Here is a 72089-nt window from a genome sequence, read left to right as displayed (position 1 = left end):
TAAACTAAAATAAACTTAAACGACGAAATTAACCCCTAATAATTATAAGCGCCCGATCGGGCGAGGCACCGCCCGATCGAGCGCGCCTTTTTGCTTCTCTCGCCCGGCCGAGCGTGCCTCTGGGCGCCAGCCTTTTTGGCCGGGCGGCTCTCTTGGGCCACTATCTGGACTTTGATTGGGCTCCGATTCTTCGGGCCAATCTGGGTTTCCTCTTCGGGTCTTGAATACTCGGTCCAAATGCCCCGGTGTCACACATACCGAGCCCTTAATCACCGGTTCGATGGCTCTAACTGGCCCTGGGCTATAAAATCTGGTTGTGCTTCTCCAATGCTCGTGATTGCTCCATAATATATCGGGAAAAGGCTCCAAAAGTTCAAATCCCTGCAAAAGTCAACCAAATCTACGAAAACACTAGAAAACACCAATTAGTAATAAAAGTGGCTCTAAAGAGCCAAAAACACTACTAATTATGACCAAGGAACGGGGGTAAAGTACTATATAAAATAAACACATCAGGGGTTGCGTGAGAAGGAGAGTTGGAGCAGAGGAGTTGGCTGTAGTTGTTGTTTCGGTGATTGAGAACGGTGGCGCGACTGGTGGTTTTTGATGTTTGGTGGATGCGGTGAATTGGTGGTTTAATTGGTGAGTGGTAGAGACTCGAATTGGGAGTTGGCTGGTGGTATGGGTTGCGGCGGCTGGCTGTAAATTGTTGGCGGGGTGGATGCGTTTGTTGCTGTTGTAGTTGGTGGTGTTGAGGAAAGCAGGGAGCAGGGGAGATGAGTGCGTGACTGGTGTGGTGGAGGATAAGTGTCTGTGGGGTGAAGGTTAAGGGGCAACAACTACGATGCTTGGAAGCTTCTTGGATTGAAACCTTTGACTCGAACCTCCGACCTCCGAACACAAATATGACTTTGAAACCCGGAACACCTAAAACAAAAAACACGAGGGTATTACCACGAGATAAAATAAAATAAGATAAAGATAAAATAAAATAGAATAACTTAAAAATAAAATCAAAAGAAATTAAATAAAATAAAATAAAGAAAACAAATATGAAAATAAAATAAAATAAGAAAATGAGAGAAACTAGGAATTGTTAACTAAACATACGAAAATAAACTAAAAACTATTAAAAACTACTAAAATACTCAAAATAAAGATAAAAGACGAGAATAAGCAAATAAAAGAAATAAAGGACAAAATGGGCTAAATTATTAGAAAATAAGCCGGAAAATGACTCAATAAACACCTTAAAAGTGACATAAAAGTCACTTATCACAATACTGCCGCCGAGTTAGTTGCCGGAGTTGTACTCAATACTTGCTGAGTTGTGCGCCGGTCATCTCTCCGACCAACAATTCAAGCTCACCCACTTAGTAATTTTAATACTTTTTCTTTTGTTTTTCCCTTAATTTCTTTTTCTACACTTTATGTTCTTTAACCATAAATTAAAATTTTACTAGTTAATTACTAGCTTCGTACAACCATGTTATGGTTTGTTGTAATTTTGTTAATTGATTTGATGTTTTTCATAATATTTGAGATTTTTGGATTTTTTTTGTTAAATTTCGTGTTATGGTGAAGTTTGTCGTGTGGAGATTTTTAATTTTAGAGATTAGAATTCTAATTTATTTTTGCATTGTAAACTATTAATTTCTTTTAATTAAGTCTAACATTCAAATGGGTAATTTTCAAATTCATTTGCTTTGGTTAAATGTGTTCAAAGTTGCTGTCTTTTGTGGTAATTTGTAAATAGTGGCTTGATTCTTGTATTACAACTGGTAATTAACTAAATAATTTGCATGTTATTGGTTAAGTGATGTTTGATTACTTGTTTTTTTTTTAAGTTTCATGTTATATAATATAATAATAATAATTATTATTATTAATTAAGTCTCATTGTAATTGCAACGATGATGTATATGCTAAACTAGTGGGAGAATTAGAGGAAGAATTTGAAACATAGGACTTCGATTCTGGAACAAGTGGAGTTTGCACCGAATAATTCAAGGCCTAATGGATTTCTTATATGTATTTTAATATTTCTATACTTGTAGTATTTTTAGTATTTGGACTTTGGACAATTTGGAGTTACTGTTTTTTTTCTCCAATATGTTAAGTATGTACTTTTTATTTGACTTGAAGGCAGTAGTCAGGCCTACTGTAGTACAATTTTTTTTAAATAGATTTAAATTTATTTGTGGTGGATTTCATGTGGAGATGGGACGGGGATTAGGTGGGGCTAAGACAGGGATTGATATCCACATGGGGATGGGGCGGGGGTGGTTTTGAAGTTAGAACCGCCGAGGCAGGGATGGGGAAAATTTCCAGACCCGCCGTGGGGATGGGGCGGGGATGGGGATCAAAACGGGGATGGGGATGGGAAGGCCAAAACCCGCCCCGCCCTACCCCGTTGACATCCCTAACTGTAACGGGGAATACCCAATCAATAAGCCTGATCAACAAACATTGTAAATCAAATGAAAATTGAGTAATTTTCTGTAATTTTTTTTTTACAAAAAGGAAATTTTGCAAAAACCACCTTTTAAATTTTGTTTTTTGCATTTAACCACCTTATAAAAAAAATGCAAAAAACCACCAATTTTAAAAATTTTGTTGCAACTTACCACCAATTCAATGAATAACAATTGATAAATTTGGTTAAAAAAGTGGTAATATGCAACAAAATTTTTAAAATTGGTGGTCTTTTGCAACATTATTTTTAAAAGGTGGTTATATGCCAAAGAAAAAGATTTAAAAGATGGTTTTTTTGCAAAATTTCCAAAAAAAAAAATAATTAAAATATTACGATCGCAAGTTCACAACAACCACCACCGCTTGAAGTCCATCACAGTCATCACAATATGTCTTCTCGTCGATCAACCACGGAGGCTTCCTCTTCTTGTTCATCCTTTCTCAACTGCAATGACCCAACACCGTTTCACGATGGTAATAAAACAGCACTCTGGTAGCAAAGAGTGTAAATTTAGGGTCATACTTACCCTTTAGGGAAAGCATCTTCTTCGCAACGACATCTTCATCTCAATGACAGTGGTATTGCTCATGGGGAGGAAGGAGGAGAAAAATTTAAACAGCCACTGATGTACTGATGTGAGAAGAGAAGAAGATTTCAATTACTTATTTGTCCCCGTTTTTATTGCTGAAATTACCATTATACCCCCTGTTTTTGGTGTTTTTGTCCCTCGGGAGAGTTATAGCTCAGAGACTGGTTGCGCGCGGCCTGTACCTGCAAAATAAAGGAGACTCTAGTTGCTGGTGCTCCGCCTTCGACAATCAAGTTAGTACTTGAGTAAGAATAGGAGAAAGTGCGGAAATAGAGATGAGATCTTTTCGGATTCCGAGAGTAGGTGTTTCTCTGATGTAAGAGAATGTAGGGTATGCTGTAATAAATTGTAGATGTCCCAAAAATGGGGGGAATCTCCCTATTTATAGGTCAACTTCAGCAGCATCTCTAACGTAAGGTACCGCCTCTACCCCCTTCAACTCATTTACATTTATTTCAATTTCTTCAATAAATGGACTCATCGCCATTATACACGGCACGACCTAGGTCAGTAGTCAGCTGGTCAGCTAGGACGGCTGAGTCTAGGACTGGGAGTGTCGGCTCTGGGTGCATGGAGCAACTTTTTACTCCTCAACCGACCATCTATGTGTCTGTGCGGGACACGCTGGCTAGAACTAAACAGACAACCACCAAACGGCGTCGAAGAGACGGTACTTTGGAAGTGTCGTCCAATGAGGTAACCCCAGTTAAGGGATCAGAGAGCAATGAAGGCTTAAGGGAATATTCCCTGTCTGGGAAACCTATAACCCCAAGTGACATAATCTTATACGATGAGGGTAGAGACAGTGAGGGAGCCATCTCTCAGATGAACCTTGATGAAGCTGGCCCCATAAACTGAGACGGGGAAGAGTCTGCATCGAGGTCAACCGGCGAAGAGGGATCGAGACGGTGAAAGCTCCGCCTTAGGGTCTAGCTCTGAGGATGATAGTGATGCCCCTCTTTCCCCGCTTGAGGATAGTGAATCCAAAGAGAGGAAAAAATGGGAAGCAAAGGATGATCCCTTTAATATCCATATCTCCGCTAAAGACATGCGGATAATGCTAAAGGGCATTGAAAGCTTTGTAAAAAAGCGGCCCCTGGGAAATGGATATACTATCCAGGTGCTCCTGAGCTAGGCACCATCTCTTGGAAAGATGACTAGGAGAATGCAAATTCTTACTTTGGATGCTCTGAGGCGGTAATTCTGGCAGGCCTCCGGTTCCCGCTTCACCATGCTGTGAGGGCCATACTTAGGGGTTATGGCCTGGGCGTCTGGCAGCTCACCCCGAATTCATTGGCTAACACTCTAGGATATGTCACTGCCTGTGAGATGCAAAACTTGAACCCCAGCTGGGAGGCTTTTGCACACATGCACTATCTTTGCCACAACCCAAGTGGCTGGAGGGCGTGGTACACCTTGACCACCCTCCCTCAATATCAAATGACATTGGACAAGGTGTCCAAATATGAGTGGGAAGACCCGTTTCTACATGTTGTCTGCCCTAACCCATCGAGAGAACCGGGAGGTACGCCGGTATAATAAAAAGCCCGACCTATTGGGTCGCAAATGTGCTCTTCCCTGGATACCAGGGGATGACTATGACGCTATCATGGAAACCATGTTTTTTGAGCTCCATTCGGAGACACTCTTAACCAGGGATGTAATAAAGGTCCTAATTGGATTCCCATGTTGTAACACCCTAGAAATTCCTTTCTTTTAAAATACCTGTTTTTCCCTATTTAAAAATTTAAATAGGAATATCTAAGATATTACCGCCACCGTGAAAACGGCTAAGGCAACCATTAAAGACACACAGTGGAAGACTAATTTCAAAACCATTCAAAACAAGTCAACTTGAAAAGTCAACAAACGAAAGTAAAGTCAAAACCAAAGTCAAACGAAGTAAAATAAAACCATCCTACAACTTGGAACCATTGTAGGCCCTTATTGAAACCAAACCAACTTTAAAACTTTTGCGTTAGTCATGCACGATAATAATATCATAAATAATTAAAGTATTAAACACATCATATATACTTATAGAAACTAGCACGATTCGCTCTTCACTCATGCCCATTCATGAATATGCTTCATCACCTGAAAACCTCCTCTCTACTTGTCCCCACAACTCGCCACTAGAAAATGGGTCATCGTAGGGCCAAAGTAAAGACATGGCCAAACACACAAACACACACAATCAGCAAAGCTGAGTACATAAGCGTAATTAAACAAACTAACAAGCTTTCACCTATTAACACACACTTACCTCATTGCACCTGTTTACAAGCACACACAACAATCAACAAGACACATTAACTAGACACTAAATAATTCATTTAGCGTTGATTACGCAACGAACGGGTTTCCAACTATACCTCCCCCAAATAAATTGAGGTTAACTGACACGGGAGCTAACCGTGCCAGCGACAAAATGACAAGGGCATAAACGCTTCGTCAATTGTCTATCCCTAGATCAAATACAATTTATACAACCTAAACAAACCTAATACGAGTATAAGGCAAGCATAGGGGTTGAACCACAGAGAACGGTAAACACCACCAAATGTTATCGACAATTAAGCTAGTCCGGAATAGGAGATAAATAAACTAAAGTCTAAAAATGCTAAAACAAGAAATAAAACATTAAGGCACCAAGGGAAATGGGTAGGTGAAGTTGACGCTTGACCATACAATAACAAAGTAGCATATCAAGGGTAAACTAAACATGCATGAATATCGAAGTAAAGGGTCCAATATAGCCGCCTTCCGGGGTCAATTGGCTTCTCCTAACATAGCCTCTATGTTTCCACATTAGAACCATATACTAGGAGGTACTATTAAATAACAATCGATAGTAATGAATCTCAACTAAGTCAATTTCCGTTACTTGTTAGTAAAGACTCATCTTTGATCAACTAACAATGTGCACTTGCAAGAAAAACCAAAGAATTTCAAGCATGCAAAGACTTTAATCACCATTAACATAACCCCAACATTAAAAGCATGAACAATTAGCAACTACACCATCCCCACACCCTTGGCTAGATGACTACTCACAAATCATATTGAAAACAATATCAATCATCAAATCAATAAGCATCAACATGATTAATAAGCAAAGAAGAAAAATAAAAGCAAATAAGCAAAATCAAAAACAAAGGTAAAGAGAAAAAGTAAGAGATTGCTCATTAATTGAAGATGAAGGTCTACAAAGGATTGAGCAAGCTCCTTCTTCAAGATCCAAGTTCATAAATGAAGGAAACCACACTTTCTCTCTCTACCAATGAAGACTAATCCTAACCTAACCTAAAACTAAAACTAATTAGAGAGAAGAATAGATAGTTCTTCAATGTTTTCTAATTACCCCAAAATTGGGTATTTATACTAAGCTAATAAAACTAGGAAAAATAGAAAAATAAAAGAAGGAAATAAAATAAAATAAATTAAAAGGAAAAGTAAAAATAGAAAACTAAAATAAGAATAAAAAATAAAAGAAAGAAAATAAGAAAAAGAGAAAAGGAAACAAAGTAAATGAAAATAAAATCGAATAAACCCACAAATCCCCACCAAACCATCAGCTACCCCATTCCCCTTTCTTCTTCGAAATTGGCTGCTTCAATAATGGGTTTTAATCCCATGCTTTGCATCTCACCAAAGCAAACTAACAACCATCATCATCAAATCACAACCGCTCATCGTCATTGAAAATCGGCATCAAGCAAACACCACCGTTCGATCCTCATTAAAAGCCATGTGCATAGCTCATGAAGCGGTTCGGTCGAACCATGGGTTGGTGCGGCCGAACTACGGGGTTGGTTCGGTCGAACCATGGGTATATTCGACCACTCCTCTTTGAATAACAAAACCCCCAAAGTCTCTAAATCGAAGTTCGGCCGAACATCTCAATGGGTTTGCTCGAACTTGATTGATTTTCAATTTGTTATGATTTTTTCTGTAATTGATGCTGGTGGGCGATTTTTTGCTTAATTGGTGGTTGTTTTGTTGTTGTTGTGGCTGGTGGTTTGCGGGGTGAAGCAGGGGCTGTTGCGTGGTGATTGCGGTTAATTGCGGGTTGGTGGTGGTTGATTGGTGGCAGCAGGGGAGTTCTCATTGGTGGTGTTGGTGTTGTGAGGGTGAGTGGAATTGATGGTTAATGGTGTTTGTTGTTGCTGATTGGTGGTGGGTACGGAGGTGATTGAGGGAGGCAGCAACTATGAGGGGTGTTGTGGTGCTTGCAGGGTTGCAGGCTGGTTGTGTGTGGTGTTTGGTTGTGGTCGTGTGAGGTGGTGAGAGCAGGGGGTAGCTGCTGTTGTGTGTGGTGGTGTTGCGTGGTCAGGTTGTGTTGCTGTTGGTGTTGGTTGCGTTGCTGTTGGTGTTGGTTGCGTTGCTGTTGGTGTTGGTGGAGCAGGGGATGTGCGGTGTTCAGGTTGTGTTGCTGTTGGTGTTGGTGGAGCGGGGGATGTTGCTGCGTTTTGGTGTGGTGTAGGATAATGAAGGAGATGGGGTGAAGGATAGGAGGCAGCAGCTTAGGTTGGCTCAAGTTTTGCGCCTCGAACCTTGGACCTCCGAACACGAACATGACCTTGAAACCCGGGACACCTACAACCAAAAACACGAGGGTATTACTATGAGATAAAATAAAATAAAATAAAATAAAGTAAAATAAAGTAAAATAAAATAAGATAAATAACTCAAAACCAATTAAAATAAATAAAAGTAAATTAGAATACTTTCAAGGGAAAAATAATGAACGAAATATAACAAATCAAAAGCAAATAAAATACAAAAGTAAACTAAAAACTATGAAAAGAACTAAAACACGACAAAATTACCAAAATAAACTAGAAACTTTATTAAAGAGAAAGAAAGGAAAATAAGATAAAATAAACACGAAAATGACTCTAAAACTACTCCCTAAGATTGACATAAATGTCACTCATTAAATTTCCCCAAGCTAAACCTTTGCTCGTCCTCGAGCAAAGCTAAGGCAAAAGAGAACAAGATGGAATTATTAAGGCAAAAGAAACAAAATAGAAACAAAGAGAAAGAATGTACACTAACTCACTGTCGTAGGAATCACGGATGCATTTAGCGTATGCATCAAGCCCTTCAAACCCCTATGTCGCCAAAGAGGACGAGTAAGCTCTCGTGAGGGTTTCCTAAGAGGTTTAACCCACACCTCTTGGAAACACATAACATTCAAGGCAAAGGTGAAATCAAGAAAACTCGAGTTTTGATATTTCAAACCAAACACAAACAATGGGCTAAATGCACAAGAATACAATCCTTTCTAGACATTAAAGGTAGCCAAACAAAAGAATAGCTAAGGTTGATGCACACATAATGCATGCAAAGGGTAGAGAACTTAGAGGGACTTACACTCCTCCTTATCTCCGACCAAACTCCCGCATCCTCACTAGTTTTGCATCCACTTTTAAGGTGATATCTCGAGATTCTTCGAAGGAATCGGAAGAAATAATCAATGAAAAACATTTAGGCTACCCGACATCTTGGCATTGATAGCTCGCTCAATAGGCTTGGCTTGATTACCCTCCATCGGTAGTAACTAAACCTTACTAAGGTCAAAAGGTCTTAAAAGGGTTGAAACGTTTAGGCTAGGGTAAAGGGTGTGGAAATAAATTTTGAAATTGGTGGTAAACTTAGAAGTGAAGCAAGGTTGATCATTCCTCAATTCAATTTCAATAAACTACCAACTTTCAAATCAAAAATTCTAGCAACTCCTCCCCCAAGCTTATTCTTTTTCAACCAAACAACAAATATTTTTGTATTTTCTCAATATTTTCTTCTCTTTTTTTTCATTTCTTTTTATTCTTTGCTCTCGCCTCTTTTAACTTTGAGCGGCTTTTTCTTTCATTTCCTTTATTTTCTTCTCATTTACTCAAACCATTCAACGTAACAAATATAATCCCTAGTACCAAAATTTGAGTTTTTCACTTCTTTTTCATTCTTTTTCTCACTTTCATTAACCAAAAATACAAATCAAGTCCCAAGAATGCTTCACAAAAACTAATAAAGGTGAAAATAAAGCAAAGGTCCATTGGTTTGTAATGTGGTTATGCCAAAGAAGGGAAAATGGCTCAAATTGGGTTACTAAATGAGAAAATGCAAAAGAAAAATAAAAGAAAAGAAAATAATAAAACAAAACAAAAATCCTAATTGCCTTCGTCTTCCCCTAGGTTGGTTCAGTCTCAATCTTGGGTAGATTAAGCCAAATTCTCGATATAAGCTAGCAATGCCAAGGATCCAAACGCCACACATGCAAGAAATGTAGAAGGCTAGAACAAAATAGACACATCCTCACAAAAATGACGGTAGTGGAGTAGCAAAAATCACCTTTAAAGCTTCAACTAGCTAGAGAGCGACAACCATCTTACCACAAACCAAGTGAGCTAAGGTCTCATAGCCCTTAAGTTCTACTACCTTGGCAATGTTATATGCGTGAACCAACCTCGACATTCAAGTGCACGAAAACCTCTAACAACTAGCAAAGAGGGTATTCTAGGTGCTAAAGCCCAATTATGTCCAAGTTTAAAACAAAACATTTTGAAACTTGCCTTGAATGCCATGGAAAGACACTATACACACAAATATTCACAAAACCAGCAATACTCAAGAATGCATATACAATTGTGCAAGATGAAAGCATGATCAATCAAAACTACATATACCAAAAGTCAACTCAATAAGGCGCTCATGGCCATCCAAACATAGAAAACCAATCTCAATAATAGACTTTGGCAAGTATGAGAGAAATAAATCAAGAAATCATGAGACTATGGATTAAGAAACCACCAAGAGATATAGATAACCCCCCCAAGCTAGCGAATAGCTACTCCCCCAAGCTAGAATGGAGCATTGTCCTCAATGCTCAAAATAAAGGCACAAAGGGTGGGTGGGATGGGAAGAAAGAAAACACATTCACACAACAATTCATAATTCATTCAATCCAAATGCATAAAAGAAAGCAAATCCAAGATGAGGGAAGAAGGAAAGAGTAAACCAAATGTGAGGTGGGTGTTGAAACCCGCAATTGAGCACATTGTCCACAATTTCATCTAATTCCTCGTCTTTGTTGCTTTTCCAAATGCAAGCAATCATTGGTGTGCTTCTTCTCAAGGAGCTCAATCCAAAATCCTTGCACATGAGTATATGCATCGAGTACCTATACACATAGACAAGAGAGTAAACAAAAATGAGAAACACAAAAGAAAGAAAAAGAAAGCAATAAAACACGAGTTACTTCCCGCAAAGGCTTGCTTAACGTCAAAGCATGACCAATCTAGTAAATAACCTGACAAAGAACGCAATAGCTTGTCATATGCATCGGAAAACATATCAAGAAATAGAGCATACACGATGCTAATATGACAAGCAAACATAAAGTACAAGGAGACTTTATGCTTGAGAGAAGGGAGAAAAGAAAAAGTAAAAGAATCAAAAGAAAAAACAAGAAAATAAGAAGAAAAAGTAGAAGAAGAAAAAGAAAAATCCTCACAAAAATCTTTTTGGTTGGTATTATAACTCTTTTCCTCCTCAACAATAAAATAGTTGGGGGCTTCGGAAGCATGAATGGGAAGAGGATCCCTAAGAGGTTCTTTGAGAAAAGAAGGGAGGAACATAGGATAGTAGGAGATATAGTTAAACCTTTGGGAAAAAGGTGTATGAGAAAGGGAAAAAGGGGTAGCTAATCCCTCATCACGAGATCTCACATCACTAATGAGGGAATGAAAATCAATCATGGAATCCTCAAATGAAGAACCCTCATATTCTACATCTCCCTCAAGCTCAAAAACTCCAAGGTAATCAACCTTATCCTCCTTTTCACCACAATAAACAACATTTCCTTCTACTATCTCAAAATCAAGAGTGAATGGGGGCAAATTTCTCTCAAACTCATCTCTTTCTAATGAAGCCTTATCAATGAACTCACTCATAAGGTTATGGGCTACCGTTTGAAACTCAAGAAATATTTGGGCCATAATCTCAAATGAGTCCAAATCATCATGGATAGACGAGTCAAAAGCTTGCTCATTGGAATCATTTAGGGGACTATGGGGCACACCTTTAGAATTCATGCGAAAATCGGATGCAATATGAGAAAGAACATGCACTTCATCATCATTAGAATGTACCTCATTACATTGAGCTATAGAGGGAGGGGAGTTGAAATCATGCATTACATGGTCACTATGGGGAGCATCAAGCACATCATGGGAATTCATATTAGACAAATCATGACAATTAGCATCAATATTAAAAGCATGAGAATCCCGAACATAAGTCTCGTGATTGGCCCTCTCCCAATCATAATTATCCCTAGCTAACCATGAATAGAAATCCCAAGCTTCATCCGAAGACATGTCTTGAAATTTACCATTTAACATATTATCAACTACTCCTTTAAGACGCTCATTTAATCCCAAATTAATGATTTCACAATAATCACCCTTGGTTAAACCTTTAACACCATCTAGGAAATCATCAAGTCTATTGAAATACACCCAAAACGGTTCATTATCAAATTGAGGAATAGAAATATAAGCCATTTTTTCTCAAATAAAGCAACACAAAAAAAACCAACAAATCAAAAGAAAATTATAAACAATAGACTAGTCTCAATAAGATAACACAATGGTAATGGAAGCCATTCCCCGGCAACGGCGCCAATTTGACAAGGGCATAAACGCGTCGTCAATTGTCTATCCCTAGATCAAATACAATTTATACAACCTAAACAAACCTAATACGAGTATAAGGCAAGCATAGGGGTCGAACCACAAAAAACGGTAAACACCACCAAATGTTATCGACAATTAAGCTAGTCCGGAATAGGAGATAAATAAACTAAAGTCTAAAAATTCTAAAACAAGAAATAAAACATTAAGGCACCAAGGGAAATGGGTAGGTGATGTTGACGCTTGACCATACAATAAAAAAGTAGCATATCAATGGTAAACTAAACATGCATGAATATCTTAGTAAAGGGTCCAATCTAGCCGCCTTCCGGGGTCAATTGGCTTCTCCTAACATAGCCTCTATGTTTCCACATTAGAACCATATACTAGGAGGTACTATTAAATAACAATCGATAGTAATGAATCTCAACTAAGTCAACTTCCGTTACTTGTTAGTAAAGACTCATCTTTGATTAACTAACAATGTGCACTTGCAAGAAAGACCAAAGAATATCAAGCATGCAAAGACTTTAATCACCATTAACATAACCCCAACATTAAAAGCATGAACAATTAGCAACTACACCATCCCCACACCCTTGGCTAGATGACTACTCACAAATCATATTGAAAACAATATCAATCATCAAATCAATAAGCATCAACATGATTAATAAGCAAAGAAGAAAAATAAAAGCAAATAAGCAAAATCAAAAACAAAGGTAAAGAGAAAGAGTAAGAGATTGCTCATTAATTGAAGATGAAGGTCTACAAAGGATTGAGCAAGCTCCTTCTTCAAGATCCAAGTTCATTAATGAAGGAAACCACACTTTCTCTCTCTACCAATGAAGACTAATCCTAACCTAACCTAAAATTAAACTAATTAGAGAGAAGAATAGATAGTTCTTTAATGTTTTCTAATTACCCCAAAATTGGGTATTTATACTAAGCTAATAAAACTAGGAAAAATAGAAAAATAAAAGAAGGAAATAAAATAAAATAAATTAAAAGGAAAAGTAAAAATAGAAAACTAAATTAAGAATAAAAACTAAAAGAAAGAAAATAAGAAAAAGAGAAAAGAAAACAAAGAAAATGAAAATAAAATCGAATAAACCCACAAATCCCCACCAAACCATCAGCTACCCCATTCCCCTTTCTTCTTCGAAATTGGCTGCTTCAATAATGGGTTTTAATCCCATGCTTTGCATCTCACCAAAGCAAACTAACAACCATCATCATCAAATCACAACCGCTCATCATCATTGAAAATCGGCATCAAGCAAACACCACCGTTCGATCCTCATTAAAAGCCATGTGCATAGCTCGTGAAGCGGTTCGGTCGAACCATGGGTTGGTGCGGCCGAACTACGGGGTTGGTTCGGTCGAAACATGGGTATGTTCGACCACTCCTCTTCAAATAACAAACCCCCAAAGTCTCTGACTCGAAGTTCGGCCGAACATCTCAATGGGTTTGCTCGAACTTGATTGATTTTCAATTTCTTATGATTTTTTCTGTAATTGATGCTGGTGGGCGATTTGTTGCTTAATTGGTGGTTGTTTTGTTGTTGTTGTGGCTGGTGGTTTGCGGGGTGAAGCTGGGGCTGTTGCGTGGTGATTGTGGTTAATTGCGTGTTGGTGGTGGTTGATTGGTGGCAGCAAAGGAGTTCTGATTGGTGGTGTTGGTGTTGTGAGGGTGAGTGGAATTGATGGTTGATGGTGTTTGTTGTTGCTAATTGGTGGTGGGTACGGACGTGATTGAGGGAGGCAGCAGCTATGAGGGGTGTTGTGGTGCTTGCGGGGTTGCAGGCTGGTTGTGGTCGTGTGAGGTGGTGAGAGCAGGGGGTAGCTGCTGTTGTGTGTGGTGGTGTTGTGTGGTCAGGTTGTGTTGCTGTTGGTGTTGGTTGTGTTGTTGTTGGTGTTGGTTGCGTTGCTGTTGGTCTTGGTGGAGCAGGGGATGTGCGGTGTTCAGGTTGTGTTGCTGTTGGTGTTGGTGGAGCAGGGGATGTTGCTGTGTTTTGGTGTTGTGTAGGATAATGAAGGAGATGGGGTGAAGGATAGGAGGCAGCAGCTTGGGTTGGATCAAGTTTTGCGCCTCGAACCTTGGACCTCCGAACACGAACATGACCTTGAAACCCGGGACACCTACAACCAAAAACACGAGGGTATTACTAAGAGATAAAATAAAATAAAATAAAATAAAGTAAAATAAAATAAGATAAATAACACTAAACTAATAAAAATTAAATAAAACTATACAAGTAAAGAAAGTGAAATAAAATAGACTCAAAACCAATTAAAATAAATAAAAGTAAATTAGAATACTTTCAAGGGAAAAATAAAGAACGAAATATAACAAATCAAAAGCAAATAAAATACGAAAATAAACTAAAAACTACGAAAAGAACTAAAACACGACAAAATTACCAAAATAAACTAGAAACTTTATTAAAGAGAAAGAAAGGAAAATAAGATAAAATAAACACGAAAATGACTCTAAAACTACTCCCTAAGAGTGACATAAATGTCAATCATCACAAAACCACTCAAAGGTGGCGGAATTCCTGCGCATAATAATAAATAAAAAGGAATTTATAGCGTCTTGTACTCCATTAGAAGTTATGGTTAAATATAAAACCCCATAACTACCCCATTGTTCATACTCAAGGTATATATGTTCCAAGATTTTTGGTGCGTAATCACTTTCACTTTATATTATTTACGTGTTATTAGACTTGGTGATGACTCTCAAAGCATAATAAATCAATCAACAATAATTATTCAATCAACCAAACATACCTTTAATTCTTGAATAATTAGTGACAACATATTATTTAATGTTGAACCCCTTTTAATTCTACCTCAGTGTCAAAGACACCTTAAATGCATAAAGCGCCAAAAATCCTATCCCTCGGTGTTAAAAACACCTTAAGTGGACAAAGGCACCAACATACACTTTATTCCTCTTGTACATAGACACTTATATAGCTTCTTCCTCATGCTTAAAGCATCAATAAAAAAATTATATGAACCATAATAAAAATTCTTTACAATATTCCAAGCCAAATTAAACATGTAGTTTAATTAAACATGCACTCTAACATGCCATAATTAAAAGTATAGTCCACATAATCATGCCAAAATCTAATTTTCAAATCCATAGACCATCACAAATAATTCATGCTTCACAATTTAATCACCATCACCGATACTTCACAATTCCATACGTAAACCTTAGCATGATACTACTTGTAATTGATTGAAATCAAGCCTAGCATGATTCTACATCATCAAAATATGCTAAGTACGCGAACGTACCTCAAATAAGCCCTTAAAATAGCCGATTACACTACACAATTCCCGAATTAAGTCTCCTACATAAAGGGACAATAATACTATATTAATACTCCATGTATACACAATTTCCAGCAACTTAAATGTACTTTAGACTACTTAAAATAATCTGAAACTTATTTAAAAACCCCTATTTAAACTCATTTTTAATGGGTAATCACACCCTTTTATTAAAATCACAATTATACTACTTTAAATAAAATTCCAGCATTTTAAACTAATAAAAAACCCCTTTAAAACTTCATCAAATTACATCTTTATACTTAAATTATCCATAGAAACATTAAATTATCTCTTACCCCTTTAAACTCAAGGATAAAATTTAAAGCATGATAAAAAACTGCTTGAAAATCATATTTAAAAGCTGAATTTGGCCACGAGAGGATGGTGATCACTACCAAAGGTAGTGAGTCTTTCTTAAAATATTGTTTCCTCATGGAAAACACTACTTTTTTTTATCATAATCGGACGAGTTCAGAACCTGATCGGGATTAAAACGGGATTAATATTAACGAACGAAAATCTAATTATTAAAACATGAATTTACGTGTTCAAAATAATCTGGAATTAAGTTAAACTAATGAGTAGTTATAATCACCAAAATTTCAAAACATCATTACTATAAAAGCTCTAAATCAATTGTTTATAAAAACCCTAAAATCATGATTTTCAATAATTAAAAACCCTAAGTTATAAAATTTACAAAATCTGAAAATTATGACATTTATAAAATCTGAAATTATAAAGTTTAATCATCAAAATACAATTTGATACTAATTAAATTAATTTCAAACAATAAAATCAAAGCCCATAAATCAATAATTATAATTACACAAATTAATAAAACAAAGGAGAGAGAAAAAAAGACTAACCTTTTTGTGTGGGAAATTTTTGGGGATTCATGGGGTATTTATAGAGTAGAGAGTGTAGGGTTAAATTTGGGCTTATAAAAATGTGGGCTTGAGTTATGGGATATGGCTTAAGTTATGGATTTTGGAATGGGTTATTCCAATAAGAGTATATAGGAATAATTTACATTGCCTAATAATTAATAAACGTTTGGCCCAAAACATATTTTACTTTTATAAAACTTTATATTTAAAATACTTTAACCCTTCAAAAAATTTAATTAAAATACTTGAGCCCTTGACAATACATTTTATTAATACTTAAATACTTTATAAAAATACATAAAAATACGGGGTATTACACATGTGCGCATGGTTTAGAGATGTGGCGTTCTTATCCGCCTGTGGACTAAGCACGATGTTTCCAAAGCGTACGTCTAATATACATCCAGTTTAATGCCGCTTGTACTATTGTTAGCCAATTATGATTTTGTACTAAGCGTGTGTTTAATATTTATGCATAAGAAGCTTTGAACATGGTGGCTGAAGAGAAGACTCCCAAGCGGTCCTCTGCACAAATCCGGAGAGACCTGGCGGAGGCTAGAGCCACCAAACTCAAGGCTGAGATAAAGAATCGTCTAGCTCCTTGATCTAATTTTCCAACAAGCATTGCCAGTTTTTTTTATATTAAATACTTCTTAAATTGCAGGGTGGAGAAGCTCCTAAGTCCTTTACGAGGAACCTATTTAACCGGGGATGGGATCAGACCACCTCTACTCCTATCAAGCTTGCAAAGTTTGCAAAAGCAGCTTTAGGTAAGACAGGCCCCGAAGGATCTTCTGGGAGGAACCGCCTCTGCATTGGAGGTTTTGGAGTGGGCTTTGATATGATCCCATCCAGCTTCTCTGCGCCTGTGGTTGGTGCAGTCCCACAAGCTTCTGAAGGTAAATACAATCCCTTCGAATCTCCGCCTGAGCTGGGATGACCGTTACGAGTGAAATCTCACTCTTAACAAACTTCCTCGTCCGACAACCGACATCAAGCTAGTGCTACCTATATAGCTCACTCACCCCTTTTCACATATGGTGCTGATCAATCCTCTCGATGGCCGGACGTCCAGGCGCATGCCTAGTCCATGCTGGCGGCCGTCCCGAAGAAGGAGAAGGATGCCATCCCGGGCATTGAGACGTTCAATGTTTGTAGGGAATATTTCAAGATATCCCACACTTGAGCCCCACTGTAATCATACACTTAAGCATGGTGGCATCCAAAGGGAAGGAAGCTAGAGCAAAAGAGTCGCCAACAAGTTTTAGGAACTTGCAAAGCGTTCACAGGGTGAAGGTTACACCCCTTAACGATCCAGGAGATCGTTAACTCCAGTAGGTCTGCAACCATGACTAGAAGTTTGGGGATGAAGGTACAAATCCAACCTAAAAGAGATTGAATCTGCCCTAAAAAATATGCCTCTACTTTATTCTTCTTGTATTCATGTGCATTTTTTGACTAACATACAATCAATAGGTTAATCCTAAACCTTTTAAATTTATGTTAGTTGAATATTAATGCACAAACAAATATATTATTGGCGATCACTTGAATTATAATCAAATTAGCCCTAACAAGATTATTAATTATCTTATTAAGCGTGATTACAAGTACAAATTCCCTTTAAACATGTATAAAAGGTGTGATCAAGAAATAACAATAATAATAATCATCAAGCAACATAATAAATAATCATCATCATAATAATAATCATAATCAAAATAACAATCATAATTAAAATTATCATGTTAAAGCATTATATTATTTGCAAGATCCTAGGCATGATACTAACAAGATTAATAACAAACCCTAGCATGTCACTAAACATTAAAAATCAAAGCTTTAGCCCTAACATGATACTAACATGATATTAGGAAAGAAATAGGAAGCATCACAATAATCATACATGATATTTGAAATTTTAGTTATTACCCTAAACATGATACTAGGAAGCAATAAAACATCCTTACATGATACTAGGAATCAACAAAATAATCTAAGCATGATTTCTATACCAAAAGATCAATAAAACAATTAAAGTACTTCTGTTTGGGACCAAACCCTCCAAAATTTCAAACCTTTCACGTCTAGGGCGAAGGCAACATCGAACTTGGCTAGGTGTATCTAGAACTAATGTATGAGGAATTTTGAGAAAGGGAAGGTTTAAAAAAAGAATAGAGAGAGAATTTTCTAGCTTTAAGAGAGAGAGAGAGAGATTGTAGATGAATGTGAATGATTAAAAATAGGGAGATACGACCCCTATTTATAGGAAAAATAGCACAGGATCAAAGAGAATCATATTCAAAATAAAATACCTCTTGTCGCCAACGACAGGAGTTAGCGCCAGACGACAAGCTCGTCGCCAGACGATGAAGGCCAGCGCTAGACGACGAAAGTCAGCGCCTGGCGACGACTCTGTCGTCTCGTGCTGGTTTAAAATTCAACGCGCTTTTACACACGTAATTACCTTTAAAACCGATTACAGGTAATTCTACGTCCAAGTAGATTTAAAATTAGATTTAATATATTTTATTCAAAATAAAACATCTTTTAAAAATATAATTATCAATCCTAATCTTATTAGAATTAAAGAGAACCTTCTAGATATTCCTAGAAGATTAAAATCAATAATAATCACTTTAGGAATAATAATTAATAGGCCCTCCTCAAGATCATTGGGCCACACGTAAAATCATTGGGCCTAACTTAATTTAATCCATAACTTCCTCATAATTCATCGGAATTGGGCTTATAATATATCATTGGAAAGCTCTTTTCAAATCCCATCCAACTACACTATTATTGGTCTTTATCATGGACCAAACCAAATCGGACTGGCTATTTTTCATAAAATAGAGTAAGAAAAGAAATATTTTAGAAAACAGAAAGAGAAATATTTTAATAAAAACATCCTCATCACTAGAACTTTCACACTTTCACTTCGTTCGATAATAAAATGACGTGAAAGGTATTCATCATTGGGTTTGGTTTTAGGGAGACACATTTGGGTGTCTACAATATTGAACGGATCATTGTACTCTTGTCTAAGGTACCTAATTCCCCATTTTCTAGGACTAAGTATAATATATCCCGCATGATTGACACCGTTTGTGTCTGCAGGTGACAAGGTACAGTCGTATCACCTAATAAAAAGTAATTCTTAAATCCTCTAACTAATGTAGATAGGGAAGTAGGGTCGAATCCACAGAGAAACGAGTCTTTCTATTCCTAATTAGTTATTATAATCTAGATTATAAAGTAACCAAAATATTATAATCAAAGGAAACTAAACTACGAAGATTAAGAGTAGGGAGAAAACAATATATAAAAGGATCTAGGGCATAGGTTCACTGATAAATAATACTCCAGGGTAAAACATAATAATCAATCATCAATGCATACATTAATCAGAACATAAAGGGCTTTCGCTACGTATTACAATCACACAATTAATTTACCGGTATTAAATCTCATCTCTCGAATCTCGACTTAACCATTTATAAATTAACCTGCCTATTGAAACTAGACCTAAACATTAATTCTCATCTGTCTAATCTTGAGTCAATATTGTCAAACTCATGCATAAAAGATCTGCGCAAATAATAAACTAAAACAAACTTAAACGTCGATCATTAACTCCTAATAATAACAAGCGCCCGATCGGGCGAGGCACCGCCCGATCGGGCGCGCCTTTTTCCTCTCAAGGCTGAATCTCGCGCCCGGCTGGGCGCGAGTTCAAACGCCAGCCTTGCTTCCCTCGCCCGGCCGGGCATGCCTCCGGGCGCCAGCCTCTTTGGCCAGGCGGCACTCTTGGGCCACTATTTGGACTAAGATTGGGCTCCAATTCTTCGGGCCAATCTGGGTTTCCTCTTCGGGTCTTGAATACTCGGTCCAAATGCCCCGGTATCACATATACCGAGCCCTTAATCACCGGTTCGAAGACTCTAACCGGCCCTGGGCTATAGAAACTGGTCGTGCTTCTCCAATGCTCGTAATTGCTCCATAATATCTCGGGAAAATGCTCCAAAAGTGCAAATCCCTGCAAAAGTCAACAAATCTACGAAAACACTAGAAAACACCAATTAGTAATAAAAGTGGCTCTAAAGAGCCAAAAACACTACTAGTTATGACCAAGGGACGGGGGTAAAATACTATATAAAATAGACACATCAGCAGGCCATGCTCAGGGTTGATGGACTCAAACGACCATATGCCTGGAAGAGGAAGGAGATAAAAAGATCCCTTAGATCAGCTAGGGATTCTCAAGATGTTGCTGATTATCAATGTACCCTTAATGAGTTTGAAACTAAAGCCAAATTGATGCTACAGGCGGATCAGATCAGGGGTCTTCGAAAAGCCCTGATGAGGCCAAGGAGAAGGCTGACACAGTTGAAACCAACCTCAAGAAGGCGGACGAAGACCTCAAGACCTTGCAGGGTGCCTCTCAAGAGAATGTAAATCTCAAGGCGGAGGTTGAGAAGCTGAAGAAGGATGCGGAGCAAGTCCAAATGAATCTCAGGGAAACAATCGAGGCGAAGCAAGACCGCCTGATTACTGAAAATGAAGAGGACTCCGACACCCGGATGAAGATCGCTTGGAATGCTGTCTAGACCAATAAGGACTACGGCATGTGGACTCTAGATTTTCAGTATGCTGAACATATAGTGTATTTTAGAGAGAAAGGATAGCCGGAGCCCGAGTCCTTCGATGCCTTGGAAAATATAGAGCTTGAGGAGCCTGCTAAGGAGCTCCTCAAAGAAGGAGAAGCCATTGAGCTTCAATCTGATGGGGAGAATCCCAACGAGGAGAACCAGGCGACTCAGCATAAGGAGGACCAGGCAGCCCAACCTCAGCCTTGATTTCTCAGCGGCAGTATGCCAATCTTTATCATTTTCCGACCTGCGTGCTGAGTATTTCTGTATTTTTACCGATTAAGGAGTCGGGTAACAATTTTACTTTATTTTATCCCGGATGTATATCCAATTAACAATATTATCTGGTTCAAACCGGTTTTAAATGAAATTTGCCAACTGAGTCGGCTTGATGGATTTGTTATTTTGTTTTAATTTTTGCATTTATATTCTACAATTTTTATTTTTGAATTTTTGCCTAACATTTTAAAGCACGTGGCAATTCAGATAGTGTACCGGCTACTCTTTCCCTTAGCGGCTGTGTGGTTGGTTTCAATACTACTTTGATTAATTGACTTTGGAATGTTTGATATTTTAAAGAGTTTAGAATGTTCCTAAGTTAATCAATCACAATGGTGATTGGCCCAAACCAAGTACACAACCGTTTTACCCAACCGGGTATTCGCATTTAACTTCTTTGTGAGCTAGAAGGGAACTTGCCGCCTGGCAGTTAATGAAAGAGGAATTATTTGCCTGCTTGGTTCGTCTGCCCCATTGGGGTGACTGGTACTACTTCGTTGAATAGTCTAACAGAGAACTTTAGTAATTGACCGACAGATGGCACTTGACAACTGGTTTTAAGCTTAATCATTCTTTTAGACTATTTTGGCCAGACAACTACGAGTTAACCAATTAGGTCATTCAATCTTTGCTGTCTGTATATGCTGGTAGGGCAAACAATAGAATTCCCTCTGCGACGATAACACCCGGAGGGGCATCGCCGGACGCCATACTCATATTGGAGCAGACGAATTTATAAAATAAATTTGCATCCGGCCATTGGCCTCTATTTTAAAATCAGGTTAGTCGCCAAATTTTAAACCTAGCTTATTTATTCAGTGGGCCGTCTGTGTTTTTAACAGGCGGTAGTGTATTGTTGCGCATGTATATATACAAAGCAATTAAATTAATATTGGAAACAAAAATCAACCTTTTCGTTGATAGGCTTTTTATTTACAAAAATTTACAAGACTTAGAAGTAGTACTTATTCAAGTTATCTACGTTCCAAATCCTAGGCAGCAGCCTACCGTCTTGGGTTTCCAGCCGGTAAGTACCGTTTCTCACTTCTTCATAGATCTGATAGGGCCCTTCCCAATTAGGAGTTAGCTTTCCTTGATCATTGGCCCTACCGGTTGCCTCCATCTTTCGCAACACAAAGTCCCCACTTTTAAGGATCGTTTGTGCACTCTCTTGTTGTAGGCCCGAGTCATTCTCAAACGATAAATCTCATGACGCAAGGCGGCATTTCCCCTGTGCTCTGGGAGTGAGTCCAATGCAAGCCGCATGGCCTCCCAGTTTGTCTCTTCATCATATAGCATGACTCGTAGAGTCGGTTCATAATGTCGATGGGCAAGAGGGCTTCAGCACCGTAAACCGTGAGAAATGGAGTTTCACCGGTTGCTCTTTTTTCAGTTGTCTAGATGACCCATAGGACATGAATTAACTCTTCAGCCCATAAACCACCAACTCTTTTTAATTTTCTTTTTGATACCGTCTGAGATGAGTTTGTTGAAGGCTTCAACTTGGTCGTTTGCCTGGGGTCGGCCGACTGATGTAGAACAATGTGAGACTCCGAGATCCAAATTAGGGTGATAATTTGAGGCATCTCACATTGAGGTCCATTATCAAATACCATAGACATAGGTACCCCAAAAAGGGTGATAATGTTCTTCCAGATGAAGGAGATGACATCCTTTGTCTTGATGCCTTTGACCGCCTTGGCTTCCACCCACTTGGTGAAATAGTCCACAACCACAAGAATATAGCGCTTTCTTCTTGGTGCAGGCGTATACGGACCTCGAATGTCCATGCCCCATTTAGCAAACGGGACGGGGCTGTGGATTGTCGTCAGGTTAGTAGCCGGGCGATGGATTAGCTTGCCAAATCTTTGACACTTATCACATTTTTTAACAAACTCCATGCCATTTGACTCAAGAGTGGGCCAGAAGTAATGCCGCCTGGCTTTAACAGCTAAGGACCTGCTGCTTGCATGAGAGGCGCAGTATCCCGCATGCAATTCTTCGAGAACTTCTCTCCCTTTTTTCTGGGGTAACACACTTTAATAGAGGCTTCAAAAACCCCGCATTAAAGAGTTCTCCTTATCTTATCTCAAAGTTTTCATGCGGGATACTACGCCTCTCATGCTTCTTAAGTATGGCCGCCTCCTAGGGTGAATTAGGGAGCATGCCGTCTGTCAGATACACCCGGATGCCATCCATCCAAGTAGAACTTCGGTCCAGTAATACAATGGGCTCGTCATCAGATATACTACGTTTTTCCATTACTTCCCAGAAGACTGACCAAGGCGTATCACAAGAGGCGGAGGATGCCAATTTTGACAGAGCATCCGCTTGGTTGTTTTTAGACCGGGGCACTTGACTTAGATGAAATTGTTCAAGTGTCCCACCTTTAGCCTTGATCGCTTGTAAATACTTGATCATAGCCGGATGGGTGGCTTCATACTCACCATGGTATTGGCTAACGACTAACTGAGAATCAGAGCAGGTGTCAACTTTTTTTGCCCCGGCTGCCTTACACATGCGGATATTTTAGCAGGGCTTCATATTCCGCCTCATTGTTTGAGACATGGAACTTAAACCGTAGTGCATACTCATATTTATCTCCTTTTGGAGATTGACAGATTATGTCTGCACCACAGCCGTTCATAGTAGAGCTCCCGTCCACATGCACCTTCCAAACCTGATCAAGGTTATCCGGAGCAATCGGCCTTGTCATTTTGAAAATGAAGTCAGTAAACGCCTGACCCTTCACTGCCTTTCTTGGTTCATAGGTGATTTAAAGACTTTGCATTTCAATAGCCCATTTGACAATTCTATCGGATGAGTCTAGGGTTGTCATTGCCTGCTTGAGGGGTTGATTTGTGTAGATCACCACCGGATGTGTCAAGAAGTATGGTCTCAACTTCTTTACAGCCATGTAAAGAGCAAGGCCAAAATTTCAACCATGGGGTACTGGAGTTCAGCGTTTCTGAGTACATGGCTAATGAAATAGACCGAGAGCTGAATACCGTCTCTCTCAGCAAGGAGAACGACACTGAGGGCATGATTTGAGACGGCTAGATACATGTAGAGCGTCTCTTTTGGCTTAGGGCCAACAAACCTTAGCAAGGAGTGTAAATGTTCTTTCAGTTTCTAAAAGGCCACCTCACCCTCATCTCCCCATTCAAATTCAGTCTTCTTCCTGATTACTCGGAAGAAATAAAGGCATTTGTCATCTGATCGGCTGAGGAATCTTCTTAGCGCATCCAGGCAACTGGTAAGCCCCTAAGCTTCCTTAACAGTGCGGGGTGACTTCATGTCAATCACCGCCTATATCTTCTCGGGGTTAGCCTCTATCCCCATTTGATCAATTAGGAATCCGAGAAAATTCCCAGACTCAAGACCAAAAACACATTTTTTGGGATTTAACATGATCTTATGCCGCCCGAGTGTGGTAAAGGTTTCTCGGAGATCAGATAGGTGATCCGTCTGTAGCTTGGATTATACTATCATTTCATCAATATACGCCTCTACATTCTTCCCAATTTGATTAATGAAGACTGTATTAATCATCCGTTGAAAAGTAACCAGCACGTTCTTCAAGCCACACGACATCACCGTATAACAGAATTACCCATGATTAGTGACGAAGGCCGTCTTCTCTTGTTCTTTTTTCCACTGGGGTATCTGATGGAAGCCGGAGTAGGCATCCATAAAACTCATCAAGGCATGCCCGACGGTAGAGTCAACAAGGCTGTCAATCTTTGGTAGCGGGTAACTATCTTTTGGACTTGCCTTTTTCAAGTCAGTGTAATCGACACACATGCGCCAAGTACCATTCGACTTTTTTACAAGAACCACATTCGCTACCCAATCAAGGAAGTTACATGGCTGAATGAACCCGACGTCTAACAACTTAATGACCTCGGCAGCTGCCGCCTGACTTCTTTCCTCGTCGTGATTTCTTTTCTTTTTCCGGATGGGCTTCTTTTTTGGATCCACGACAAGTTAGTGGACGGCGAGATCCGGGCTGATGCTTGGCATCTCTTCCAATTCTAAAGCAAAAATGTCTTTAAATTCCTTCAGCAGAAGGTGCAAGTCTGCACCAACCCTTTCAAAGGCAGCTGTCCTCACCTTAATAGTTCGCTCTGGACGGTTTTCGTCCAAAATAATATCAATGTGCTCACCAACCGACTGGGGACGGAGATCATCTGATCGTTCCCCGGTCAATGATTGCTATTTCTTCTCATTTTTCATCTCCACCGGTTGTTTAGTTTTTCTTTTCTTTGCGGCTGCTAGAGGGGGTGAATCAGGATCCTTGACATCGTCAAGGTCTATTGGCTCCTTTGGCTGACCGGCTGCGGCAGCAATTGGCTTGACGTCTGAGAGATAACACTCCCTTGCCATTTTCTGATCCCTGTTGAGGGAGCCAATAGAGCCATCATCCTTTTCATACTTGAGAAGCATGAGAGCTAGGATGATGACGGCATTGCAATCGTTCGGAGTGGGTCGACCAAGAATGATGTTGTAGGAGGCCAGCTCTTTAACCACTAGGAATCAGACGACCATGTGTCGCCCTTTTCTCTTCTTCCCTAGCCGCATGGGTATATCGATTTGTCCGACTGGGTGCACGACCCCTCCACCAAAGCCAATTAATGGTTGGGAGACGTCACGTAGGCTGTCCCACTTGTAATTAAGCCGGGACAGACACTTGTAGCTTGTGATATCAGAGGAGCTACTCGTTTCTATTAGGATCCGCCTAACCAGCTGGTTGACGACCTTGCATTTAATGACGACCAGGTCGTCATGCGGTCGGTGAACTTTGCCCCGGTCCTTCTCAGTGATAAGGACGTCTAGGAATGTTCCATTGAAAGAAGCATGTCCATCATTAACTAAGTGGATCATCCTCTTCAGATGATCCATGGTGCCTCGGTCGGGCCACTGTTTGCGAATCCGCCTGCTATAGTGTAAACCGGATCCTTGTTGGTATCCGAGCTACTAGTAGGCTGGACAGTTTTTGACGACTGCCTCGAATTCGTCTTAGAAGTCGCTTTGGACTTCAAGACATAGGACTTCAGCAAGCCCTTGTCAGCCAGACGGTCCAACGTCCACTTGAGGTTATAGTAGTTGCTGGTGTCATAGCCCACTTCTTGATGGAAGTGACAGAATTTATTCTTGTTCCGCGGCTGAACGGAACTCTTCATAGGATTCAGCTTCTCAATAGTCAGCTAGTCCTTCACCTCTGTAAAGATGGTGTAACAGTCTTTATTGAATTCATATCGTGAGACATGCGATTTGAATTCTTTCTTTTTCTTTTTGGACGGCTGATCAGGTTCCTAAACCGCCCAAACTTCTTTTCTCTTTTTGCTCTCTTTATCTTTTTAAGCCGACTGAGCAGACCAACTCTCCTTTTGCTTGTCGAACTACTTGGAGTCCGACTGATGGCTGGACGAGCAGAGGTTGGTAGCCCGAAAAGCTCTCCACCTCTATCAGCGCCTCTTGAAGGGTGAATACCCTCTTTTGGACAAGGTCGAACTTAAAGGTCGACCCGTCTTTCAGACCCTTGAAGAAATCTGTTGGCTACCTCGTCAGAAAACCCATGGATTTGAATTCTCACCAGGTTGAACCGCCTGACATAGGAGCGTAGTCCTTCTCTCTCTCCCTGCCGGATGGTGCTCAAGTCAAGACTTGTTTTCTTGGCAGGGATGTTCATTGAGAAGTTAGAGGCAAACAGGAAGGCAAGTTTCCTGATTCTATCAATGCATCCAGCTAGCAGGTTGCCAAACCATTGTTGGGAAATGCCCTTCAATGTAGTCGAGAAGCACCGACATCACATAGAATCCTCCAACCCCTACATGTGCATGAGGTTAGAGTAGGCCATGAGGTGGTCCTCCGGGTTGGTGGTACCGTCATAGGCACCTACCAACACATTCTTAACCTTGGTCGGCTGTGCAGCCTCGATTATCTCCTTGGTGAACGCAGAAGTTTGTTCACTAAGTTTGAGCTGACGGAGCCGCCAGTCCAAAGGTTGGACGTTATATGCCACCTGACCTCCAAATAGGGCCGGCTGCATGAAGTGAGGAGAATACAGACCATAAACCATGGGGGGTACGTACGGTGCATTTCCAATCATCCGAGGGCCAGAATAGACGGTATTACCGCCTGTATGGCTCTCATGCAAGGATTGAATGTTCCTTGCAGATGTGTTTTTGAAGCTGTTTGGAAAGCTCGAAGTAGAGGCTGACTTAGACAGCTGCTAACTTCTTCTGCGCGTGATGATTTCCCGAGCGTCAGGAGTAGATTTTTTGTTACCCACCGGTTGTTCCTCCCAGCTGGGATTTCGTGGACCCTTCTAGGGAAGAAGGATCTTGGACTAGTCAATGGTTGCGCTTGCCTTGTCCTTTGGATGCGGAGTTGGCTGCCTGTCCCTGACTGGCTTCCTCCTCTCTTGAGGAGTCTTCTTTGTCGACTGACCCTTGTTGAGCTAGTCTTGCTCTTAGTGATCAGATCCTTGATTTCACCCTTGAAACTAGTCATGAATTTCATGAGTTCGTCCTGGGTGATTGCGGCAGATCCGTTTGCCGCTTGGGTTTCCCCTTCCAGCTGACCAGTGGGCCTGGTTGTACCTGCCTGGCTTGCACCCCGTTCTAGAGTGTCTTTAGGACAGATGCGCTTGGTGATGAGTGAGCCCTCTTTGGCAATGTACGTTTTGACTTGAGGATCATCATCCTCGTGGTCGGTAAAGACCTCTGGCTGATTAATCGTAAGGTCAGGAGGTGGTACAGACTCTTGAACCATCCTTGAGGTACTCTTCCCATAGACGACGCCAAATGTTTTTGGTTTTTTTGTCCGTCGGGAGAGTTACAACTCAGAGACTGGTTGCGCGTGGCATATACTTGTAAAACAACGGAGACTCCGGTTGCTAGAGCTTCGCCTCCGACCATCAAGTTAGTACTTGAGTATGAATAGGAGAAAGTGCAGAAATAGAGATGAGATCTTCTAGGATTCCGAGATCAGGTGTTTCTTTGATGTGAGAGAATGTAGGGTATGCTGTAATAAAGTGTAGATGTTCTAAAAAATAGGGGGAATCTCCCCAAGGAAGAGGGGCGAAGCGCTTGCCTTATTACTATAAGGGAAGGGGCGACGAGACGCGGACATTCTCCATGCTGCGGTTCCCTCCGGTCCGTTCCCGGGATAGGGTCATTGGAAAATGTGCCCCTAATTAGGTCATTTTGACCTAATTCTACTAGGCTGCGCCGAATTACGACTTTCTCGGGATTTGGGCCCTTGAGGGTTGCCTTTTACTTCCAAGTTCTAGGAAGGACACTCAAATGGAGATTGGTCTAATTTGGACTAACCACAATATGACATGTGTCAGGGCATGATTGGCCCACGTGGCATGGGTAAAATTACCCAAAACACCCCCTAGTTTACAAAGTTGGTAAATAAGCCTGATTGACTTATATTTCCTCTACTATAACTAATACTCCTTTATTCCTAAAAAAAAAAACAAATACTCCCTTTTGTCCTAAGTGTTTGTCTCATACAATCATACTCAAACAGTGTTACAAACTATTAAATAGATCTTGTTCATATAATTAATTGTAAATAGATTAAACCAGGAATGCCGAAATTTATTATGAATTTGGTTATGAAATAGGAAAATTTGTTTAGAAAAACCTTTTAAAAGTGAACTTTTTGTTTAGAAAAAACTTTTATTTTATTTTATTTTATTTATTTATTTATTTTTTGCACGGAGAAACCTGTTATCATTTTATTTTGTTGAAGGCAGCCAAGTGAGACTTTCCGATATTGACTCTCATTTTCCCAGTGTTGATCACCGTTTCCCACATGTGCGTGTCACGTGCTTCCTAAATTTCTAATCACACCCCTCTTTTCCTAATTCCACTCTCTTTTCCTTCCAAATTAAACACTTTCTCCTACCCTCTCTCCTCTCCGTGAACAAGCATCGAGGCAAAGTACGCCCTTCTATGCCATGGTTGAAACACCATCAATGACGACTTGCATTCAATTTACACCAACCCAACAACAATAATTTATTCCTCCTCAACCATAATTGCTGCACATTTGAGAAAGTTTAAGGGGAGGGGGGACCTTAATTTCTAATCAACTTTTGAAAACTTGAGAGATGGACAAATTAAGCACTAAATTCTGGTCAAAACATTTTGGGAAAGCCTTGAATTGCTTCGAATAGATTGAACTCCAACAATGGCTTAGCTTATTCACAGAGAGAAGAGAGAGGATGAGATATAGAGTGTGATGGGGTTAGGAAAAGGGGGAGTGATTAGAAAATTAAGATTTATGTGACACGCACATGTGGGAAAAAGGTTGGTCAACGTCGAAAAAATGCGAGACAACGTCGAAAAGTCCCACTTGGCTATCTTCAACAACTAAAATTTTATACTCCCTCCGTCCTAAATTACTCGCAACCATTTGACTTTTTACACTATTCACACATTTCATTTTGACCATCTTTTTTAGCTATTATATGAAAGTCAATGTAATTATGTAAGATGTTGTTGGATTTATTTTAATGTATAGTTTCTTAACATAATCTTTTTATAACTTATTAAAATATATAATAAAAGATATCAACGGTCAAACATGTGCATCGACAAGCGTATCCAGTCAAAATGTTGCAAGTAAACTGGGACAGAGGGAGTACTTGGTTTGTCCTAGCAAAGAAAAATTTAAAAGGTTTTTATGAACAAAAGCCTCACTTTAAATGGTTTTTCTAAATAAATTTTCCTATAAAATATGTGAGTACGACTTCTTTTGATGTGCTAATCAATGGTCAACCGTCGAAGAATTTTATGCCGAGTCTTGGGCTTAGACAAGGGGATCCCATCTCCCCTTTTCTGTTTATTATGTGTGCGGAAGGTCTCTCATCTTTGATTAGGGATGCGGAAAGGAGGAAACTTATTCATGGAGTTAAAATTGGGAGCTACGTGAATCCCATCTCTCACTTATTTTTTTTGCAGATGATAGTCTCCTTTTTGTGAGAGCGACAAAGGAGGAAGTTGATAAAATGCTTGGGATTCTTTCTACCTATGAGATTACTTCGGGTTGATAACTAAATATGGATAAATCAGAAGTGTGTTTTAGCCAATACATTGAGCAAGAACGGAAGAACATGCTGAATATGAAGTTATCTTTTAAGGTCGTTGAGGGATACGACAAATATCTTGGCACTGGAGATGAATAGTTTCAAAACTGAGTGAAATGTTTTGTGTGGGCTAGACGGTAATTCATTAACTTGAAAAAGAAGAAATTCTAGTAAATCAGACAATTATAAAAACTAGATATTAATAAAATATACAACGAGATGAATCCAACAAATCCACTTAACCATATAATATCTTATAGATTAACGGGAAATAATAGTCAAAGTTATCAAAGTTTGACTCAAATATTAGCAATGGGGCAAACAAATAGGAACAGAGGAGTACATCAGTATATGTTAGCCAACACAAGCATATATTCATAAATTCCACCACGCACCGGAGGTTTCTAGAGCAATGTTAGTTAGATGAAGTGTAGTTAAGTTTCTTGGTACAATAAAATCATTCTCAAGCTTCAATCTAAACGCAGTTCTCGTAAATAAGATGCAACCCTTTACAATGGGGCTGGAAATAACCTCTCCACCTATCTATACATATAAACTGCAGGGTGAGACTGTGTAGACCTGTATTCGCAGCAGCAAAATTGATCCAGCGATCAACATCATATCCACATTCGTATTCTAAAATTAAAATTGATCCAGCAGCAAAATCTAAACTTGTATGTTTTTATGAAATTAAAATTATGGAGGTCTCATAGAATATATATAACAAAATAAATAACCTTGCAAGAGTGTATTCGATTGGTAGCACGATAACTCCTCCATAGGAAGGTAATATCCACATTCGTATTCTAAAAGCAAAACATCAATATTAAATCCTTGTAAAACCCTAAATCATTGACTTTATAACAGTAATGAGTAATACCTATAACATTGATCATAACTATAATGTAAAATTAGGTGAGTTGTTTGGTGAAATCGCGTATAGAAATTACCATTTAAATAAAAATCATGAAATAGAAATTGCAATTACCTGAGAAAAAATCATGGAGAATTCTTCGAGAGTGACGGGTTGGGCTGAAGGTTGTAGTCGTCGTGACGGAGAAGATGGTGGCGGCACTCGGGTGGGTCTGATGGGTAATGGCGGTATTCGGGTAGTCGGCTCTCACAGTCACACTTGACAGAGAAGAGGAACACATTGGAGTTTTTTTGTTTTTTTTTTTTGGAAATTTTGCACTTATATTGGTGGGTCGAAGAAGAAAATTTTCCGGAATATTTAGGATCGACCTATGCAATGCAGGGTTTCTCAATACTAGAGAGAATTTTAAATGTTGTTGAAAGTCTTTGTCGCTAACTATTTTGGGGACAAAAAGGGGTTGAGAAAAAGATTTGTTAGGTTGCTTGGGACAAATTGTATGCTTCGAAGAATGATGAGGGAGGATTCAGATTTTGTAACATCAAGAATTTTAATAGGGCTCTCTTGGCTAAGCAAGCGTGGATGATTCTTTCAAATGAGGATTTTTTGATGAGTAACGTTCCTAAAGGAAAGTACTTTCCTCACTCGACCTTAATGGAAGCAAAAGTCAGCCCGAACTCTAGCTACATTTGAAGGTGAATTCTTGGAGCTAGAGATGTTCTTTTGAAGGGTTCTAGGAAAAATTTTGGAGATGGTTTGTCAATCAACTACTGGAAGGACCCGTGGGGCTCCTAATCTCCCTGGGTTTATTGTTGCTTCGAGTCGTGGAAGTGATGATTGTCTAGTTTATGTGCGGCAATTATGGAATACCAGAAGATGGAATGTTGGTGCCCTTAAGGGCTTGTTATCTGATCTTGAAGTTGCTGCAATTCGAAACTTGCATATTCCTCTCTTTGGTTGCAAGGATTGTTGGATGTGTTATTATACTAAGGATGGGGGCTTCTTGGTAAAAAGTGATTACAATTTGATTACAATGGAGCAGAGGAATGACAATGATGCTACCTCGAATAGTGGTTGCTCGTTTGACTAGAAGAGTATTTGGAATGCTGAAATTGTTTGCTTGGAAGGCGATAAGAGGAGCTGTGTGCATGTGATAATCTTGTTAGAAGAGGTATTGTGACTTATCTGTGTCCCCTATGTGTGGTGATGCAAATGAGAGTATTTTGCACATGCTTATGATATGTGAGGAAGTAAAAGTAGTTTGGTATTTGTCCCCCTTGAAATTAGAATTGGAGAAGTATGATGGTGATTCTTGTAGAGAGTGGTGTTACTCATTGCGTGTGAAACACAAAGAGATTAATTGGTGGAATTTATTTTAGAGTATGATGTGGGGTGTATAATTGCGCAGAAATATATGGAATTTTGATAGGAAGAGGTTAGATGTGAATGTCACCATCTACAAGGCTATGGGTATTGTTGGTGAGTTTAAGCACGCTAAAGATATAATCAATACTTTCCCTCATACTCAGTTGATCGAGTTTTCTTGGAAGCCTCCTCAGTTTGGGGTGATAAAAGATAACTCAGATGCTGGAATTTTTTATTCAGCTGCAGTAGGTCTTGGTGGAGTTATGTGTGATTCTGTTGGGAATGTGGTGGTGTCTACCTGTTTAAAGATGGAGGGCTCTTTTGCGCTTGATGTTGCTAAAGCAATAGCGACGAGACACGCAATGAAGGTAACGATTGAATCTGGGTTGTTCAGAAAAGTTTGTTTGGAGACTGATTCTTTGAAGCTTCACAACCACTTGGTGAAGGGGCTTATTACTTTGAATGCTTTTGGTATGATAGTTAAGGATATCCAACACTTTCTCCGACATGCCAATTTTGTTCTTTTACATTTGTGAAACGATTTGGTAATCAAGTAACTCATAGATTAGCAAATTTGTGTAGTGGTTATGTTGAGCTTAGAGTTTAGATGGAGTAATTTCCAAGTGAAGTTTCTAACCTTGTAATGGCTAATTGCTCTTTTGAAGCTTAATAAAATTTCTATGCTTCCAATAAAAAAAAAAAGAAAAAAAAGAGAAAAGGAGAGAAAGAGAAAGAGAGTATATATGATGCGTTTTATTAAAAAATAAAAATAAAATAAAAAAGTCACTAAATTAAAATGAAGGTTAATATGTTAAAATAAAATTCATTATGTTATTTTAAAGGCCATAAGATATTATTTTCTTGGAAAAATTGCCCAGAATATTCCCACCTTTGGGGTGTCCGCTAAAAATAATCCCACTTATGAGTTATTTTTAAATAATCCGACCTTTATACCCAATCTGCTCTAAATGGTCCCAATCGATCAGGTAACCTGTTATAACAAGTTACTTGACACATGGCGGCCTATGATTGGTAAAAAAATAAAGGGAAATTCTCAATGGTAGCTATGTAAAATTGCACAGTCTCAATGGTAACAAAAACTTTTGCAAATTCTCTCAAATAGCATTACTTTTGATAATTTTCCCTAACATGATAATTTTTTTGTAATTATTAAATAATTAGCTTAATTAAACAAGATTTAACCTAATAACAAAACAACCAGACACCTAGCCCCCACTCCCGTTGTCCTGCTTCCCACGTTAGCCACCCTCGCCGGTGCTTAGTATCCCTGCAACCACTTGTCGGCGCATACTACCCTGAAATCACTCGTCTACGCCAGTGACATCCCACCCCGACCTGGAATTTCCCACTACTAAAGCGAGCTTGCCTTATAACATCACGGCCTTGAATAATTGGCATAACAACACCCTATTGAACATCAGAAGGCTTCAAGAAACCATAATCATAGATCCCACGCAAAAGGTCATCTTTAATCCCCATTTGTTCAAAGCTTGTTATAGGTTCGATAGCTTTTGTTGCTTCGAATTGTAGCTTTTCATCGTCAATTAGGTTTCTTGTTCCTCTGTTTGCCGGAACAACTGAACCTGACGGCATTGTTGCCGCCTTCTAAAGGTGTGATTTTTGTTGCCGGTTAAGTTTTTCTCTCTCTTCCCTTTTGGGGATTTTGGCTAGTTTTTACGTTTCTCCGTGTGTTTATTAGGGAAGGGAAGATGGTTCAAGGGAAGGGGGAGGGTGGTTCAGGGATTGGGGGTAAGGTGGGGTGTCGTCGACGCCGGCGAGTGGTTTCAATGGTATTACACGGCAGTACATGCTGTGGAGGGTGGCCAAAGTGGAGAGCAGGGCTGCAAGGTGGCGGGCTGAGGATGGGGGCAGGGGCAAAGTGGCTGGTTTTTTTTCTTGTTAATCATTAGGTTAAATTTTTAATTATTTATTAATTATAAAAATATTGTCATGTTAGGGAAAATTATCAAAAGTAATGCTATTTGAGAGAATTTGTAAAAAAAAATGTTTTTAACATTTAGAATGTGCGATTTTACATATCTACCATTGAGAATTTTCCAAAAATAAAAATAAAATAAAGATAAATATTTAAAAAGTTGGATTTTTAAAAAGAAAAAATTTTAAAAAAATAAAAAATTACCGACCACCCACCAAGCTCGTTCCCTCCCGCAGCTCTGGCCACTCAGCCCCAACCATAGCACCGGATCCGGGCACCTAGTCCCCAACCACATCACTGGCATCGGCGTTGACGCCGCGAGAATCCCCTCCCCTGAACCACCAACCCCTTCCCTCCCTCCCTCCCTCACGTGGCATCCCCCTTCCCATCCCGATCCCAGCCCCCTTGGCGGGCTTTTGATTTTTTGAAGGGGGTTTTGGGGTTGGTTGTCTAGTTTGGTGGCGGTGGTTATGGGGATGGTGGTGGCTGAACTTAATTAGGTGGTGGTGGTTTTTTTTATTTGATTTCACTTTTTTTTATTATTTTTTTTTAATTTTGAACAAATCAAGTTGTAACACTTGTAATTTAAATTTAATAAAAATAAAATTACCTCTTCAACCAGTTACTGGTCACTCGAGACCATTTAGAGCGGATTGGGTATAAAGTTCGGATTATTTAAAAATAACGCATATGTAGGATTATTTTTAACGGACGCCCCAAAGGTGGGATTATTCCAGGCAATTTTTCATATTGTAGGGAATATTTCAAGCATTACCCCAAACTTGAACCCCACTGTGATCATACACTTAAGCATAGTGGCATCTAAGGGGAAGGAAGCTAGAGTAAAAGAGTTGCCAACAATTTTTAGGAACTTGTAAACCGTTCACAGGGTGAAGGTTACACCCCTTAACGATCCAAGAGATCGTTAACTCCAATAGGTCTGGAACCAAGACTGGAAGTTTGGGGATGAAGGTACAAATCCAATATAAAAGAGAAAGAACCTGCCCAAATAATAGGCCTCTACTTTATTCTTCTCGTATTCATGTGCGCTTTCTGACTAACATGCAATCATTAGGTGTAGGCGTCGCTCGAAGTGCGCCTACGTTAAAGCATGTTGTGAATATGCTTGGCACTCTTAGGAAGTAGGAATTGACATATACGATTAGGGACAAGGAAAGTAGGGAGCCGCCAACAAGCATTTGAGGAACTTGTAAACCTTCCCGGATCATTTAAGGCAACCACGAATAAAGGGACAACGAAAGGCAACAACAATTCACCCATGAAGGTTACACCCATTCATAATCCATGAGATTACTAACTCTATATGGTTCGGAACCACAAAAGGAGGATCGGGGATGATGGTACGAAGTGAGTCATGGAGTCACATTCGCCCGTATTGGCCTCTACTCGATTCTTATAGTGAAAAGTGAATCCTGCGATCTCAAAGGCATGCAAACAAAATATTCAATTAACTCTATACCATTATTAAGCTAAATTGTTTGATTATTAATGCAACATATAATTCTAAAATATTTATGATCACTTGATTAACAACAAGATTAAAAAGGAACCTAAGCCGGTTGTCCAAATTATCTTATTGGGCATGATTTTCAATTACATATTCCCTTTAAACATGCAATATGGTGATCATAAATAAATAATAGAATAAACATTAATATTGGAACCAATTCAACAATAAATTGTTAGTCAAATCAAATATAAAATTACCTAATCATGACACTAGCAATATTCAAATAAAATAAGTAATTAAATTAATTAATTACTCATATTCAGCGCGTTCCTTTAAATTTCTACATCATGAATAAAATGTTAGTAACTTCAATAAAAATATGAATTAAATTAAAATTAAATTAAATAAATGTAGATTTGATTTGGTCCAAAACCTCAGTTATTTGTTCCTTTCACACCTTGGTTTAAGGACGGAACCTTGGGTATCGTATAGACTCCTTGGAATGCTTAAGGAATGAATGGTGTAATTAGGAATATAGGTTTAAGGCTTAGAATATGAGAGAAAGAGAAGAGAATAATTTTTGGTGTAAAAGAGAGAAAGAGAGAAGGATTTGATGCCCCAAACTGCAGATTGGAGGGGGGTATTTATAGGGAAAATGACTAGAGGGAACACACGGAACCCTAAAAAGATAAAAACCATAAAAAATAACAACGCAACACGGAGGAGAACTCCGTGACACTGTGCCAGGCGCCGTCAGACGGGGGAAAGCACCGTCAGACGGAGCACACTCCCATGACATGGTGGAAAACAGTGCGATGCGGGAAATATTTGACCTACGAGAGGTGAAAACGCGTGAAGGGTTTACGTAGAAAAGACACGAGAAAATTCCGTGACACGGCGCACGTACCGTAACACGACAGTGTCCACCGTGGCACGGTGCAGTACATTGTGTCACGGTATGGGAAAACACGGAAATTACACGGAAAAAGCACTGTTACACAGTGAGAAATGCCGTGTCACGGCAGCAGGTACCGTGTCACAGCAGCAGGTACCGTGTCACGACAACAGGTACCTTGCCATGGTGGAATTTGACGCAAAAAGCTTCAAAAATAGCACCGTGACACGATGTACAGTACCGTGTCACGGCACTAGGCACCGTCAGACGGGGCACACTCCCGTGACCAAATAATAATTGGATCAAAATTATAAGACAAAAAAAAATCAATATCTCTCGGTTTTGCGATGTGGATACGAAAAGTGGAAAATAGGTTATGGTTTAGGGAAATGAGCTAGGAAATGGATTGGTTTATGAAATGTATTGGATAGAACATGGATTTAAGCAGTCCAAAGATTAAATACTCAACCAGACCAATAATGGTGGTGAAAGGTGTTCATCATCGGGTTTGGTTCTGGGGAGACATTTTTTAGGTGTCTACAGAAGCCCCCACTTTGACTGAGTTTGTAGACACGCCAGTTTAAAAAACGATAGTCAAAGTAGTCAATAGGGACGGAGAATCATTTAAGACGTTTTGCGATCCTTAATCACTCTGTATACGCCGATACCTGCAGAAAAATGTTAGTTCCACAGATAAAAGAGTAAAGGAATAGAATGCTTATCTTACACCAGTGTATCGGTGACAAATGAGTTTTGTAGCTTCCTATGCTTGAAGGAATCCACCAAATGACGTTTTGTTGAAATACTTTCCATGCTTGAGGAAAGTCAACTGATGAGTTTGGTAGCTTTCTAAGCCTGAAGAAATCTACCGGATGATACTTTCCATGCTTGAGGAAAGTCGACATATGAACTTGACGGTTTTCTACGCTTAAAGAAATCCACCAATAATACTTTCCATGCTTGAGGAAAGTCGATAGATGATTTTGGCAGCTTTCTATGCTTGCAGAAATCCACCGGATAATACTTTCCATGCTTGAGGAAAGTCGACAGATGATGAGATTGCAAGTCTCTGTGTATCGAGAACCTTGCGTCGTGAAATGATGGTGGTTCGATTGTCCTCGAACGTGGGCTGTAGTTGGTTCGCTTGTCCCCGAACATGGGCTGTAGTTGGTTCGCTTGTCCCTGAACGTGGGCTGTAAATGGTTTGCTTGTCCCCGAAGGTGGGCCGTAGATGGTCCGCTTGTCCTTGGACGTGGGATGTAGATGGTCTTCTTGTCCTCAGACGTGGGCTGTAGATGGTCAGCTTGTCCCCGGACGTGGGCTGTAGATGGTCCACTTGTCCCCGGACGTGGGCTGTAATCGAGACCTGCAAAATAAAATTTGCCTAGGGACTCGTATAGACTATGATTGACTTGACCAACTGACTTGACCAAGCTTTGACTTGACACGACATGACATGTGTATAGCTTGTGATTGTGTGTATGTGTGCACAAACAACCAAAAATGCAAAAGAAAAAATTTTCCGTCATTTTTGTCATGAGACGACTGGAGGGTACCGACTTTCTCTCAAAAAAGAAAGACGTGAAAACTGAACTTTTATTTACGAACTTCCCTCGATAAAAAATTTTGAAAAAGTTTTTTGAACTTCCAAAAAAAAAATAATGAAAAAGGGAAGAAGTTTTAAACTTCCTCCTTGAGCAAGACAAAATGAATTGTATGGATTGAATTTCTTGTCCTGAAAATAATGTATGCATGATGCATGTTCTTAGGCCAGGAGGTTAAGGACAATTACATCATGTGACACGATAGATGAATGAACTTAGGTCATGGAGCTAAGCATCATATATGGTGTAAAGAAGCGATGTTGAACGTCACTTAGGTCTGGAAGCTAAGCACGTATATAAATAAAGTGATTATGAACGTTTCTTAGGTTAAGGAACTAGGCACGATATGCTTTTATGATTACAAATTAAGACGATATGTTTTGTATGATTACAAATAATTGATATATAAATGTTGCTCAGCACATTATGCGATGCATGAAACAATGAACATTGCTCAGGTTAGGAAGCTAAGCAAGTATATAATGTTTCTTCTAATGAATGTTGTCTTGAAAGATGATGAAGCATGCGCGGTAGGGAAACAAGATTTCATGATAAAGGGTTCCTAAGGGAAAGATGATATGGCTATGTATGTGTGAAAGAAGTGTGTGAAAGTGATACTAAGGTGAGGCTGCAAAGGCTATGGTCGAGATGGTGACTCTTTAGGCTAGGCAGGCTAAATTATGTAAGTTCAAGCCCCTAAGTCCAGCTCTAAATGGATAGGGGTAAGCATTGGATATTCTTTGACTCGATCATGCATGTATATGGATATGAATGTGGCCGCACCTCGATGTGAGGTTGCCTACGTATCCCTTAGGAATCAGGCCGAACATAGCTCTAACCGAACTTTGCACAAGTGTGTGTACACCTATAAGAGGTCTTTCAAGGGTTGTAAGGTGGTTAAGTTGAAGGTTTAAGGAAGAAAGGGGTAAAAGGCTCAAGACCCGAGAGAAGCCCCCAAGATATGCAATTGTGTATTAGACTTTGTAAGTTTTATATTTCATATATATCTTTTTGTTTTGAATTTTGCAAGTTTATTTTTATTTTTTCTTCTTTTTTCGCTTTCTTTTATTTTATTTTTTTCATTCTTTTGAATCAATGTGGGCAATCTCAAATCATGCGGTCCATCACTCACTTAGCATTCATGTTTATCAGGCACGGTACCAAGCACTCGATGAGAGACTTAATTTGAGATGTGTTCATATCAAATACATTGGAACACTTCCCCTTAGACATTGTTTTATTGTTGCTTTGCTGTTTTTTTTTTTTTTTTACTTGCTTTTTGAATGTTATACAATTACACATATTCGAATCCCAGGGTTAAGTAAATGTGGGTTGAAGAAATGAAGGCCAAATGTTAGACGAGGCTCAAAGTGGTTGATGAAGAAATGGAATGTGATTGAACGGTTAACAGTGAATGACAGGGTTGCAGAGGTGCCTCAAGTCATTGGTGTACCTTGTGTTTAGTTCGGTAATTGATTTTTTTTAGAATGAGTTAATGAAAAATGCTATGATCGAGATGTAAAGGAAATTTGCTCATTTTATTAATGGAAAAGGTGAACGAAACACAGAAACATATAAAAATTTGAAATGAAAAACCTATGCTAGACATGAATGGGGAATGGAGACGAATGATAAAAAAAGAAAACATGAAATCTTGCACAAAGGATATGTTGTGCGCCTTATATTCATTACTTCTTGCGGCCTGGAGGGACATGATGTTTGTTTGCATCCACCAAGTCCTGAATGACGTCCTTCAAATTCCAACATTGCTCCGTAGTGTGGCCCCTTCCTTGATGGTACTTGCAATGGGCATTGGTGATGAGCGTCATTTATGGCGCTTAAAAGAATAAGATTTAGGTCCTTTTTCTATATTTTCTTTCTATATTTTCATGTAATTTTCTTAGTTTTCCTTGTTTTTCCATTTTAATAAATCATTTTGAGCTTTGATTAGTATTTACGAGTTTTTCATGATTTTAGTCCTTAATTCATATATTTAGTTTTATTTCTTTTATTTTTACTTTATTTATTTCTATTTTATTTATTTTATTTTACTTGTCTCCTTTTTCGGTTGTTCGTGTAGGTGATTACTCGGGACAAGACACGATACAAATTGTCATGTTCGGAGTTTCAATGTTCAAGCTTGATGTGTTGAGGTATTAGATTCAAAATCAATAAAGTGTTGCAACGATATCAAGCAAACAATTCTATTCCATAAAGCAGCCACTCAACACAGCAGCATAGGTAGCCGCGGACGCAGGTCTACAAGCCGCGGGCGCGGTTTTGTTTCACCGAAACAAGCAAAACCGACCAGGAAGTCACCGCGGTCTGGCCGCGGGCTCACCACGGGCGCGGGCTCCAGCACCCAGGCGCGGCCGTCGTGCCCTGTTCCAGCCAACTCTCACTCATGCACTTCCCCTGCTCCCGCAATTAACATGCAATTCACCTCCAATCACCACCAATATCCCGCAACAGCAAACAAACCCAAATAGCAGCAATTTAGCCAGCCACCACAACTCACCTTTTAGCGCAGCACCAACCGCAACTGGCGCCTTCAACTAATTCACCGCCGGTAGCCTCCAACATCAGCAATTCGAAAGCAACAACATCAACATTAAACTCTAATTGAAGACCTATATGTGCGCTCATCATGAGGGTGGTCAACCCCATTGATGCGTGTGCACAAGCTGGGTGCAAATTGAGTCGTTGATCTTGAGTAATCTTGGCAATCTAACGGTGATGGTTGATGTTTGTTTGATGGCGTGAAGTAGGGGATAATTTCCCAAATAAGAGCAGCCAAAGAATCGAGAAAGAAGTTTGACTTCTTTTATTTATTTTTCCTTTTATTTTGATTTCATTTTATTTCTTTTCTTTTCTATTTATTTATTTTTTTATATTTTCTATACTTTCCCTTTTTAGCCTTATTTTACTTAGTTTTATTTCTCTAGTATAAATACTCATTTTGGGGTAAAAATTAAGAGAACAATTTTAGATTAGTTTTTAGACCACATTTTCTTAGCTTAGTTGAGAGCTTCTCTCTCTAGATCTATGGTTAGTTTAGGAGTAGTTTTAGAGAGAGAAAGTGAGGGATTTTAATGGTGGTTTGAGGGATTAAAGATTCAATGGTGACAATTGTATTAAAGATCTTCTTAATCAATCAATGATCATTTCTCACTCTCTCTCCTCTTTATTTGCTTTGTCTAATTTCATTGTTTGATTTGGTTTTGATGTTTGATGTTTGATGTTTGGTTAGAGTAATTGTTCTTGATATTTTGCTGATTCTTGATTCCTTTAGTTGATTGTTGATAGATGATGATATTTGAGTAGTTGTTGGCTAGGAATTGGGTGAAACTTGTATAATTGATTAATTGTGATTAATTTGGGGATTATGTTTATTAATTGTTGAGATTAAAGTGATTAATGTAATTTGCATGGTGTAATTCGATTAGGCCTTGAGAATTATTCTAGATTGCATTGTAATTGCTAATGACACGAACAATTGACTTAGGGATTGCAACTATCAATTGGTTTTGATTGTGATTCTCTTGATTTGTTATTCATAGTGAACCCTAGCTTAACAATTAGGAGATAGCTCTTTGATTCCAATTGATTGTCTTATCATTAGTCCTCACAACCTTTGATTGGCATGCTCTTCCACGTTATTGCAATTGACATGATTACTTGTTGATCCCCGTTCCTAGTGTTTTGTTACCTTGGTTACTTGTATCGTTAGTTGTTAGTATTCACTTTTACCTTCGTCTTCGACCTAGCTTAGGCGCATAATTGAAAGTGCTTGAACATTACCGTTCCTTTGGGTTCGACCCTTGTCTTGCCTCTATACTCGTATTTAGGTTTGTTAAGTGTTTATAAATTTAGTTTGACCGAGGGAAGATTAGTTAACGACCTAGTTTTTCACTCGTCAAAATGGCGCCGTTGCCGGGGAACAGTGTCTATGTTTGAGTGTTTTTGATTGCTTGAGTCTAGGTCTTTGTGTATACTTTTCTTTTATTTGACTTTTGTTTGTTTAGTGAAAAAAAAATGGCATGTCTTTCATTTCCTCAATTTGAAAATGAGCCTTTTTGTGAATATTTCAATAGGCTAGAGGGATTTTTAGACTATAATTGTTGTAGTCTTTGGGAGGCTTGTGAGATTTGTTATTTTGGTTTGAATGAGCAAACTAGGGATAAAGTTGAATGCATGCATTGAATTTAGAGCATTGTCAATTGATGATGCTTGGGATTTTTATGTTTGGTTTGCTAGGGATGTTTATGATAGGGGTAATCATGATTCTAATATTGATATGCAATGTGTTGATTCTTCTAATATTAGCATGAATTCCCATGATTTGTCACATGATCCCTTAAGTGAACCTAGAACACATGATTTCAACTTTATTTCTTCTTTTGTTCATGATGATGAAGTGCATGATCAAGTTGATGCTAATGGTGTGTTTCGATATTCTTCATTATTTACCATGCCTTCTTGTGATGTGCTTCATTCCCTTGATGATGAATCTCATGTGTTTGATTATGCCCCCACTCCCCAATGTGATTTATATGCTCATGACCTTAATGTTGATTCTTCCAATCTTGGTTGTACTCTTCTTCTCTTGTTGAGCCTCAACCTTCTGCATCTTTTGAATCTCTTGTTGATATATTTGAGTCTCAAATTAGGTGCATTGAACTTGATAATGAGCTTAGGCCTAGTAAGGAGATGGTTCTTAATTCTATTAGAGGTCAATTAGAGATAATGAAAAAGAATAAGGAGCGTATTGAGGAGGAAAACAGAAGAGGAGAAGAGTTAGAAAGCCAGTTGTCATCCTTGATGCTTGTTTGTGAAAAATCGCAATTTAATGAGTGTATTGAGGATGATGATGATGATTTTGAGCAACCAAGAGAATGTGAGGATCCCATTAGTGAGCATTTGAGTGATGGTAAAAGAGTTGAGAATGAAGAAACTGTTGATTTTGAAAATCTTAACCCTTTTTCCCATCTTGATGAGTCTCAAGTGCATGATTGTGATTTTTCTATCCATGAGTATTTGGACTCGATTGAGGTTATGACCAATGTGTTCTTTGAGTGTCAAATGAAAACCCATAGCCTTTTGTGTGAGTTCATTAAGAATGCTTCATGGGAGAGAGATGAGTTTGAAATGAATTTGCATCCATTCATGCATGGCTTTGAGACTTTAGGGTTTAAGGAAGTTGAGGGAGTTGTTGTTCATGGTTGTAGTGAAGGGGATTATGTAGTTCCTCTTGGAAGTTGGATGTTTGAGGGAGATGATGATCTTGAGTGTTCTTCTTTTGAGGATTCTATGATTGATTTTCATGCTCTTATTGGTGATTTGAGGCATGGTGGTGAGAAAAAGTTCATTTGTGAGACCATAGCACCTTTTCTCTTTTCTCATACCCCTTTTTCAAGAAGATTCAACCATATCCCTTACACTCCTATTTCCCTCCCTTCTTTTGTCAATGAGCCTATTAGGGACCCTCTTGTTTATGATGATTTGTATGAAGCTCATTTGTCCCCAATTGAGGAAAAGGGTGACGTTGCCATCCAAAAATATTTTGAGGAGAGTTTGCCTTCTTTTTCTTCTTGTTCTTCTTTTTCTTTTTCTTCATATTTTGTTGAGTTTTCTTTTGATTCCTCCTCTTCCTTTTCTTGGAATCTCTCTCCTCTTTTGCGTGCACTATCCTTGTTTCATGTACTCTTCCCGTCATTTTCCTACCTTCTCTCCTATGAAATGTGTAGTAGTGCATTTGACAAGCTCTTGCGTGCGTTGAATTATTATTTTCTAGAGCGGTCAAGCTTGGCCCCTAAGCAAGCCTTTCTCGGGAAGTAACCCGTGTTTTATTGCTTTTATTTTATTTTCTTTTTAGAATAGATTTTCTCTCATGGAAATGTTTGTGTGCCTTTTGCTAGGTACATGACTTGATATACTTTGGTGCTTCGATTTTGATCAAGAATCAAGGAAATTTGACTCCTATTTTTGCTAGCATATAGAAGGCAAGGTTCAATTCTTGAGGAAATTAGTTTTGAAAGGTTAATTTGGGTCATTTGCGGATATTTACACCCACCTAAGTCCGGTAATATCTTTCCTTGCTCTCTCTCTCTCTCTCATGGTTGATGCCTTGTTGGACATGTGTTGCTATTGTTGGATAATTCTCCTTGTTTTCTCCTCCCATGGATTATTTGATTTATGTTTGAGTGTAATGTCTCATTCAAGCTTGGGGAGGGTTTTCTATCATGTTTGGTGGGATTTTGATTCATATATTCTATGCACCTTTGTATATGCTTTTCCATATTTCTTTATTTTGAAAAATCCCAAAAAGATTTTTGTTTATATCAAGGCAAAATTGCATTTTGTTTTGTTTTGTTCTTGCTTTGGACATAATACTTTTGGACTTGTATAGTTGAATGCTTTTCTTCTTAAATGGTAACGGTTGCACGGTTTGAGAGTACGCTTGGTTGATTCTAGGATAAAGCATGCTAAGGTAGTTGGTTAAAACTAGTGGGACCATGAAACCGGATTCTAGTTTTTTGTGGCATGGTGGTAGTTGCTTCCTATAGTCGAATTGACATCAATAGTGAGTTTTTGATACATCCATGTGAGGTTCATTATTTTTCAAGCCTTCAACATATATTTGCATGAGCGACATGGATCCTTGACTATTACGGACCTAATCTAGAATCTTGACTCATAATTCTCAAACTCGAGACCGAGCCATCTAGGGAGGACAAAGGCATCTTTTCGGGGTGGTAATTTTTCTTTTCTAGGTTAATTTTCTATCTTTTTAGTTCAATGGGTAAATTTGCCTTCTTGCTAACCATATGAGCCTTTTTCCTTCTTTTCAAGCCACATCTTTAGATCTTGAGCCTTTTGTTTCATTTTTATTTCCATTCTTGGTTTTGTGAAGCAATTGAACATTATTATTGGAGTTTGTGGTGGAGAAGTTTGGATATTTGGTTCTCTTGAAAGCAAGTTTTTGTTGTGATATTTGTGTGAATAATGGCAAATGAATAAATGTAAAAGCCGTCCAAAGTTAAAAAAAAGGCAAGAACAATGCAAATGCAAAAATTGTAAAAGCCGTCCTAAGTTAAAGAGGCATGGACAGTTGCTTTGAAAGAAATAAAAAAAAAAAAGTGAAAATGAGAAAATTTCAAAAATATTTCGATGTAATTTCTTTTCCCTTTTCAAGCATTGAGGACAATGCTTCCTTTAAGCTTGGGGGAGAAGCGTTTACGCTTTTTGTATGTATGATTGTGGTTTTAGCTTTGAATAAGCTTGGGGGAGTGAGTTTGTTTTAGTTTGGCGATTGCTTGGTTATGAGGAGAAGGTTTGATCACCCTTTGCTTCACTAATTAGGATTACCGCCAAATTCTAAATTCTAAGCCTACCCTCAACCCTTTTTGCCCTTACGTTACAACCATTGGGAAAGACCTTTCGACCTAGAGTTTAAGTCATATACCGAGGGAGGGCATTATGAGTTAAAGCCTAAGGAGAGGGGATGCATTGTCAAGACGTCGAGTAGCCCAAAATTATCTCTTTTTCCGGTTCCTTCGAGGAACTTTTGAGATGCTCACTAGGGGAAGATATGAGACTAGTAGGGAGAACGTGGTAAGACCGTTTGGGATGAAAGTGGATTGCGAAAACTAGTTCCTATGCTTAGCATATTTATGTATCAATCAACCTCGGATATCTTGAAACGTGCACTCCCGTACTTGTTTAGAAAGATTTGCATTCATTTATGCTTGTACATTTGGAAAAGTCCTTTCATGAACATGTGTTTGTTTTTCTTTTATTTTGATTTCCTTCTCATGCTTTGCCTTGTTTGTATTATTACGAGAGTTATAGGTTAATCTCTTAGGAAACCTTTACGAGAGCATCACTCGTCCTCTAGGGAGATCTAGGGGTTTAAATGGCTTGTCTTTAGTTGCTAAAATTAACCGTGATTCCTAAAAAGTGAGTTAGTGTATATTCTCATCCTCTATCTTTCTTGTTTCTTTCTTTGCTCGAATAAATTCATCATTTTTCCCTTGGGTTGGATTTTATTTTGCTCGAGGACGAGCAAAAGTTTAGCTTAGGGGAATTTGATGAGCGTCATTAATGGCGCTCACAAGAATAAGATTTAGGTCCTTTTTCTATATTTTAATATAATTTTCTTAGTTTTCCTTGTTTTTCCATTTTAATAACTCATTTTGAGTTTTGATTAGTTTTTCATGATTTTAGCTCTTAATTCATAGATTTAGTTTTATTTCTTTTTATTTTTACTTTATTTATTTCCATTTTATTTATTTTATTTTATTTGTCTCCTTTTTCGGTTGTTCGTGTAGGTGATTGCTCGGGACAAGACACGATCCAAATTGTCATATTCAGAGTTTCAATGTTCAAGGTTGATGTTTTGAGGTCTTAGATTCAAAATCAATAAAGTGTTGCAACGATATCAAGCAAACAAGTCTATCCCATAAAGCAGCCACCCCAACGCAGCAGAATAGGTAACCGCGGACGCGGTTCTACAAGCCGCGGGCGCGGTGTTGTTTCACCAAAACAACAAAAACTGACCAGGAAGTCACCGCAGTCTGGCCGCGGGCTCACCGCGGGCGCGGCCCCAAACCCGCGGGCGCGGGCTCCAGCAACGCGGGCGCGGCCGTCGTGCCCTGTTCCAGCCAACTCTCACTCACGCACTTCTCCCGCTCCCGCAATTAACACGCAATTCACCTCTAATCACCACCAATATCCCGCAACAGCAAACAAACCCAAGTAGCAGCGATTCAGCCAGCCACCACAACTCACCTTTTAGCGCAACCAACCGCAATTGTCGCCTTCAACTAATTCACCGCCGGTAGCCTCCAACATCAACAATTTGAAAGTAGCAACATCAACATTAAACTCCAATTGAAGACCTATATGTGCGTTCATCATGAGGGTGGTCAACCCCATTGATGCGTGTGCACAAGCTGGGTGCAAATTGAGTCGTTGATCTTGAGTAATCTTGGCAATCTAACGGTGATGGTTGATGTTTGTTTGATGGCGTGAAGTAGGGGATAATTTCCCAAATAAGAGCAGCCAAAGAATCGAGAAAGATGTCTGACTTCTTTTATTTATTTTTCCTTTTTATTTTGATTTCATTTTACTTCTTTTCTTTTCTATTTATTTTCTTTCTTATATTTTCTATATTTTCCCTTTTTAGCCTTATTTTACTTAGTTTTATTTCTCTAGTATAAATACTCATTTTGGGGTAAAAATTAAGAGAACAATTTTAGATCAATTTTTAGACCCTATTATCTTAGCTTAGTTGAGAGCTTCTCTCTCTAAATCTAGGGTTAGTTTAGGAGTAGTTTTAGAGAGAGAAGGTGAGAGATTTTAATGGTGGTTTGAGAGATTAAAGATTCAATGGTGACAATTGTATTGAATATCTTCTTAATCAATCAATGAGCATTTCTCACTCTCTCTCCTCTTTATTTGCTTTGTCTAATTTCATTGTTTGATTTGGTTTTGATGTTTGATGTTTGATTAGAGTAATTGTTCTTGATATTTTGTTGATTCTTGATTCCTTTAGTTGATTGTTGATAGATGATGATATTTGAGTAGTTGTTGGCTAGGAATTGGGTGAAACTTGTATAATTGATTAATTGTGATTAATTTGGGGATTGTGTTGATTAATTGTTGAGATTAAAGTGATTAATGTAAGTTTTCATGGTGTAATTCGATTAGGCCTTGAGAATTATGCTAGATTGCATTGTAATTACTAATGACACGAACAATTGACTTAGGGATTGCTATTATCGATTGGTTTTGATTGTGATTCTCTTGATTTGTTATTCATAGTGAACCCTAGCTTAACAATTAGGAGATAGCTCTTTGATTCCAATGGATTGCTCTTATCATTAGTCCTCACAACCTTTGATTGGCATGCTCTTCCACATTGTTGCAATTGAGATGATTACTTGTTGATCCCCGTTCCTAGTGTTTTATTATCTTGGTTACTTGTATTGTTAGTTTTTAGTATTCACTCTTACCTTCGTCTTCGACCTAGCTTAGGCGCATAATTGAAAGTGCTTGAACATTACCGTTCCTTTGGGTTTGACCCTTGACTTGCCTCTATACTCATATTTAGGTTTGTTAAATGTTTATGAATTTAGTTTGACCAAGGGAAGATTAGATAACGACCTAGTTTTCCACTCGTCAGGATTCCATTTGGAGCTCCTTTCTTCAGGTTTTGGCTCTGGAAATGGCCCAATAGGTGTGATCAAGCCTTGACCGTAAAGGCGATCAAAGGCTGCATCATAAGTCATTCCTAAAGGAGTGTAAGTTCTTTTCTTCTTGGGAAATGGAGCATCAAGAGCTAACACTTCATTTAGATCAACTTGGCTTATATTGTTGGTAGTAATTTCGTGCTTAGAAGACGAAGAAGAAGGATGGTCGTTCTTCTTGTTTTTCCAAGTGTTATTATTGTTACTACCAGAAGTCTTTATTAGCTCATCCTTGATATTGATGCCGATGTCGTATACAGCTTTGAAAGTGTTCAGTGGAAGAAATTTAAGATGTTCCCTATATTTGTGAGTCAGATTTTGAATAAGGAGGCGAACCATCTCTCTTTATTTGGGAGGATCTACCAAGAGTGAAGCCGTTTCCCTCCACCTGGTCAGATAAGCGGTGAAGCCTTCATTCTCTTTATGTTTGAGAATGGAGAGTTCACGTTCAGAAGTTTTACTTTGAATGTTACACTTGTAACGATTCTTGAAACTTTCGGTGACATCTTGCCAAGTCGCAGTACGCTTGGCATCTAGGGAATAAAACCATTGTTGGCAAGCATGTTCTAAGGAGAGAGGGAACACCGTAGGGAAGAGTGTTACGTCCAATCCCTTAAGAGCCATGGTTGCAGAGAACGCCTTCAAATGGAATATTGGATTGTTAGTAGGCTTGAACTTTGGAATATCAACATTAGAGAACTTTTCAGGGGGTCTGTCCTTCACATCCAAAGGAGTGGGAGGCCGTTCCACATAGATGAAATCCTAAAAAATCTTGCTCATTTGCTCTTTGATCTTGTCCATTGCAGCCACAGTAACATTGTTTTGCTCTAGTGTGTTGACTCTGGTAGTGAGTGCTTGCAACATGGTAGACATTGTTTCAATGGACTTGTTAATGCTCTCAATATCTTCCTTAGTGGCCATTGGGACAAACTGAAAGTAGTTTGAAGGTGATGAGTGATGTGGAGATGGTGAAGTTCTCTTTAAAGCCTAAGAGGTTGATGCAGTAACGACTCGAACTATACCAATCTATCCCTTCTCCTTGACCAAGTACTGTGAAATGAAATAAATTCACTTAATTGTTTGACTCATTGCTCAAGATAGGAAAAGAAGGAAAAAATAGACATTTGAAAATAGGTGAGAAAACTCCACTCATTTTTTTATTATGACGAAAAAAAGGGTGCATGAACCTAGTATACGATCATAAACGACCTGGTGCACAACTCGAGTCGCAACATAAAGAAAGTGTGTGGACTATACTTGAATCGTGAGTGATTAAGTGATGTTATAAGACTCGTGGTATGATCGTATGGCTAGACATGTGAACAGTAACCAAAATGACTGATGCGAGGACCTAATTAACACGAAAGACTAAAAAAAAGCTGACAGGACTTATTTCCTAGGCACCGTGACACGACAAACTGTACCGTGTCACGGTACAAGCTGCAGTGACGCGGTGATTATTTCCCTTTTTTTTTACTTTTTTTTGTTGGAAATCCACCGTGCCACGGTGGAAACGGCCGTGACACGGTGAACTTTCCCGTTGCACGGTGGATGCTGATGTGGCACGTCATTTTTTTTTGCGCTAATTACTAAGTGAATACGGTCCATTGACAATCGTTAGTCATAAAATAATCCACCATAGACAAAGAAAGATCGTTAAGGTTAAGATCAATATGTCCTACTATATATTTGTTGTTTTCTAGAGCTGATAGTGTTTCTGTTAAGCTTCTCTTCCAAGCCTTCTTGAAATTCTCGGGTACTTCTGGGCTTTTTGCTAATCTTGATAAAAGAAAAGTCTATTTTGGAGGAGTTTCTGTTGATCTTCAGACAGAGCTGAGAGAGCTTCTTGGTGTTTCTCAAGGTACTATTCCTTTTAGGTATCTTGGGGTCCCTCTCTCTTCCAAGAAGCTTACTATTGCTCAGTGTAGGTCTTTGATGGAGAAGGTGACTGCTAGAATCCAAGGGTGGATGGATAAACACTTGTCCTATGCTGGGAGGCTTCAGTTGGTGAAGAGTGTGTTGTTTGGTATTCGGACATATTGGGCTCAAATTTTTATCTTGCCAAAGAAAATTCTGAAAGAGACCGAGGCTAGATTCAGGTGCTTTCTTTGGACTGGATCCTCTGCCCCTGCTAAGAAATCTTTGGTTGCTTGGAATTATATCTGTCTTCCTAAAGTCTGTGGTGGCTGGAACTTGTTTTCTCTTCCTGAGTGGAATAAAGCAACTGTCACTAAGTTACTTTGGGATATTGCTCACAAGGCTGATAATCTTTGGGTTAAGTGGGTCTATATCTATTATTTCAAGCATAAAGATTGTTGGACCACTCCTACCCCTGCTAAATGCTCTTGGTTTTTGAAGAAGATTCTGAGTTGTAGGGATATTGTGAATGATCAAGGGGGATGGGATGGTTTTATACAGGGCGATGAGATGAAAATCAAGAAGCTTTATGCTGCTATTAGGCCTCAGGTTCCTAAGGTTCCTTGGAAGAGGGTCATTTGTCATAACTTAGGAACTCTTAAAAGTGTTTTTATCTTGTGCCTAGCTTTGTGGGATAGGCTTGTCACTAAGGATAGGTTGCTTCAATGGCACATCTCTTGTGATCCAAGATGTTTCTTTTGCTTGAATAGCAATGAAAGTGTTCAACACTTATTCTTTGATTGTGAGTACTCTAGACAGGTTTGGAACAAGGTGTTAAGTGCCTTACATGTTTCCAAGCCTGTTCAGCAGTTTGGTGATGAGATTGAATGGTTGAAGAAAATTTGCAGAAGTTTCAGATTGAAAAACAAAGTGATCCAAGTTGCCTTCACTAAAACAGTCTATGGTATTTGGATACAGAGGAATGCAGTTTTGTTTATTGGTTGTTGCATGCCTGTTGATGTCCTAGTTAGGGACATTATCTTTCATTCAGCCTGTAGAATCCCAGCGGGAAGTAAATACTTGATTGCTTAGTTGGTTTATTAGGGAGCTGCTTCTGTTGTTCTGTTTTACTGTTGTTGTTACTGTTTCTATTGCTGATGTTGCTGAATTCTGATACTGTTGTTGTCTGTTTTCTGTTGTTGTTGAATTCTGCTGTTGTTGTTTATTTTTGTTGTTGTTGCTGGTTTCTATTGCTGCTGCTGGCTTCTGCTACTGTTGTTGTGTCTTGTTGTTGCTGCTGTTCTATATAGAAGCTTCTATTTTCTGTTGCTGTTGCTGATTTCATCTGCTGTTGTTGGTTTTTGCTGCTGTTGCTAGTTTCTGTTGCTGCTGCTGATTTCTGTTTCAGTTGCTGGTTTCTATTGCTGCTGCTAATTTCTGTTGCTGTTGGTATTTCCTGTTGTTGCTGCTGATTTCTGCTGCTGTTATTGGTTTCTAGTGCTGTTGCTGACTTCTGATTTGTGGTTCTGTTGCTGTTTTGTTGTCTGTGGCAACTGTTCTGATTGCTACAGTTTGGCTCTAGGTGACAGCTGGTGCAGTTGCTGTTCTGGCAGTCTGTTTTCTGCAGCTGCTGGTTCATGTAATGATGTTGTTGTTCTGTTGCTGTTGGTTTGCTGGTTCTGTTCTGGTCAGCAAGCTTGACAGTTGGTTGTTGTAGCTTGTGTGCTGGTGTTGCCTTTTGTTTTGGCAGCTGGTTTCTTTGATGTTTTTTTTTTAGCTGCTCTTGTTTCTTTGCTTGTTGGTTTATGCTAGTTTTGGTGTTTTCAGCTGCTCTTTTTGCCATTTTTTGTGCTGGTTTTATCTTAGGTTCTGTTGTCTGGTCCTGGCTCTCAGAACCCTTCCTAGAAGGTGGCTGTTAGCTTGAGTCCAGTAGGTGTCCTTGATTCTCCCAAGCACCCTTCCTAGAAGGTGGTTTGGGTAGATTCTTGGACTGTTGGTGTTTGGTGTTGTTACAGCTTAGCTTCTTGTAAGTTGTAACTTTCTTATTTTGGCAATAAAATTCTTATTTTCCCAAAAAAAAAGGTTAGGATCAAAACGACCAAACATAAAACACGTAGGCACAATGAAGCAAAGAATAATTTGCAACCTAAGGTCAAGTTTAATGTTCGACTATGGTCAGGTTTATTTGGTGTCAATAGGGTACCATGGTTAAGAGTTTGGACGTGTTAGCAAATCAGCCTCCCTTGAGGGTGTATGCCAACGGGTGGCTCCGCGAGTTCGTGATGAAATCGAACTCGACTCCATGGTTTGGGTAGATTTAAAAAAACTCGGATGAACCCTTATTGCCATGAGCGTTTTTGGGTTGATAGAGCTTAAACCCCCGGGGCTAAGACGTATGTAGAACACACATGTTTTTTCAGAAAAAATCGAAGGAAGATGACTGTGAGAAGAGAAAATAAGCCACCGGACTGATTTAAGAACTGTCGTGACACGGTAGAGAGCACCGTGGCACGATGCTGCACACCGTCTGACGGTGTACTGCACCATGACACGGTAGATTCTTCCGTGGCACGACAGTCTGAAAATCTGACTAGTTCCATGTTTTCCTTCGTACGCAATCAAGTTATTCAATTTTTCCTACGGGATAGACCTAAATGCAACATTAAAACGTCTATGCTTATGCAAAAATGCCAAACTACTCACAGGAATATTTTTCAAGAATCTTTCAAGTCTCATCCACTCATCTTAATTAAATATCGATCACTCAAATTGAAAAATAAACAAGAATCCTCCCCAATGGAGTCGCCAAATTGTAGGCGTCGCTCGAAGTCCACCTACGTTAAAGCATATTGTGAATATGCTTGGCACTGTTAGGAAGTAGGAATTGACATATACGATTAGGGACAACGATTAGGGACAAGGAAAGTAGGGAGCCGCTAACAAGTTTTTACGGAACTTGTAAACCGTTCACGGATCAATTAAGGTAACCACGAATAAAGGGACAACGAAAGGCAACAACAATTGACCCATGAAGGGTACACCCCATTCATAATCCATGAGATTACTAACTCCATATGGTTCGGAACCACGAAAGGAGGATCGGGGATGATGGTACGAAGTGAGTCATGGAGTCACATTCGCCCGTATTGGCCTCTACTCGATTCTTATAGTGAAAAGTGATTCCTGCGATCTCAAAGGCATGCAAACAAAATATTCAATTTGCTCCAAACTATTATTAAACTAAATTGGTTGAATATTAATGCAACATTATAATTCTAAAATATTTATGATCACTTGATTAACAACAAGATTAAAAAGGAACCTAAGCCGGTTGTCCAAATTATCTTATTAGGGTGATTTTCAATTACATATTCCCTTGAAACATGAAATATGGTGACCATAAATAAATAATAGAATAGACATTAATATTGGAAGCAATTCAACAATAAATTGTTAGTCAAATAAAATATAAAATGACCTAATCATGACACTAGCAATATTAAAATAAAATAAGTAATTAAATTAATTAATTACTCATATTCCGCGCGTTCCTTTAAATTGCTACATCATGAATAAACTGTTAGTAAATTCAATAAAAATATAAAGCAAATGAAAATTAAATTAAATAAATGTAGATTTGATTTGGTCCAAACCCTCAATTATTTGTACCTTTCACACCTTGGTTTAAGAACGGAACCTCGGGTGTCGTATAGACTCCTTGGAATGCTTAAGGGAAGAATGGTGTAATTAGGAATATAGGTTTAAGGCTTAGAATATGAAAGACAGAGAAGAGAATAATTTTTGGTGTAAAAGAGAGGAAGAGAGAAGGATTTGATGCCCCGAATTGCCAAAAAGGAGAGGGGTATTTATAGGGAAAATGTGTAGAGGGAACACACGGAACCCTAAAAAGATAAAAACCATAAAAAATAACACTGGGACACGGCGGAGAACACCGTGACACGGTGCCAGGCATCGTCAGACGGGGCACACTCCCGTGACACGGTGGAAAACAGTGCGACACGGGAAATATTTGACCTACGGGAGGTGAAAATGCATGACGGGTTTACGCGGAAAAGGCACGAGAAAATTCCGTGACAAAGCTTACGTAACGTGTGTAATTTCTGAGGGTTTGATCCTAAATCTCTCTTTCAATTATTTAATTTAATTGTTTATTTTATTATTTTCCTTGAAGTTACTAACGTGTGTATTTTGTTATTAGAAAGAGGTACGAGGCATCCAAGTAAGTGCTTTAATTGTTTTATTGATATTATGATATAGAAATCATGTCTAAGTTGTTATTTTGATTCCTAGTATCATGTTTAGGGTAAAGGTTATAATATCAAATATGCTTATTATGATTTCTATGATGCCATTTATTGTCTTTCCTAATATTCATGTTAGTATCATGTTAGGGCTAAAGCTTTGATATTTTATATGTTTAGTGACATGATAGGGTTTGTTATTCATCTTTTTAGTATCATGCCTAGGGTCTTGCTATTATTATGCTTTAACATGATTATTATGATTATTATTATTATAATTATGATTGTTATGATGGTTATTATTATGTTGCTTGATGCTTATTATTGTTATTGCTTGATCACGCCTTTTATACTTGTTTAAAGGGAATTGGTACTTGTAATCACGCTTAATAAGATAAGGCAAACGACACAAGACAAGAGGCGAGCTTCAACGACAAGATTTCATGACCTCTTTTTCTATTTCTTTTTCATTTTTTTCCTTTCCCCAATAAGTAAAGCATAGGCACCTTTCTTTTCCCTTAAATTAATTTTTTAGGTTTTTTCTTTTTCCCTTTTAATAAAAATGCGCATTTATTTCCTTGCATATGATCATTTCATGATCATCTTTTTCCCTTTTATACATGTATACCAATGATTTGAGGCACCCCTTGTAGCCACATCATATCACCTTTCACCCTTCAAATATGCAATCCTTTCTTGATAAACCACTTTAAGCCTCGTCTAACGATATACTTTTCTTTCTTCAACCCACATCTACCTAACCTTGGGATGGGATGGTGTGTAACTTATGCAATTTCAAAAGCTTGAGTGATTTCAAAAAATTAAAATAGCCAAAAAATAATAATAATAAAAGTTTACAAAAGGATAAGTGTTCCAATATCTTTGATATGAAAATATCTTTGATAAGAACACGTCTCAGATTGAGTTTCTTATCGAGTTCTCGGTACCGTGCCTGAGAAACATGAATTCCAAGTGAGTGATAGACCGCATGATCGGGATTGCCCACACTTATAAAAAAAATGAAAACGCAAAAAAAAAAAAAAAGTAGAGCAAAAATAAAAAGAAAGAGCTCAAAAGTAAGAAAACTCAAGAATACAAAGATTCAAAAGCAACGTTTCACACCTTGGGGGCTTATCTAGGGTCTTGAGCTTTTAACCCTTTCTTCTTCAACCTTTATTCTAACCACGTTACAACCCTTTAAAGACCTCTTTGAGGTATACACACACTTGTGTGAGGTTCGGCTAGAGCTACGTTTGGCCTGATTCCTAACGGATACGTAGGCAACCCTACAAAGGGGTGCAACCGTAATAAAAATGCATTCATATTCACATTCACACACTTACACCATGATCATATCAAGGGATCCCCTGTGCTCATCCTTATCCATTTAAAGCTAGACTTGGGGGCTTTATCCTACATTATTAGCTTACCTAGCCTAAAGAGTCACCACCATTTGACTCTTTTCAATATATTTTTCAACACACTTAGCCCTTGCGGCCTAACTTTAGTGTCACTTTCACACACATCACATATACATGACCAAATAGTCCTTCCCTTAGGAACCCTTTGTCATTAAATCTTAACACAACGTTGAAGCATACTTTGTCATAACAAAATCACTCATCACTCATCATTGCATCACAAAGTACGAAGTGCTTAGCCTCCATGCATAAGTTACCCAAATACTTTCATCATCGAGTCAACAATCGAGATAGCCTTGGATGAATTAATCCTTGCACCTTGAGAAATAGTATCAAACAACATTTGACTACGCTCATTCTACATGTACCATAAAAAACTTTGTTTCTTTCTTCTTTCGTGTCTTTCTTTTTTCGGGAGAAATTCGGTACCCTTCTCAAAAATGACGGAAAATTTTTGAATTTTTTCTTTTTGCATTTTGAGTCAAGCACATCACAATACAATGCACAACACGAGTCATGTACACATTGAGCCATGTCGTGTTATCACATTGAGTCAGCACAATGCACACACGAGTCATGAGTCACACGTGTCAACTTACCTTGAGTCATGTCAAGCCAATGAGTCAAGAAACACTAAGTCTTAGGTCAACCACAAAGAAATATAATCAAAGTCATATAGTCAAAATATAAATGCAGGTGCATCCCAGCAAGCAAGAGCATTCCCGAATTTTTTAAAAAAAACCGCGAATATGACACATGAGGTTCTTCCAAGATGAGAAGAGTTTGAGCAAAATTACATGTATCAATAAATTAGAGATGAAGAGCTTTAATTTACAAAATATTTGAGCGGATTTGGAAACGACCAAGTTCAAAGTTCGGAGCAAAACCGAGCAGTAGCAGCAGCAAGGGCAAAATAGAGAAGACTCAACTCTAGCGCCTGATGTCAAGGTTGTCGCCTGGCGAAAACATCTGTCGCCTGGCGATAAAAGCAGAGTGCGACGCCAGAGTGTTCTAGCATGCGCCAGTGCGGCGATGAGATACATGGCCCCATATTAGATTATGCGGACCTCATACAACAATTTTGGGTTTCTTGGTACGCCAGTTAGCCCCTCTAAGCAATTTGACATGATTTAGTAATCGGTTCGATTACAATAGCACTAAGTGATTGACCTGACGACGATCGTCTCACTTAGCTTAAGCGCCTAAGCATTGACTTATTACAAGCACCAACGCATCGGTTCAAAAGCAAGCACTTATACGACAATATTTACAAGATTGGATTGTCATCCCCAATTCACAATATTTCCAAATATGGATTGTCGCGCATTCTTCCTAAACGACAATTTTTTCCAAGATTGGATTGTCATCTCTAGCAAAGTTTCCAAGCGTGGATTGTCGTGCTCCTTCTCTGTTTGGCAATTTTTTCCAAATTCGGATTGTCATCTCCGGCAAGTTTTCCGAGATTGGATTGTCATACACAGTTCCCTATGGAAAAATTTCCCAAAGGATTGTCGTAAGTCTCTACTCATCATAAATTTTGGCAAAGGTTCCTCAAGGTGGATTGTCATTCATTTCAGTAAGTGGCAAATTATCCCGAAGTGGATTGTCGGTCAACTCTTTTTTTGCAAATGTTCCAAGACGCGGATTGTCAATTGTGGCAATATTTTCCAAAAAGGATTGTCGCATAGAATTGGCAAATTTCCAAGGTGAATTGCTTTCAAGAGTTATATTGCAAGATGTGAATTGTCGATCGTAGCAAAGCTCTTATGACAGATTGTACAAAGCATTGGCAACTTTTCCCAAAATTGGATTTTGGCAAATTTTCCGAGATACAGATTGTCGCTAAATTGTAGCAACATTTCCAAGGATGGATTGTTACATGGCATTGAAAACTTTCCCTAAATCGGATTGTCATACATCATACAAGACTTAAGTTGGCAACCATTCCCAAATAAAAGAGGATTGTCATCACCGCAAAGGCACCGACATAATGGTTCACAAGCAGCAAAAGCGCCGACGCATTGGCATAACAACATTAAGGATCAACAAGTAGTGGTCTTTCGAAGACTATCACGGCGGAATTGGAGACAGTTACAGGCGTAGCAGTCTTCAGGCAGTATTCTCTAGCTTGTGGAAGATCGTCAAAACAGCAGCAGGATGGCGTTCCCTAGCTTGTGAAAGCAATGCAACACAAATCGGTTACCTTCAGAGACGTGTGCTCAACGGTGCAAGATACGCGTTTCTTAACTCTTTTATCTGTTTTAACTAACGCTAGTTTGTAGGTGTCGGCGTTACAAGGATGATGTAGGATTGTAGAACGTTCTGAATCATTCTCCGTCCCTATCGCTACTTTGACTTTTGTTTTTGAAAGTTGCTTTCTCCAAACTTAGTCAAAGTGCGGGCTTTTGTAGACACCCATTTGTGTCTCTCCAAAACCAAACCCAGTGATGAGTACCTTTCACGTCGAATCATAATCGAATGAAGTGAAAGTGTGGAAAGTTTAGTGTTGTGATTAGTTTTTAATTCTTTTCTTTCTCTCTGATTTTGAAAACCTATTTTATAAAAACAGCCAATCCAGTTTAGTTTGGTCCATGGCAAGGGTCCAATAATAGTGTAGTTGGGTTGGTTAACATTTCCAAGGAAGTTATGGCCAAATTACTAAGCTGGGCCCGGTTTGATTCTTATATGCGGCCTAATGATCAAGAGGAGGGCCTATTATGGTTTATCATTCCTAATGGGTTTAGGATTGATTATAGTCTTGTAGAATCTTCTCAAAGGTTCTTTCGAATCCTAATATAATTAGCATTGGTATATTGACTTTTAAGAGTTTTATTTGGAATAAAGAAGCATTTTTAAGGAAATTACATTTTTTCCCTCTCGTACGCTTAAATTTTATCAAAATATGAAAATGCGTAGAAAATTGATTGAATCGCCGTACGACACGTCTATCGCCTAGAGACACGTCTGGCGTCTGGCGACAGCCGTGTGTTTTATTCTTTTTGAAACTCTGATTCGTTTTTTTATCATATCCGACTGATTTTCTCTATAAGTAGCCTCCTAAAAACCTCTATTTTGAATCACGAATTCTCAACAATTATTCTCACCAATTATCACCAACTCTCATCAAGAAATTCTTGATTACTCTCTCTCTCTCTCTCCCTTTTTAAACTAGCTTTTCTCATACAAAATTCCTCATTCACAAGATCTAGACACACCTAGCCAAATTCGAAGTTTCCTTTACCTAGACGTGAAAGGTTTAATTTATGAGGGTTTTGTCCCAAATCTCTCTTTCAATTATTTAATTTAATTGTTTGTTTTATTATTTTCCTTGAAGTTACTAACGTGTGTATTTTGTTATTAGAAAGAGGTACGAGGCATCCAAGTAAGTGCTTTAATTGTTTTATTGATATTATGATATAGAAATCATGTCTAAGTTGTTATTTTGATTCCTAGTATCATGTTTAGGGTAAAGGTTATAATATCAAATATGCTTATTATGATTTCTATGATGCCATTTATTGTATTTCCTAATATTCATGTTAGTATCATTTTAGGGCTAAAGATTTGATTTTTTATATGTTTATTGACATGCTAGGGTTTGTTATTAATCTGGTTAGTATCATGCCTAGGGTCTTGCTATTATTACGCTTGAACATGATTATTATGATTGTTATGATGGTTATTATTATGTTGCTTGATGCTTATTATTGGTATTGCTTGATCACGCCTTTTGTGCATGTTTAAAGGGAATTGGTACTTGTAATCACGCTTAATAAGATAATTAATAATATTTTTTAGGGTTAATTTGATTATAATTCAAGTGATCGCCAATAATAGTTTTGTTTGTGCATTAACATTCAACCAACATAGATTAAACAGGTTTAGGGTAAATCTATTGTTTGCATGTTAGTTAGAAAGTGCACATGAATACGAGAAGAATAAAGTAGAGGCCTATTATTAGGGCAGGTTCAGTCTCTTTTAGTTTGGATTTGTACCTTCATCCCCTAACCTCCAGTTTTGGTTACAAACTTATTGGAGTTAACGATCTCCTGGATTGTTAAGGGGTGTAACCTTCACCTTGTGAACAGTTTACAAGTTCCTAAAACTTGTTGGCGACTCTTTTGCTCTAGCTTCTTTCCCTTTGGACGCCACCATGCTTTAGTGTATGATCATAGTGGGGTTCAAGTTTGGGGTAATTCTTGAAATATTCCCTATAGTATGTTTTCTTCAAACTCACTCGATTTTTGCTAAATTTTGACATGTTTATTCACAAATTTTCTGAAAATTCGAAATTCATTTTGCTTAATTTGCTTTGTTTGTCGAATTTTATGCCATGAAATTGCTTGATTATGTTTGTATATTTCCTTGGGAGTATTTTGAGACTTGTTTGACTCAATTTAGTGGAGAAACGAACAATTCACCATTGTTGAACCCCTTGAGGTCGTGAGAACAATGCGTCTTGTTCCTTGCATTTTTGCTAGCTATTTTTGTACAATTTGTCACAATATTTGTCATAGTATTGCAAGAAATTTTTTAATTGCTTGAAAATTCCATATATGCTTGAATTGAAATCGTGCTATATTTTAGTACTACGTACTCTGTTTTTTGCGAACACAGTATTATGCGGCTAGGCGAACCATAGATACTATAGAGCCTTAATTTTTGTTAATTTGCATAATGTAGTATGGCTAGGCAACGCAGTTCTGGTTCCCGGTCTCAAGACACTTGACGGGAGCACAAGCACGTGGATGAGGGTGAGGAGCCATCCACCTTTCTTGGTCCCTTCCCTGAGTGGGATGAGCGGACCTTGTTTTTCGCTCTCGAGCACCACATTTCTGAGCGGGTGCGTCGCGGGATCGTTAGCAGGAGGACGCGTAGCCACAGATCCGGCAACGAGTCCATTGGCTACTTGTACGACAAGTATTTCTTCAATGATGAGGTATTGCGACAGCTTTGGGAGTCTTGTGGGCTTACTACCTTGTTTCGGGCCGCTCAGGCCATGTACTCTTTTGACGCGAGCCACCATGTGGTTTGAGCTTTAGTAGAATTCTTCTGGGACACCACCAACACTTTTCACTTTCTTGGGGTGAGATGACTGTCACCCCTACTGTCTTTAGTCTTATCTCGGGACTGGTGTTTCGCTCGACTGTGCTGCTATTTAACATTACGATTTCTATCCTTTCTCCGATAGTCAAGGAGTTGTTGGGTCCGATTACCTTTCGGGCCCGTGCTGAGGTTGAGTCGTCTCAACTTAGCGCTCGGTGTATCCGTGACGAGCGCTAAATCGGTCGCACAATTTAGGCTCATTCAAACACATTTATAACAAACACCTCACTCAAACAAGTACAATGGCAAGCAAAGGTTCGGTCCACGGAGAACGGGAATCAAATGCTAAATAATCTTAATGCTCAAGCTAAATCGAAATCAAGGTATAAGTGGTGATTAACTAACAAACTACAACTAAAGGTTGAATTCAAGGGATTAAAACACTAGGGGAATGGGATTCACTCATCCAATAGCAATTAGGCAAATAGGGAGGAATGAGGGTAATGGAATAGCAAAGACCACATGTAAGATCAACATCAAACGATTGAAAACAACTCAGATTACTAAGCTTAGATCCCTCATTAACTTAGCAACAAAAGATACATAATCATATTGCAATAGGTAATGAAACATTCAACTCACATTTCCATGTCGAACCAAACATTTCATGCCATCAAGTTCAATAATCTAGGTTAATTACTCCTATCATGAAGAACTAACAAGCAATCCCATATAATCAAGTTTAGTCGCAATCCGTCATCAAAATCACTCCCAAACTCACATAATAACCAATAGGTTGAGTTTCACCCAACCCCTAGCCAAGAGGACTACTCACAATTCATTGTGAGTACATGCAAATTCCAAGGTTGGATTATAAGCGATTCTAAGATTTGGAAAAACAAGTGATTATCTATGGACAAAGCTAACATGCAACAACAATATATCAAGATTGAGAGAAAATCAAGTGGCTTACAAAACAAAAAAATAAAATCAGAAAATAATGAAGGACAAATGAAAGAAGTTACTATTGAAGCTTCAAAAATGTTGGATAATTGCTGAAATTCTTGAGATAAATCTTGAAATTTGCTTCTACAATGATTAGATTTGAGAGTTTCTAAAACTAAATAAACTAATTTAATGAAGTTGCTAACTAAGAGAGAGTATCTTTTTTGCTGAAAACTATTCTACTGTTTTTCTTCTCTCCCCGAAAAACGATCTCAAAAGGACCTTAAATAGTCCGTACAAAATTGGCTGAGATCGGGAAAAGGTCCGACCGAACTCTGGGAAGGTTCGGTCGGACTCAAGGTAGGTTCGGTCGAACTCTATGTAGGTTCGGTCGAACCTCCCTGATCCTTGTTTGGTAGAACTTTTGAGGTTCGACCTCTCCTGCAAAATTGCTGAAAACTGGTTTGACACTGCCTTCACTGCACCCAGGAGGTTCGGTCAAACTTTTCAAAAGTTTGACCACACCTAGGTTCGACCGGACCTTTCATAGGTTCGGCCACACCTCCTCTTGCACTTCCTTTTCTTGCTTCCTCTCCTTCCCTTTTTGCTCCTCTTGCCTTTGTCCATGGCTTCCATACTTGGCCAAGGGGCCTCCCACCGTGCATAGGACCGTCATGGAACCTGCAGAAGATACTAAATTTCACGAGAGCATGGGGTTGATAAAATAATGCATAAAGATTATCAAAATAAGCGCAAATAAGCATTACTTTTCATCAATACATAAAGAAGCCATAAGAGGATAAATGAGGTGGAAAAAAACTAAGAAAAATAAGAGGAAAAAGACCTAAATGCTACCCCTAAGAGTGACATAAATGTCACTCATCAAACTCCCCCACGCTAAGCCTTTGCTCGCCCTCGAGAAAAGCAAAGGAAAATGAACAAGGGAGAAAGAATTAGTTATTCAAACATGCTAGGAACAAAAGAAAAACCGAAATTGCTTTTTGCAAAAGCAACAAGCCATTTAAACCCCAAGGTCGCCGATGAGGACGAGTTGTGATCTCGTGAGGGTTTCCAAAGAGCATACCCCACAACTCTTACAAAATTGTGTTCAAGACAAACCAAAAACAAGGGAAAGAGAAACAACAAATCCAACACAGATCATAGCCAAGTCGAGCTTTTGGAGATAACAAACATGAATGAGTGTCAAACTTTCTGAGTAGTAGAAGTGAGCATGCAAGGGGATGCCGAAAGTTGATTGAAGGATAAGTCATGCTAAGCATAGAGAACTCAAACATGCACCACTCCCCCTGCATTCCATACAATCTTACCGCGTTCCCTCATCTAGATTCAAATCTGCCCTTGGAGATAGCATCAAGTGACTCCTCGAAGGAGCCGGAACAAAGATAAAACACTGCAAAATAGAGGAACCTGACATCTCACCAAGTCATGCCTTCTCCATATGCTTGAGTTCCAGCTCCCTCCACCGACTAGTGACTCAACCAACCTAGGTCAACAGGGCATTGAAAGGGTTGTAACGTTGACTAGGGGGTAAGGGTGTTGAGGAATTTGGAAATTGGTGCTTAGCCTAACCGTGAAGCAAAGGGTGATCAAGCCTCTTTTTCAAAATCAATCATCAACCAATTTTCAAACTACGTTGCCACAATCTTGAACTATAATGCCAAACACTTTTGAGCTTTCGCTTTTCTCTTACATCTTCATTCATCAACTCTTCGTTTGTCACATTCTCTCTGTTTTTTTTTATTTTTTTATTTTTTTTTATTTTTTCTTTTTTTTTTATTTTTTATTTTTTTTTTAGCTTCAAAGGCTTTTTCTAGGATTTACATTTGCTTTTCTTGAACACATATTCACAAAAACACTGCTTCACTTTCCAAGTAGAACCATTCCCTTCCAAATTTCAAATCAAAACTACAATAAGCCCTCATGGCTTGAGATTCACGATTCTAAGGGTGAAAGTAAAACAAAAGGGCCATGGGCTTGCAATGTGCTATAATCAAGGAGGGGAAGACTCAACATGGTAAGGGCAAATGCAACCCAAAAATACAAAAGATAAAAAAAACTAATACTAGAAAACAAAAATAGTCACCGAATGAAGAATGCCTTTGTCATTCGTAGGTTAGTTCGGTCTCGATCTCGGGAGCCAGACGCCAAGTTCTAGATCTAAGCATGCCTTGGTGAGGATCCTACGCCGCTCATACAAGTAATGTTGGAGGCTTGAACAATAAAGCTCACATTGGGTTACAAAAACCATCTCTAGGGCTTCAAATCCCCTAATGAGAGCAACACCTTCTTACCACAAACAAGTGAATTTTGGTTCGATGGGCCTAACGAGTTCTAGAACAACTACCTTAGCATGAACATGTCCCAGAGTCAACCAATGGCAATCCTGAAGCATGCAAACTTATAACACTCAAGAAGCAAAGCATTCAAACACACGAGTCAACATTATTATGCTCGAAATGAAAATGAAACAACTAAGCTTTTCATGATTTGCCATGAATAAAAAGGAAAATCTTTTTCATTTTTTCACATTTTTCGAATTTTTTTTTTATTATTTTTTTTAATGCAAGGAGTACAAGAGAGATAAGAGGCTAGTAAACATATAATTCTCAATTAACAAACAAAGATCGTTCGGCATCAATACCAACGATCACCAGATTCCGTGGAATCAAATGCAAACAACCTCGAACAATCAACTCCATTCTAGTCTAAACTAACTATGCACACAAAGAAAAATAAAGGAAAGTAGGGAAAGATCTCACCAAATGCTGCTTGAAATAGAACACAAGGCAAAATTGCGATCTCACCAAGGTTTTCGGAGCTTGAGTTGCTCCTTATTCCATCATTTTGTGCTTCCGTTTTCAAGCTACAAGGAAAGTGAGCCAAAATAAAAGAAACACTACAACTATACAAAGAAAAGTTAGTGAACAAAAGGAAAAGACTAGAATTATAAACAAAAGAAAATGATTGACAAAAAGCTATCTACAAAATTTGGATTAAGGGATTTGGATTTTAGGATTTTGATTATGGGATCAAGAGAGAAGAGGGAAAAACAACTTCAAATTTTTTTTATTTATTTTATTTATTTTTTTTAAAGGTGAATTAGACTCAAGCAATCAAATAGCAATCAACAACACCTCTCCCCGGCAACGGCGCCATTTTGACGAGCGCTAAATCGGTCGCACAATTTAGGCTCATTCAAACACATTTATAACAAACACCTCACTCAAACAAGTACAATGGCAAGCAAAGGTTCGGTCCACGGAGAACGGGAATCAAATGCTAAATAATCTTAATGCTCAAGCTAAATCGAAATCAAGGTATAAGTGGTGATTAACTAACAAACTACAACTAAAGGTTGAATTCAAGGGATTAAAACACTAGGGGAATGGGATTCACTCAACCAATAGCAATTAGGCAAATAGGGAGGAATGAGGGTAATGGAATAGCAAAGACCACATGTAAGATCAACATCAAACGATATGAAAACAACTCAGATTACTAAGCTTAGATCCCTCATTAACTTAGCAACAAAAGATACATAATCATATTGCAATAGGTAATGAAACATTCAACTCACATTTCCATGTCGAACCAAACATTTCATGCCATCAAGTTCAATAATCTAGGTTAATTACTCCTATCATGAAGAACTAACAAGCAATCCCATATAATCAAGTTTAGTCGCAATCCATCATCAAAATCACTCCCAAACTCACATAATCACCAATAGGTTGATTTTCACCCAACCCCTAGCCAAGAGGACTACTCACAATTCATTGTGAGTACATGCAAATTCCAAGCTTGGATTATAAGCGATTATAAGATTTGGAAAAACTAGTGATTATCTATGGACAAAGCTAACATGCAACAACAATATATCAAGATTGAGAGAAAATCAAGTGGCTTACAAAACAAAAAAATAAAATCAGAAAATAATGAAGGACAAATGAAAGAAGTTACTATTGAAGCTTCAAAAATGTTGGATAATTGCTGAAATTCTTGAGATAAATCTTGAAATTTGCTTCTACAATGATTAGATTTGAGAGTTTCTAAAACTAAATCAACTAATTTAATGAAGTTGCTAACTAAGAGAGAGTATCTTTTTTGCTGAAAACTATTCTACTGTTTTTTTTCTCTGCCCGAAAAACGATCTCAAAAGGACCTTAAATAGTCCGTACAAAATTGGATGAGATCGGGAAAAGGTCCGACCGAACTCTGGGTAGGTTCGGTCGGACTCAAGGTAGGTTCGGTCGAACTCTGTGTAGGTTCGGTCGAACCTCCCTGATCCTTGTTTGGTCGAACTTTTGAGGTTCGACCTCTCCTGCAAAATTGCTGAAAACTGGTTTGACACTGCCTTCACTGCACCCAGGAGGTTCGGTCAAACTTTTCAAAAGTTTGACCACACCTAGGTTCGATCGGACCTTTCAGAGTTTCGGCCACACCTCCTCTTGCACTTCCTTTTCTTGCTTCCTCTCCTTCCCTTTTTTCTCCTCTTGCCTTTGTCCATGGCTTCCATACTTGGCCAAGGGGCCTCCCACCGTGCATAGGACCGTCATGGAACCTGCAGAAGATACTAAAGTTCACGAGAGCATGGGGATGATAAAATAATGCATAAAGATTATCAAAATAAGCGCAAATAAGCATTACTTTTCATCAATACATAAAGAAGCCATAAGAGGATAAATGAGGTGGAAAAAAACTAAGAAAAATAAGAGGAAAAAGACCTAAATGCTACTCCTAAGAGTGACATAAATGTCACTAATCAATCCGCCGGTCTACTCTAGCGATGGCTTTCGAGGATGATGCGACCACTAGTGAGCAGCAGGTGCGCATCTTCATTCTTGTCTTGCTGTAAGGGACTTTTTCCCCTGATGTAGTCGCGCACTTTTCTACTACCTTCCTGTTCTCCGTGACCTTCAGTTGGTCGGGACCTATGACTGGGCCAGCTTGGCCTTTGCAGATTTCTTGCGGGGCTTGCGAGGCTCTTGTCGTCATAGAGCTTTCACAAAAAACATCGCACTCTTTAGCTTCTAGAGAATTTTAGAGGTATACTTTATCCCTTTTTAAAGTTAGCTCTAGATTCTTATTAGCATTCGCTGATCTTCTTCTGTCTTTGTTCATAGATTTGGTTCTACGAGTATTTTCCACTGCTAGCGCCGACGAGACCATCTCCTTGCGAGCTCCCTATTGGCGCCTGTTGGGGAGGTCGCATTAGAGATCAGGCGACTACTGCCCATGTCCGAGAGTTGATTCTCTCGGTATGTTGAACAGTTGTCGTTTTTGTATTGCCTTTTGATAGAATTTTACCTTACAGAATATTTTGCAGGAACTTGATGTAGTGTATTGGCCATGGGCCGATCTAGCTATTCCTGCGCTTGCCGCTCTATACACTACCAAGCATCGTTACTTTCAGGGGATGTACGAGGATGTGGTGTACCTCGGTTAGAGAGTGGCTATTCAGCACTCTTCGGAGATTGTTGTCGTACCTGCTCCTCTGCCCTGACATATGTTCCATGATGCGATGTTGATAAACTTGGCGGAGAGGTCGCCTTCTTGTACTCCTTGGCGTTCTCATGCTAGCTCGGGGTGGTGCTACGAGGAGGACCCGCTGCAACTGCTAGCTCCGACCCCTTTTTTATCCGAGGAGGCGATGGTATGCTTTTTATTTTTTAGCTCTTTCCTAAATAGCCCCAAGTGGACTTTAATCACTTAGATTTTCTTTTTATCAGGCTGGGCCTGCTGTGTTCGTTCCTCCTCGGATGTCCATCATCTATTAGGGGACATACGGCCCCATTGAGGAGATGATTCCCCGGCTCCTTAGGATCATTGCTTTGTCGAGCGATCTATTCCTCGTCACCAGACTCGAGTGAGTTATTTGCTTGCTATTTATATATACTTGTCTTCTATGGTTACTGACTTTGTTTTTGACAATTCTCGCGCGAGGTGGTGAGGTGCATAGACGCCTTTTGGAGTCAGTTAGTGAGGATAAGGAACATAGCTTCCTATCGTCGTGACAACGTTGCTCAGGAGGTATATTTTTTCCTTTATTTTGCATTATTTATCCTCCCGTTTTTTGTGCATCTGAATTGATTTAATTTTGCAGGGACAACCTATTCCTTCACGTACTTGAACGAGACCCGAAGCTAGGATGGATCTGTCTAGGTCTGGCTCGAGGCGTCGCCGCACTACTTCTGGTGGTCGAGGTGGCCGATTTGACGCTGCTCGGACTGAGGCTGTGGAGGGTTCGGATTCTTCCTCTGAAGGTGCACAGACTGGGCCAATGGGCCAAGGAGGCGCAACATCGGCTCCTCTGATAGGTGGTGGGACGTACGATTTTGGCTCGTCGTCGCAGCAACCCCCGCAACCTCACCCTTTGTTGGTTCACCACCAGGGTGAGCTTGGGTGGACTGGCCTTGAGTTAAGGTTCCCGACTCCTGGCGAGTCTGGAGCTGGCGAGGAGCATACTCCTTAGTCTGCGATGTTCTTCGATATGATGAAATTCCTCATCATCTGCACCCTCCAACACCATAGTTGTACCTGTTTTTTTATTTTATTTTGACTTTTGTAGGACTTTGCCGATTGTATTATATGACTCATTTATTAGACATATTTGTATATACAAACTATTATCTATTATGACTGTTTTATCTTTGCATTTTTTTTTCATTTTATGTGCATATGTGTGTGTGCAAAAAAATTTGTGTTTAATTTTGCGCAAAAATTTCAGCCATTTTTATTATTAATGGAGGGTATCCGACTTTCTCCCCCAAGAAAAAAATGAAAAATAGAGTAAGGTGTTACGATGCATGTTGAAATGAGTTTAAGAAACTATACGCGTCGATGTGGTATATTTCTTAGGAAACAATGTCCTAAGATATCTTGAAAGCATTTCTGTAACTTAGGCACGGAGGCTAAGCACTTCATACTTTGTGATGTGATGATGGTTATGACGATGAGTTATTTTGATATGACAAAGTATGCTTCAATATTGTGTTAAGATTTCATGACAAAGGGTTCCTACGGGAAGTATATTTGGTCATGTATCTATGATATGTGTGATAGTGAAACTAAAGTTAGGCCACAAGGGATAAGTGTGTGGAAAAATACATTTAAAAGAGTCAAATGATGGTGACTCTTTAGGCTAGGTAAGCTAATGACGTAGGGATCAAGCCCCCAAGTCTATCTCTAAATGAAAAGGGATGAGCATTGGAAATTCCTAGATATGATCAATTATGAACGTAAATATGAATGCATTTTTTATTACGGCCGCACCTCGATGTGAGGTTGCCCACGTATCCGTTAGGAATCAGGCCGAACGTAGCTCTAGCCGAACCTCGCAAAAGTGTGTGTATACCTCAAAGAGTTCTTTTAAGGGTTGTAACGTGGTTAGGCTAAAGGTTGAAGAAGAAAGGGATAAAGGCTCAAGACCCTAGGTAAGCCCCTCAAGGTGTGCAATCTTGTTTTAGAATCTTTATATTTTTTTGCTTGAGGCTTTCTACTCTTTTTAAGCTCTTTCTTTTGATTTAGCATTTATTTTATTTTTACAAGTGTGGGCAATCCTGATCTTGCGGTCTATCACTCACTTGGCATTCATGTTTCTCAGGAACGGTACCGAGCACTCGATAAGTGACGCAATCTAAGGCGTATTCTAAACAAAGATATGTTCATATCAATGACATTGGAACACTTGCCCTTTGTTACAATTTTATTATTTTTGCTATTTTATTTATTTTGATTCACTCAAGCTTTTGAAAATTATATAAGTTGCACACTGTCTCATCCCAAGGTTAGGTAGATGTGGGTTGAAGAAAGAAAGGTCAATCATTAGATGAGGCTGAAAGTGGTTTATCAAGAGAGTGATTACATATTGAAAGGGTGAAAGGTAATATGATGTGGCTACAAGGGGTGCCTCAAATCATTGGTATACCTTATGCTTAATTTGACTTTTTTTTTTTATTTTTTTTATTTTTTTATCATGCAATGCCATGCAATGATCATATGCAAGAAAATAAATGCTCATTTTATTTATAATGGAGAAGGAAAATATCCTACAAAATAAACTAAGGAAAGTGAAAGGTGCCTATGCTAGACTTTATTGGGGAAAAAGAAGAATAAAAGAAAAATAGAAAAAGAAGTCATGAAGTCTTGTCATTGAAGCCCACCTTGTATCCTTGGCTTTATCGTCACCCATTCTTCTTGCTAGCTAGAGGCAATGGAATTTTGTTCACTTCTATGAGATCTTGGATGAGATTTTGAAACCTATAACATTCATCTTTTTGTGTATGACCATTTCCTCGATGGTACTTGCAATAGGAGTTGGGATTCCATCTCTAAGATCGCTTTTCTAGTGTTGGATCTTTAGTAGGGCCAATAGGTTTAATTAATCTTTGACCCAAAAGACGATTAAAAGCAACATCATAGCTTGTTCCGATGGATGTGAGCTCTCTTTTGGGTTTATATTTAGGTCCTTGATTATCTATGGCTAAGATTTCATTAAGGGTAAAAGTACCAACATTGTTACTAGAGTAGGTGTTTTCGGAAGAAAAAGGATAGTCGTTCTTCTTTAATTTCCTTTTTCACTGGCCATCCTCTTCTAGACTTGGTGAGGTTTCACTTATATCATTTAAGAAAATTTCTTTTTCACTGGCCATTATTACAACCCCTTTGGTTATATAAAAGATTAATGATTTACCAAAAGTGTTGTCTTGGTTAAATACCCTTCTCTCCTTGATCAAGTGCTGAGAAAAAAGAAAGTATTTTTATTATTATTTTTGGCTCAATATCAATTCAACATGAAATCGGTAAGACGAGAATAGGAATGAATTGGACCCCCCTAAAAAATGACGGAAAACACCCCCATGCAAGACTATCTAGACATGGTAAATGTTTACATACATATTAGTGTGTGCTTTATTTGTGAGTGCAAGTGACATGCTATGATTCTTATGTATGACCATGGGACTAAGTGTTTAGACTCAATTAAGGACTAAATAAGGTTACTGTAATTAACAAACTGATCAAACTGATTAATAAACTATTTAATAAGACTCTTCGTGATGACTCGAGAAAAAAATGAACTGTCACCAAAGCAACAGGACTGTCACTGCACACTACAGTGCAGCGCCGGACGACGGAGTTATTGCACTGCGTTGCACAACAAAGTTCGGCGCTGCAGTCAAGATTTTTGCGCCATTACTGGAACATTAATCTGGGATTGCTTTCAGTATTTTTACTCTACGGGGACAGGGCTAAAGTCATACTAAGTCAGTTTTGATTAATTTATTAAACATTAATTACCCAAATTAATTAATTAATTAGGCAAAGTCCTTTTAGTCATTAAATAATTTATTTAGGCTTAATCACAAGTTAAACAAACGGTTAGGAAAAATCATATAGAGTATGCACAACAAATAATGCACAAGTAGTCAAGTAGGCACAATATGATGCAATGAGTTTGCAACCTAACCATGACTCTAGTTCTCTAATGTTCGGCATATGGGTTAGTCAAAGAGGGTCCACGGTTATGAGTTCGGATGCACTGCGCGGAAGCCTTACCTTTGGAAGGGTTGGCGCGTGTGGATGGGACCCCGCGAGTTAAACTCGTTTCCATGGTTTGGTGAATTAAACATTCTTGGATGTACCCTTTGTTGCATAAAGCGTTCAATCAGGTAGATGGAGCATGAATTCCCAAAGGGTTATTTCCATATGTAGAACACATATGGGTTTCAGAAAAGTGATAAAAACTCAATCAGGAAGTAGAATCAAGCCAACAGTGCTTAAACTAGTCAAAACAAGAAGGCAGATTTCTAGCTCGGTATTGGAAGAACATGGCGCCAAAAAACGGAGTCTGTCACCAGAGAAATATCTTTGTCGCCAGACGACAGAATTGTCGCCAGGCAACACAACAATTTTTCAGGCGATGAACGCCACTGTTTAGACGCTAGTTCCTACATGCCTCAACAGCTTTCTATGTTCTTAGAATTTTCCAGTTTTCGCTGTATTATTTCGATTCTAGTTGTGAAAGATATTTCTCAAATTTCTACGTGTAAAAATCCTATGTTTTTGACTCATTACGGATGGTC

The sequence above is a fragment of the Chenopodium quinoa genome, unplaced genomic scaffold, assembly GCF_001683475.1.
Source record: "Chenopodium quinoa cultivar QQ74 unplaced genomic scaffold, ASM168347v1, whole genome shotgun sequence".
NCBI classification, from domain to species: Eukaryota; Viridiplantae; Streptophyta; class Magnoliopsida; order Caryophyllales; family Amaranthaceae; genus Chenopodium; species Chenopodium quinoa.
This window is presented reverse-complemented; position numbering follows the sequence as displayed.